This window comes from Arvicola amphibius, chromosome 1 (assembly GCF_903992535.2).
Source record: "Arvicola amphibius chromosome 1, mArvAmp1.2, whole genome shotgun sequence".
In the NCBI taxonomy this organism is placed as follows: domain Eukaryota; kingdom Metazoa; phylum Chordata; class Mammalia; order Rodentia; family Cricetidae; genus Arvicola; species Arvicola amphibius.
Window position 1 is genome coordinate 181,513,591 of NC_052047.1, and position 62,353 is coordinate 181,575,943.

At 47.9% G+C, this 62,353-nt stretch overlaps 2 protein-coding genes across 2 annotated transcripts in view; both read right to left on the reverse strand.

Moving 5' to 3' along the window:
- Frat2 (FRAT regulator of WNT signaling pathway 2) overlaps window positions 1–767 on the reverse strand; it is a 1,988-nt gene extending 1,221 nt beyond the window's left edge. The window contains exon 1 of the mRNA XM_038342210.1: window positions 1–767. This exon is cut by the window's left edge and continues 1,221 nt beyond it. Coding sequence (XP_038198138.1) covers window positions 1–684 — 684 coding nt within the window. The 5' untranslated portion in view covers window positions 685–767.
- Window positions 768–23,590: 22,823 nt separating this feature from the next.
- Rrp12 (ribosomal RNA processing 12 homolog) lies at window positions 23,591–59,585 on the reverse strand. Its single transcript, XM_038348597.1, has 34 exons — window positions 59,362–59,585; window positions 58,541–58,770; window positions 55,633–55,716; window positions 54,296–54,372; window positions 52,996–53,101; window positions 52,691–52,807; window positions 50,318–50,456; window positions 50,107–50,234; window positions 49,560–49,658; window positions 48,447–48,538; window positions 45,855–45,966; window positions 45,532–45,629; window positions 44,343–44,457; window positions 42,746–42,888; window positions 42,481–42,602; window positions 41,259–41,323; window positions 41,007–41,169; window positions 40,490–40,644; window positions 40,310–40,377; window positions 39,775–39,868; window positions 37,383–37,541; window positions 37,199–37,279; window positions 36,633–36,738; window positions 36,345–36,452; window positions 35,744–35,901; window positions 34,491–34,582; window positions 34,208–34,375; window positions 33,933–34,102; window positions 33,591–33,716; window positions 31,544–31,593; window positions 29,262–29,328; window positions 27,955–28,022; window positions 27,556–27,638; window positions 23,591–24,050 (listed from the first exon to the last, which is right to left on the reverse strand). Exons 1-34 carry the CDS (start codon window positions 59,498–59,500, stop codon window positions 23,948–23,950), a joined length of 3,885 nt encoding a protein of 1,294 aa, XP_038204525.1. The 5' UTR covers window positions 59,501–59,585; the 3' UTR covers window positions 23,591–23,947.
- Between the last annotated feature and the right edge of the window lie 2,768 nt (window positions 59,586–62,353).

Consider the following 62,353-nt stretch of genomic DNA (forward strand, 5'->3'; position numbering starts at 1 on the left):
GGACTGCCAGGTGACTGAGTCCGGTCCGCTTCGGCCACCCATGGACCCCGGGGCGCTCGTGGGGCTCGTGGCTGCGACCGCCGCAACCGCTCGCTGGAGCCTGCGCACCGCCTCCTTAATGAGGTTTCCCGAGAGCACGAGCTGCTGCAGGAGCCGGTGTGGGTCGTCGTCGCCAGCACGCGCTCCGCCGGGAGCCCACCGCCGCTGCTGGATTCGCCGAGATGTCACGGCACCCGGGAGCCACCCCCGCCGCCCCAGCCCGGAAAGCGCGCTGGCGCCCCCGGCGAGCTCCGCCACGCAGTAGGGAGCCGCCCGGCCCCGCACGCGCCCGCGCTCTCCTAGCACGCAGCGCACCGCCCCCGGGGGCGACGGGTCCCCGGCCTCCGCAGACGCGGCCGCTCGCAGCAGCCGCCTCGCCGGGGCCCGGGCCTTGTCCGCCGGCAGCGCCGCCACGACTCGCGGGGGCGGAGGAGGGGGCGGGGGACCCGGGACAGCACACGGCGAGGCCGGGTCGTCGTGCGCCGCGTCCAGCTGCAGCGTCTTGCCGATCTGGGCGATGAGCTGGTCCACGTCGGCCGAGCCGCCCAAAGTCACCGACTGCTGCAGCAGGAGGAAGCTGTCGTCGTCGTCCTCCCCCTCCGCCTCGTCGCCGGCTTCCTCCTCCTCCTCCCTCCGACACGGCATGGCCCCCCGCCCGGGCCCCCGCGGCTGTGCGGGCGTCGCTGGCGGCTCGGTTGCCCGCGGGCTCGGCGGGCCGCGGCTCGGGCGGGAGCGGGGCGGAGGCCGGGGCTGGGGCCGGGCCTGGGACGCGGAAGCCGGGGCCACCGGGCAGTCGCGCCGCGCGCCTCCCAGCCGCGGGAGCCGGAACGCTGCCGGCTCGGGTTGATTTGTAAACAATGGGTGACGTCGCGCGGCTCCTACCACTGCGCGCGGCCGCTGGGGGGGAGGAACGTACGCAGAAGACTTCGGAGCGCGGGACGGCTCGCACCGTGTGGGACTCCGATCCGTGCCCTCCGCCCAGTGCTATCTTCTCCGCCTGTGAGCAGCCCCGGGGGTGGGCACCGCTCTCGTCGTGCCCGGGCCCCACGAGCGGTCCGGAAATAGGCCCACGCGGAGAAGGCCACTTGGCCTCTCCCACTCGCGGACACACCCCCCCACACACCCAGCCCCTCCGCCGCGCCCGCTCCCTCCCCACGTGTCGGCAACGCTTGCGCTGGCCCGGCTCCACTCCGCGCACCCGCAGTGGCCGCGCGGCCCCGGGGGAGGGGCGGCCCCGTAGGGGGTTGGCGGGGAGGAACCGCCGCTACTGGGGCGCAGACCCTGTGACCGCAGGATCCCAGACTTCTGCCTTCCTGGCCACTTCTGTGAGCCACGGCGTGACTAGTGTCGACTTTTTTTGAAGTTCAAATTTTCTCGTAACTGTAGGATTTCAAACATGATTAAAAGAATTTTTTTCCCCTTTCAAGCCTTTTCTCTGTACATCATACAAACAGCCACGCACAAAACATTACACTTTGTTTTAAACCTCACATTAAATTATAAACGCTTTTCCAGTGATTGTACGCGCTTTGAAAACATTGTAATGATTACGTAAGTTTCCATTAAGTGCTTGTAATTGTTTAAATTCCTTCAGCGGTTGCTGTTTCTCCTGATTTCACTGTTGTAATAAGTGTGTGACTAATGTTTTTTTTCCCATAAAACCTTTCCAAATTTGTGATTTATTCCTCAGTACATTCCTAAGAATCAAAAGATAAGAGTATTTTAATTAAGTCTGGTTTTTGTGTGTGTGTAAATATAAGAAATCACCTGTAATTCATAAATGTACTCGATAATTTATTGTAACCACTAGGTTGTAGTAATATTAAATCTTATTTTGTGTGTATTCCTGTTTTACAGGTGAAATTGACATCTTTCAATTTGCCTGTAGTTTTTAGTTTTATTTTTGGATTTTCGTTTTTTGAGGCGTTTTCTAATTTGTTAAGCCTTACTTGCTTTTTTTTTTGTAAATTGTTCCCTAATAAATTATTGCTACTACAGGGATTTTCATATTTCCATGACTCACTAGTATACTGGAAGTGAACCCTTTCTCTTATTTTACTACAAGTGGTTTGTTCTGGGCTTTGTACATTCCCCTCCCCACCCACCCACCCACAGACTTTGTGCATGCCCCAAGTAAAAATAATTTTTTTGTTGTCGTTTTTTGTTCGTTTTTTCAGGGTCTCTCTTTGTAGTCCTGGCTGTCCTTGGAACTCACTCTGTAGACCAGATGGGTCTGGAACTCAAGAGATCTGTCTGCCTCTGCCTCCCAAATGCTGGGATCAAATAAAGGCTTATGTCTCACCACCTGGCTTCCTTTGAGACTTCTAACATGGCCATAGAGCTAGTCTCCCTGCCTCGAAAAGGTTATCAAATCTGCCTTTTTTTCCCCCTAATGCCTTGTTGCTTTAATTTGTAGTGTTTTGTTTGTTTCTCAAATCTATCTGGATTTTTTTTTTTTTTTTGGTCTTTGGTTTAGGGAAATGAGATGAAGTTAATTTCTTCCTCACCCTTCCTTCTCAGCTTGCCATGCAGGGCTGTATTTCCTGGCTGAATGAGAGGAGTGTGGATTGGGTACACAGAGGCTCTGTCCTGAGTTCCCAGATACTGGAAACTGGTGTTTGTGAGGAATGGGTGGGGCTGGGAATATTCTGATCAGTCTCCTGGGAGCCAAAAGAGATCTAAACAGATTGTGCAAAGACCTAGATTCAAGTCTCATCCCTGCTTCAAACTGGGTGTGGGACTCCCCACAAATAGTTTAAAGTATTTTCACTTGTAAAACGGACAAAAAAAATCCTTGCCTTGCCTCCTTTGGAGATTGTTTTCAGGATCCTGTGAGGTGATGGGAGCAGGCTTTGTCAGGCATTACACAAATGTACTGTGGGATTAGGTCCAGTGCTTTACTGACAGCCTCTGGGCTCTCTTCCAGCAATTTCCTGGGGGAAAGAGCTAATATCTCAATAATCAAGGTTAGCCCATATACCCATTAAGTAAAGTAGACCCAGAAGGCAATACTTCCTAGGACTGGGCTGGCCCTTAGAATGCTGCCTCCTGCGGACTTTGCCCTGGATTGTTTAGGGCCTTCCTGAAAGCACCCAGGGGCTCCCAAATTTCAAGGTGTGTCATAACTACAGCTAGTTCTGCAGGTTTGGGCAAGGGCATCTTTCCCAGGAGGCTCCTCCTTCACCTCCAAGTCTCTTCACACGCTTTACTGCTGAAGACTGGAAGCCATTCTCCCCGGAGAGAAAGTCTCATTTTCATTCCGATGGTACTTACTGGAGAATTTCAAGGAGAATGAAAATTAGGAGAAGGCTTATGGATTTCAGCTGAGTTAAAATGGCAATTTTCCCCCTCCACTCTGTAAGGCGATGCCTGGCTGTAAGCAGAGAAAGGCAGTTTTATGCTCCATCGACTTTAAACATTAATGGGTCTGGCAAAGCTATTGTTTCTAACCCAGCATCCCTGGAAGTTGTTTTGTCTTCCTGTCAGCGTAATTCCAATAGTGTTCTTACTACTGCAGGAAATGGAGCTGTGAGATGGCATTACAAAAAGAAAGGAAGGGGGAAAAAACCTTCCCTTTGTAATGTTGCCTTTGTGTGCAGATTTCTATGTAAATATGCCGGGATGTGGACATGAGACTGTTCATTAGAGAGATGGATGCCTTTCGGGAACCCTGCTCCATTTTCTTGGGGCACTTCTCGGGAGAGCTCAGAAAAAGAAGTGCTGTGCTGGGCCAGTGGGAGGTGGAGAGGAATGCCCTGGATTAGGGAGCAAAATACAAGATGCAAGAGAGGCCCAGATGCAATTAAAAGTAATGAGAGAAGATATCAAAAAGGGAAGCAGTGTGCCTGGCACACTGACTGCCAGCCTGGAAAGAGACATTGCAAGCGTTCAGAAACACCCTTGAAGGAAGAGGACTCAGTGGCTGGCTTTAGCAGTCAGTCAGACCCCACAGCCGTTCTCCCCAAGGAGTTTGCCTGCCTCGTAGACCCCCTTTTAACATGTCTCCTTTTTTTGTACCTCAGGTTCCTAATCTGTAAAATAGGGGAGGCTGTACTAGAGCAGAATTAGTCTCTAGGGAGCAGAAATACCTCTGGGCATGTTCAAATGTAAAAATCCAGCTTGTGGTGTGGCCCATTAGTAGATGAGTGGGTAAATAAATTGTGACATACCCTGGAATCTTATCCTGTCATAGAAAAAGAATGAAGCCCTGCTGCTTTCACTCATGGTTAGAGACACAATTCAGAGCCTGTTCTTTTGAACGAAACTCATGCTATTGATTAGGTTAAAAAGAATTAAAGGAGCCGGGTGGTGATGGCTTACACCTTTATTCCCAGCACTCAGGAGGCAAAGGCAGGCAGATCTCTGTGAGTTTGAGGCCAGCCTGGTCTACAGAGCAAGTTCCAGGATAGGCTGCAAAGCTACTGAGAAACCCTGTCTTGAGGGGGAAAAAAAAAGGAGGAGGGGGAGGGGAGGGGAGGGAAGGAGGAAGGAAAAAAGGAAGGAAGGAAAGAGAGAGAGAGAGAGAGAGAGAGAGAAAGAAAGAAAGAAAGAAAGAAAGAAAGAAAGAAAGAAAGAGAAATGTTGGGCAGTGGTGTCACACACCTTTAATCCCAGTACTTGGAAGGCAGAGCCAGGTGAATCTCTATAAATCCCAAGCCACCATGGTCTACAAAGCAAGTTCCAAGACAGCCAGGGCTATACAGAGAAACCCTGTCTCAAAAACCAAACAAAACAGCACTCGGGAGGCAGAGGCAGGCGGATCTCTGTGAGTTCGAGGCCATCCTGGTCTACAAGAGCTAGTTCCAGGACAGGCTCTAAAAAAGCTGCAGAGAAACCCTGTCTCGAAAAACCAAAAAAAGAAAAAAAAAAAAAGAAATAAAAAAAAAATAAAAAAGGAATGAAGGAAGGGGACGGGGAAGACTCAGTGGGTAAAGTGCTCACATGTGAGCATTAAGGACCTGAGGGCTCAGATCCTTTCCTCCCACTAGAAAGTTAGGCATAGTTGCCAGACAGTGGTGGCGCACCCCTTCAATCCCAGCACTTGGGAGTTGAGGCAGGCAGATCTCCAAGTCTGAGGCCAGCCTGGTCTACAGAGTGAGTTCCAGGACAGCCAGGGCTACACGGAGAAACCCTGTCTCGAAAAACAAGCAGAACAAAACAAAACAAAAAAAAATGAGTATAGCCATGCACACCTTATGTGGAAAGGCAGAGATAGGTGGATCCCAAGAGTTCTATGGCCAACAAATCTAGGCAATCAGTGAGCCCTGGGTTCATTGGGAGACCCTGTCTTTAAAAATAAGATGGAGAATGATTGAGGAAAATACCCAACATCCTTTGGCTTCCTACATACGTGCATCAATGGGTAGATGTATTCACGTAATATGTATGTACACATAAAAGGTACAGAAAGAAACAAATTGTAAAAAACGATGTCCTGATGCACCTACAACGTGAGTATACGTGAAAGAAGCCCAACAAAAGGTCCCATTGTGTGGTTCCAGTGCCTACCTACCAGTAAGCTTCACTCCAGGCTAAAATGGCTAATATTATGGTATGTGAATTTCATCTCACTAAAAAATATTTTATCTGACATTTGATTCCCTTCTTTATTACATAATGGGAGCCACAGTCTATTTGCTGATATAATCTCATTACCATGCTTCCAATGAAGATCTGCTCTTCTTCAGTTCTGAGGACACACTGAATGTAATATATAGAAAATGACATGCAAAGGCCAGGGAGATGGCTCAGTGAGAAAGGGTGCTCGCAGCCATGCCTGACAACCCGCGTTCAATCCCCAGGGCCCAAATGATGGAAGAGAGAAGGAACTCTGACATCCACACGGGTGCCATGACATTCCCATAAACAAACCAAAACTGTGACTAGAGAAATGGCTCAGTGTTAAGACTGGCTTGGCTGCTCCTCCAGAGGACCCTGGTTCAAATCCCAGCACCCACACAGCAGCTCAAAACTGTCTCTCAGGGGCTGCTGGAGAGATGGTTCAGAGGTTAAGAGCATTGCGTGCTCTTCCAAAGGTCCTGAGTTCAATTCCTAGCAACCACATGGTGGCTCACAACCATCTGTAATGGGGTCTGGTGCCCTCTTCTTGCCTGCGGGCATACACACAGACTATTGTATACATAATAAATAAATAAATATTAAAAAAAACCTCTCACTCCAGTCCCAGGGGTCTGATGCCCTCTTCTGACCTTCAAGGACATTAGGCACACATGTGTTACACAGACATCCATGCAGGCACAACATTCATACACATAAAACAAAATAAAATATGTAGGGTAGAAGGGCCAGTCATAGAAACCCACTCTGGCCATAGAACCAGAGCCAGTGAAAGAAACAAACTGTGACCCTAAAACCAGAGCCAAATCTGCCGCTGACCAACATAGCATAAAACCAACCAATCCCTGAGCACAAAATCCAGCCAATCTCTTAGCTTGTCCAAACTCGGGGATTGAAATCTGACCAGTTCTCACCCTGAAAAAATCTCCCTGGAGAAACTCAGCCCCTAAGAAACCCCATATAAGCTCTGTGGCTATTCAGTTTGCCACTTCTTTTTCCACCCTGGCGGAGGCAGCCACTCTCCTGGACTCTTCCCTCCCAATAAGTCTCTGGAATGAGGTTTGGGTGAGACCTTCTTTCGCCAGGGTGGAGTGGAGCAGAGAACAGCATTTCGCCAGAGTTAGAGTCCTGCAGGATTGTAACTGTTCCCTAGAGGAACAGAGTTGCTGAACTCCAGGGGATCTGAGAAGAGCTGTAACAACTTCACCAGATTTCATGGGGGAAATCTTTTCCTGAAGCCAGGCCGTAAGTTGCTGTACTTACAATGACTTTGTGGTACTCTTTGGCTCCTGACTGCCAGGATCCCTTTCCATGCGAGCTGTAATGCTTACATTTGGTGTCAAAAGCTCGGATAGGCTCTCCTGGTGTCTGCTCCTCTATCCCTCATCTCCAGTCCACGGGCAACAGGCTCACCTTCCGGCTCACCAATCGCTCAGTACCCCAACCACCAGCAGCAATTGTGTAAATTTCCCCTTTGGTTGATGTAAACGTTTCCCTGAGTCTGAGGAAGTGACCACTGACTGGCACCCCTCTGATACTCTTAGAGGCAGAGATACCTCCAATGATGGTTCTTTTTTTAAAAAATTTTTTATGGTTTATTTAACTTTATCTTATGTGCATTGGTGTGAAGGTGTCAGATCCCCTGGAACTGGATTTTCAGACAGTTGTGAGCTGCCATGTGGGTGCTGGGAATTGAACCTGGGTCCTTGGGAAGAGCAGTCAGTGCTCTTAACCACTGAGCCATCTCTCCAGCCCCTCCAATCATGGTTCTTAAGGATACAGCTGGCCCTCTTCCCCTGACCCCATCCCACCTCCCTTGGGGCTGCAATCCTCCAGTGCCATTAGGCCCAACTGGGTTATTGCACCCCACCTGACCTCCTTTTCTGTCTTCCCCCCAGAACTGCCCATAGTCCCACAGCTCCTCTAGGTCCTTATGGCTTTTGCGACCCCATTCCTGACCCTTTTCTTGGATGATATCAGAACCTTCTTAGAACTCGGTTTTCTTTCATGCCTTCTGGTATGAAAGGCCTGTACCAGATGCAGAGTCTCCTCTGGCTTAACCAGGCTAAGTCCCTGACCCCAGTTGAGTTCGGTGATGACCCACACAATGACTTGGTTCTCAATAAGTCCTGGGGACGCCCATGACTACAGACTGCAGTGACATTTTCTTTTTCCTCTCTCATTCATGGAAACTATGTCTTCCACACCCTTTCATTCCCCTTGGGTCGCCTCTGAGAAAACCTCCAGCCCCTACCCTTGGTATCCCACTTGAAGGGCCCTAAACATGTTTGCCTTTGCAGTCAAATTTTGCCTCAATACCCCTTAGATTATCAATCCAAATGGCACGTAACAGCATCCTGGATCACAACATTATTTGGGACCTTGATGACTACTGTAAGCGATAGGGGAAGTGGAAAAAGATTCCCCTTTCCTTACACCCAACCCTTCTCTTTTCTCCACTCCAAGCCCAGATTCTTTTGTCTGGTCTGACACACACATTGCAAATGTCCTGTCTTTTAAGTACCCATTGATGGACTGTAGGCTTGTTGTAAAGTGGACACTGGAAGCAAGATCTAGTAGAGGGATGTAAAGCAAAGGAGTAGGCCAGCTGCAGTGTGCACATGCCTGGCATACACTCCTTCCTGGCTGGCCCATCCCTCAGCTCCTTCCTACAGAGTCCTCTGCCTGTTGGTGTGGGAGAGTCTTCTGTTTGTGTTGATTTCATTCGTTAATAAAGAAACTGTCTTGGCCCATTTAATAGGCCAGCCCTTAGGTGGGTGGAGTAGACGGAACAGGAAGAAGGAAGTGAGGTAGATGGCTCAGACAGATGCCATGCCTCTCTTCTCTGAGCCAGACATAATGAAGCTCTGGCCCAAGATGGATGTACGCTAGAATCTTCCTGGTAAGGCACCACTTCGTGGTGCTACACAGATTATTAGATTGAAAAGCAGGCCTGTCTGCAGCTCCACACTACAGCCTGTGTCTAGGGTTCAAAATTTCCTATATTCGCTGGGCGGTGGTGGTGCACGCCTTTAATCCCAGCACTCAGGAGGCAGAGGCAGGCAGATCTCTGTGAGTTTGAGACCAGCCTGGTTTACAAGAGCTAGCTCCAGGACAGGCTCTAAAGCTGCAGAGAAACCCTGTCTCAAAAAAAAATTTTTTTCCTATATTCAGCTTTCTTTGTTCTTAATTTACTGGGTTCAGTTTTACAGGAATTCGGGTGTCCTTTAGGTATGAGTGGCATTAGACCATCATTTTATGCTGTCCTCCTTCAATTAAAACCTGGCTCTGAAGTTGGGGTATAGCTCCCCTCCTCTAGACCCAAGCATGCTTGTGTAAGAGGTTTTCTCCAAAATATCTGTCCCATATCAAGTGAGCCACCTTCTATGTGACAGAGAAAGGAGAGCAGAACAAAATAAAGTGACAGACAGTTCCCAGTGGGGACTCCAGCTACAGCTGCAGCTACAGCTACAGCTGCAGCTACAGCTACAGCTACAGCTACAGCGGGGACTGTAGCTACAGCTACAGCTACAGCTACAGCAGGGACTAACTACAGCTTCTCATCTCAGAAGCTTTCGGTTTTGGTCTGACTCTCAAAAACTTTGGCTAAGGTATAAATCTTACCTCAGTATCTGTAAGTATATTGGGTAAGGTTACAAATCTGAAAAATCTATAATACTGGGGTTGATAGTTAAAAATCTGCACTGTAGTTATATTTTGTTTTGTTTTGACAAATAAAGCTTGCCTGAAGGATCAGAGAAGCAGTGCAAACAACCACTAGAGAGACCTTTATCTCTACCAGTGCTCAGACAAAAGGGGTGGTCCTGTCCTCAGACTGTCTCCTCAGACTGCAGTCCTGGGAGCAAAGGTGTGTGCCACCATTCCCTAGCCTCTAGTGGCTTAGTTCTGCACTCTGATCTTCAGGCAAGCTTTATTTGTTAAAACACAAACAAAATATCACTGCTTTATACTTAGGTAATCTAAAAGGAACCACGTGGTGTGATACCACTTTGGGATAAACCAACCAAAGAGGAAAGAACTCCTAGCCGTGAAGCCCAAACCTGTTTTCTATGGCGCTAGCAAACCTCCCCCTCCTCAGCCTCAACCAGTAGTCCCTTCTCTTTCTCTCCAGTCTCTCTGGTTTCTCTCTCCCTCCTCGGGGACAGGCTGCCCATTCAGTCCAGGCTGAGGATGTGCCATTAAAGCAAAAACTCAACTATCACGTATAAGTCCTTGCTCTCTGAAGACCAGTTGGGGGTATCCAATATATTACCCACTCTTACAACCTCACCTTCCACGACATTTATATGATTCTTACCAACAATCTTCTCCCAGAGGAGTGTAGGTGAGTCTGGGATCAGGCACCTACCCAGTTAGAGTTAGGGCAGTCTCTGACCAGGACCCTGAATGGGATTCCAATGCTCCAGGAGACATTCTAGCAAAGAACCAATTTATGACTTGCCTCCTGGCTAGAATCACAAGACTTCCCTTAAGGCAGTAAGTTATGAAAAAGTTCAATGGGTCCTCCAGGAAAGGCATGAAAACCCATCTCAATTCCTAGATTGCCTTACAAAGGCCCTCCTACAATATACCAATCTGAATCCCGAGATCCCAGGTGGGAAGCAACTCTTCTCCTAGATTTCCCCGACATCAGGCCAGACTTAAACATCTAGAGAGAGGGCCCCTGACTCCGCAGGCGGAAGTCTTAACTGTGACCTTTAAGATGGACCATGGGAGAGATGAAAAAATCCCCAAACAAATACTGATGACAGCTGGTCAAAGTAAAATCCCAGACTTCTGGTCTCCTAAAGCCTGAGAACCTGTGTCCTTGTTTCAAAGGCTGTCAGGAGGGTTGCTGAGCCATTTAAACCACCAGACCATGTCCAAGGTGCTATCAAAAAGGATGCTGGGGTGTTGATTTTCCCCATGTCCCTTGCGGCATGAGGACATCAATCCCAGATCGCCCTTCATCTGACCTCCTTGGCCATGAACAACTGAGGGGACCCAGGCTCCCTTGGTCTGACCATCTCCATCCCAACAGGAAGCCTCAGGTGGGTATTACAGTATCAGGGTAACCCATCTCCTCCTTCTGGACATCGGACCCACTTGTTTGGTCCTGATGGAGTTCTGGGATCCACTTCATCTCATTCTTCTATTGTTGGAGTCTTACCAGGCTCACCAAACCCCACCACTTAGCTTGATCTTTAGGGCCATTCCCCTTATCCATTCCTTTCTAATGGTGCCAACCTGTTCCCTCCTCTTACTAGGAAAGGACCTTCTGGCAAAGTGTATTTTCTTTTGCCTCCTACCCCCCCCATCCACTTGACCCCAGGCTCTCCCTTCCTCCTTCTCCTTCAAACAACACAATCTGACACACCTCTTCCCTTACTGACCTCTCAGCTAGATCCCTAGGTATAGTCCACCCAAAACCTCTCTCTAGCCAAACATCACCCACCTCTCATAAATAACAGAAAATAACGTTGTTGGGAAGAAGGTGGTAGAGAGCTAGACCCTTGCCCATTTTCAATGGGGCGTGTGAAATGATGCCCCTACTTTTGGAAACAGTTTCAGACTAGCAGCTCTCCTTAAAAGATTAAACACAGGTTGGGTGGCAGTGGCCCACAACTTTAAACCCAGCGTTTGGGAGGCAGAGGCAAGTGGATCTCTGAGTCTGAGACCAGCCTGGTCAATAGAGAGTTCCAGGACGACCAGGGCTACACAGAGAAACCCTGTCTCAAAAATGAATGAATGAATGAATGAATGAATGAATACAAACACAAACTCTCCACATGATCCAGTGAGTCCACTCTTAGTCCACTGAAAGGAGCTAGAGAGCTGTCCACACAGACAGGCACATGAATGTTCATAGCCGCATTAGTCATGGTTTTGAAACTGAAAACAATCCAAATGTCCTTCTAACAGTGAGTGGATAAACAAAACGTGTTTGTATGCATGCAATGGACTGTTATTCAGCAATGTGAGAAAATAAACCGCCAGCCAGGTGTGGTAATGCATGCCTGTAATCCGAGCCTTTGGGAGGCTAAAGTGGAAGCATTGGCTTGAGGCTAGCCCGGGCTATAAAGTAAGGCTTTGTTCCAAAATGAAAACAGACATGAGGAAACCTTCCTGGGATGCTCAGAATGTTCGTTCACTGCAAGCTGGCAGTGGCTGCACAATCGATCGCTTTACTAAAAGCTGAAGAAGTACATACAATGAGAGAATTTTACAGCGTATACACCACACATAAGAAAACTTGAATCTTGTCTAAAGGGAATTCATTGTTTCTTTCAGGAGTCAAGAGATGAGATGTGCATTTGTAAGCCCTCATCCCTAATCACTGGAAACACAGGTAGTCTGAACTGAGATAACCCATCACATTTAAATATAAACTGCACTGCACAGACAATGTCAAAATAAGCTGAATCCATAACATATTATGTTACATACTGAAATATCATGATAGATCAGATTTAATAACACTTTAAAAATGGTTCACCTGCTTTTTGCTTTTATGTGTATATATTTATTTACTTATTTATTTCTGAGAGTGTTTCGTGTGTGTCTGGCCATCCTCAAACTCACTATGTAGCAAGGATAAGCCTTGGCCTTCTGGTTCTCTTGCTCCAACTGAGTACTAGGATTATGGGTAAGGTTTCCATGGTGCTGTATTGAACTCAAGGCTTTATGCTTCTTAGGCAAGCATTTTTCCAATTACACCACATACACCACACACACACATCACAAGCACACCACACACACACACACACACACACACACACACACACACACATCTCCCTATTTGGTTTACTTTTATTATTTATTTTGTTTTTTTAAGACAGAGTCTCTTTACATATCTCAGGTTGTTTTAGAATTCACTATGTAAACCAGGCTGACCTCGATCTTACCTGCCTCTACATTCTGAATGCTAGGATGAAAGACATGAGCCACTACGCCTGACTTGCTTTTATTTTTTTAATTTATTTATTATTGTTGTGTGTTTATTCAAGTGCAGACACACATGTGCCATGGCCCAACCTCTTTGTTTGTTTGTTTGTTTTTAATATAGCTACTTGAATGTTGGAATTTATGGGCTGTGAGACCACCCGGCAAACACAACCGCTTGCCTCGGGTCTGGAGAGAAGGCTCAGTGGTCAGAGCACTGGCTGCTCTTGCAGAGACCTGGACTTGGAAACCTGTAACCCCAGTTCCAAGGGATTTGACCTCCAAGGGCACCGGGCACTCACACAGTGCACTTACACACATGCAGGTGCAGGCAAACACCCATGCACAAACTAATTTTTGTTTTCTTTTGTTTTTCAAGACAGGGTTTCTCTGTATAACAGCTCTGACTGTCATGGAACTCTCTCTGTAGACCAGGCTGGCCTCGAACTCTGAGATCTGCCTGCCTCTGCCTCGGGAGTGCTGGGATCAAAGGCTGAGACCTGCACCCAGCTATGCTTCACTGTCTTTAACTGGACTCTAATGTGATTATTTGAAGGCTTACTTTCAACTTAGGACCAGAATGCTGTTGTTCTCCTCCACAGAGGGTCTGTTTCTGCCATATACAAGGGAGTAAGGACTTTCACTCTCAGAACTGATCTTCCTATCTGGCACCTCTCAGGTCAAAGGTCTGTTTTTGTGGAGTTCATCTCCTGGGTCCTGTTTTCATCTCAGCATCCTTCAGGTAAAACCTCACTATCCTGTTTGGTATTTATTATTTTTATGAAGTGTTTTGTTGTTGTTATTTTTAGTTTTTGTTTGTTTGTTTTGAGACAGTGTAGCCTCAGCTGTTCTGGAACTCACTCTGTAGACCAGGCTGGCCTTGAACTCAGAGATCTGCCTGCTTCTGCCTCTTGAGCGCTGGAATTAAAGGTGATCGCTGCCACCACCACCACACACAATGCTTTTAAAAATGAGGAAATTAGCTGAAATTAAATCATGAGCCACCACTGCCTGTCTACCTCACCCCTATTTTGTTAACTTCCTCCTCATCCCCCCCACCAGACATGAGCCTCCAGACTGCTGTACGCTGCAGTTGCTGGTGGCCATTCCTACAGGATTATCCCTACTTTAAATGGGGGCAGGCACACAAGACACTGTCCTCATCTAATCTGCTACTTTCTTATTTTGAAAGATCATTGGCTGCCAGGCAGTGGTAATACAGGCCTTTAATCTCAGCACTAAGGAAGCAGAGGCAGGCAGATCTTTAGTTCGAGGCCAGCCTGGTCTACAGAGCAATTTCTGGGATAGTCAGGGCTACAAAAAGAAACCTTGTCTGGAAAAACCAAAACAGAAAAACAGAAAAAGAAAAAGCAGATCAATGGCTGCTGTGAGGAGGATGGTGTAAAATGAGGAAGTGCTCTCCAGAAGTGATCACTCCCTCTTCATTGCTCCCTTTGTTGGGCACTTAACTCCAGTCGGTGATCACTCCCTCTTCACCGGTTACTGCAAAAGGTCAAACTTCTGCTTCAGGGGCTCGCATGCTTATTCTTCAGTCTGAGTCATTCTTTCTCCTCTCCTTTCCCTGTAGCCACAAGACCCTGAAGTAGAAGAACTATCTACCCCCCAATCACACCCACACCCCAATATACACTCTAAGGAACACAGAGCCTGAGGGCAGAAGGAACTTGGTGACAGGTCACTAATTTGTTAAATTTGTTATCCTTAGGCTTGGCTACCTGGCAAGGCTGGACACTAAACCCTCTCACCTTCAGCATGTTGGCGACTGTTGCTGTTGCCCTAAGAGGCCAGGAGGCAGTTGGCATTACAGATAGTTGTGGGCTGCCATGTGGGTGCTAGGAACCAAACATGAATCCTCTGGGAGAGAGCCAGTGTTCTGAGACATGTCTCTGCCCATTTCTTTCTTCCTTTCTTTCTCTCTCTCTCTTTTTACATTTTAGATTTAATTTATGAGAGTGTTATCTGTTTGTATGTCTGTGCACCATGTGCATGCCAGGTTGTAAGTGGGTGTTAAATACCAATGACCTGGAATTATGAATGACTATGAGCCACCATGAGGGTGCTGGGACTTGAACCCAGGTCCTCTGCAAGAGCAACAAGTGCTCTAAATCTCCCCAGCCCTTTTCATTGTTCTGCTTCACCCCACCAACTTTTTAAAAAAATATTTATGTATGTATTTGGGTGTTTTGTCTGCACATCCATCTGCACACCTGAAGAGGGCATCAGATCCCCTGGGACTACGGTTATAGGTGGTGTGAGCCGCCATGTGAGTGTTAGGAATTGAACCTCTGCGACATTGCTCTTAACCCCTAAGCCATCTCTCCAGCCCCAAGAGCTCTGAGACAGCAAGGACCTGGCCTGCATAGCTTAGTATGCCCCCATTGCCTCCAAACGGGAGGAAGGAAAAGCAGGGAGTGTGAGGGAGGAAAGTGACGGGAAGAAAGACTTGCAGGCAGGTCAAGCCAGTCTGCCTCCCAGAAGGTGGAGGAGAAGAGAACACTCAGTCCTGCCCTTGGCTGGCTCACCCTGCCCTTCACCTCAGCCAAGTCAGCTCTGACCCTGCTCCGCCCTCCTCACCTGAACCAGTTCTGTAATTGGTTCTTGTCCCAGAGACTCATTTGATGAGTAAAGAGGCCCCAAGGTGTCTCTAGGGAAGAATAGACAATAGTGTAGCAACCTTAGGTGCCATTTGCGAATTCACAGCCAAACTTCTTGGCACCAACATATTCTCTCCAGGGCTAAATGTAGCAGTTTGGGGTGTGTGTGTGAACTTGCACTTCCCAGGCCTGGCCACAAAGTTCTCAAGCCGTGAATCTACCCAGACTTTGGTGGTATAGGGTAGCATTTGCGAAGGGTGAGGTCAACTGCTAGGTGGGAACCATAAACCATAAATCACTCAGAATGAAACCAGCTAGAGGACTCAGCGATGGAGGGTGTGTGCCGTACCAACCTGAGCTGCATTGCTGATGGTCCGGTCCCAAGGACCAGGTGTGTCTGGTTGTGCATGAAGGGCCCCACACAAAGTGCTAAGGCTGGAAACACACGTGGCCCATGTGACAGTCCATGTTGGCAGGGAATTACCTTCAGAATACTAGTTGCCGCTTGCTGACTACAGCATTGGCTTTGGGTGGGCCCCACCTCCTCGTAAGGAGCAGAACTTGCAGTTGGAATGATTAAGAGGACATGTTTACCTAAGAATTATTGTACAATGACGTTATCAACATACATGCTGTTTACAATCTGCTCAGGCTGATAACCATGCTTGTCATTTTTATGAGCCTACTTGCTGCATGGCCTCAAGCCCGGAAGCTCTATCGTACCAATTCTGGCTAAGAGCAGGGCTTCAAAGGCTCATACAACCTGCAGAGGAGCTATGAAGACGGCACAGGTCACTCTGGATCCATTCACACACCCATCGCCTGATGGCTGGGCTTTGCATGCTCTTTGGAATGGTGACTTTCAACTATCAGGTTTAGAAGGTACCTGTGGGTCTTCAGAGTAACATTAACGAAATCTAAAACCCGAGCTGCCCTCTGGATAACACCACCCAAGTGTTATTTGTCACGGGCCCTAGAAGGAACAGACTGTCTCCGCTGCAAAAGCCAGAAGAGCTGGGTTTAGAAATTTGATCCAGGCATGCCATGTGTGAGGGAGCCGGAGCCTAATTAAATCTCAAACCTTTGTGGTGGCCGGGAACAGACTCAGTCTGGTTGACACAAGAGAGTGATCTTTCCTGCTGTTCTCAGAGGTGTCGGGCCCCAGAAGGTTACCGAGGGGGGGCGGGCACAATCTGCAGGTGAGTCCCACCACAAGGACACTATCATTGTATCATTCAGAGGGCTCCCTGTCTCCCTGTTTCATAGTTGCTGTAAGCTCTGATTTTGACTTAATGCAAAGCAGAGTATGTTCTGGCCAATCACTGTATGGTGAGTTACGTCTCTCATTACAAATGAATAATTACACTTTGACTAGACTCGCTCCTCAGCCCAAGGTTTTCTCGTGAACCTGTTTAATTCTGATTTGAGACTTGCAGAGCTGACCTCATAACCCAGCTCTGCTATGAGAATTTCACATCAAGCTACTCTTTTTTTTTTTTTCTTTTTCTTTTCTTTTTTGTGGGGGGAGAGACTGGTCCCACTGAGTATCCTATGCTTACTTCAAATTCACAGAAATCAGCTTGCCTCTGCCTCCAGAGTGATGGGATTAAAGGCACGTGCCACCACGTACAACCTACATAAATGTCTTAGTGAGTGTTTTGTTGCTGTGGAGAGGCACCAAAAAACACAAAGCAACACTTGTTATTTTGTTTTTCGAGACAAGGTTTCTCTGTGTAACAGCTCTGGCTGTCTTGGAACTCACTTTGTAGACTAGGCTGGCCTCGAACTCACAGAGATCTGCCTGCCTCTGCCCTCCCGGGTGCTAGGATTAAAGGCATGCACCACCACTGCCAGGCCTCCAGCAACTTTTTTTTAATTTATTTTTATTTTATGTACATTGGTTTTTGGCCTGCATGAATATCTGTGTGAGGGCATCAAATCTCCTGGAACTAGAGTTACAAACAGTTGTGAGCTGCCATGTGGGTACCAGGAATTGAACCCAGGTCCTCTGGAAGAGCAGCCAGAACTCTTAACCACTGAACCATCTCTCCAGCCCTAAATAATTTTTCCCCCAGAGACAGTGTTTCTCTATGTAGCTTTGGAACCTGTCCTGCAACTCACCTCATACAGAGATCCTCCTGCCTCTGCCTCCCGTGTACTGGGATTAAAGATATGCCCGCTATAGCAACTCATAAAAGAAAGCATTTAATTGGGGCTTGTTTACAATTTCGAGGTTTTGTCCATTATTGTCCTGATAGAGGGCATGGTGGCACATGGGCAGACACGGCGCTGGAGAAGTTGAGAGTTCTACATCCAGATCCACAGGCAGAAGGGAGAGACACTGGGCCTGGCATGAGTTTTTTGAAACCTCAAAGCCCACCTTCAGTGACACACTTCCTCCAACAAGGTCACACCTCCTGATCCTTTCAAATGTGTTACTCCCTAAACATTCAAATATATGACCCTAGGGGCCATTCTTACTCAAACCGCCACGCCATATCTTCTCCACAACTTCACTGATGACTGACCACTGATGATGCAATTCTGTTCTAGAGAGTTGGGGATGTAGTTCAGTTGACAGAGCTTGTCTAGCATGCATAAAATCCCGGTCAATCCCTAGCACCACATAAACCAGCTCTGGTGGGGCATACCAATAATCTCAGGCAGGAGGATTAGAAGTCCCAGGTCATCCTTAGATATGCACCAAATTCAAGGCCAGCCTGGGCTACACGAGACCCTGTAGAAGAGAAAAACCAAAACAGACCCCACTGCTGGGGTACAGTGTTGGACACAGGAAACAAACAGGATCCCTAGTTCAAGGACAGCCTGGGCCACATATTCCAGGCTAGCCAGTACTACACAGTAAGACTTTCTCAACAAACAAAGGAAAAAAGGGAGCTGGATATATGGTAGAGGCTAAGAGTACTTGGTGTTGGAGAGGAGCCACTGAGCATTTCCATGGCAATCACTGGGAGAGGTGGGAGGAACCAAACTTCTGCTGTGCGGTCATGGCCCTCAATAACTTGCTGTCAGCTAACAGCTTGGTAAGTGTTTCTAATGACAGTAGCTACATTAAGCATAATTTCAGGAAATGGCAAACCAGCATACATTGTCCCAAATCAGGGTTATTTTCTGGAGTACAGTCATCTATCCGATCATAATAATGTATATCAAAAATAGAACAAAGAGTATTCATCATGTCATTTTCTAAATATTACACACAATCTAGCATCCAGTGGTGGCTTTAAATTCCTGCGTAAGCAATGAGCAGTGTACTTAGGGGCTCCAAAAGCCTTTATAAATAAACTAAGCTTCGTCCACTGGGCAGATGTTCTAAACTGTGTCACTGAAATAATCTGAAATACTCAGGTCAGGTAAAAACTTTGTTAAATAGTCAAATGTAAATGTATAAAATGTGCTTATATTTAAAAATGGTTTCGTTGGAGCTAAAGCTTCTGACCTCCATGCGAACCAGGCACATACATAGTGCACATACATACATGCAAGCAGAATACTCATATACATAAATCTTAAAAATAAAAATGGGAAAAAATAAAAATGGAATAATTTAAAAAGAAACAAAAACTTGTTTCTTAGCTGGAAGTAGTGCTTTGCCTACAACCCCAGGATTCAGGAGGCTTGAGGCACGAGGACTGTGAATTTGAGGCTGGCTTAGGCTGCTGTGGGATAATCCTTCCATATGCTGTGAATATCTATTCCTCTCATTGGTTAATAATAATGCTGTTTGACCTATGTATAGTAAGGCAGAATAAGGCTGGGTGGGAAGGCCAAACTGAGGACGCAGATGAATGGTAGAGTTTGGAGAGACAACAGCGAGCTGCCAAAGCAAGATGCTGGAGGACAGGTAAAGCCATGAGTCACATGGCAACACATAGGTTCATAGAAATGGGTTCATTTAGATGCAAGAACTAGTAAATAATATTGATCAAGTATTTTATAATATTTTATAATATAAGCTTCTGTGTGTTTATTTGCAACTTGGTGGGCAGAACAGGAAATATGGTGGCCCAACATGGGGCACATACATCCACTTAAAGCCTGAGAAAGCGTTAAAAAAAAAAGGGGGGGGTCTAGAACACAGAAACAGCTTCCTAGTTGTTTCTTATGCAGGTCGTGGTACAGAAATGTGTCGTTACTTGGCAGCTGCTGTGTGGCGGGTTTAAGGTGTTTTTGCTCATGCAGACAGAGAAGGTTATATATATACAGTAAGGACAGACTCAGATGAAAAAACCTCTAAATGGGAGAAGAGAATGAGTTATGCAGTCATAGATTAAAAATACGGTTTTAAAATAAAGTCCTTAAAAATAGAGCAATAAAAAATTATAACAAGCCATGTAAAGATGGAAAATACAGAGTCCGGATCCTATTTCACTGTTGCCTTCATTTTTTTCACTGCTAATGAGCAAATAGTAACTACTAATAAACATTTAATTATAAAAGCTGTTAAACTAAACCAACCTATATATTTTAAAAATACCTTGATTTCAAAATTCAAGTCAAAAGCTGTTACTTTGGGAAGAGGTTATGTTTTTATTTCCACAGGAAATGAGGCTATGGAGTCATTCCAGATTAAAAAAAAAAAAAAGCTGGGCGGTGGTGGCACACGCCTTTAATCCCAGCACTCGGGAGGCAGAGGCAGGCGGATCTCTGAGTTTGAGGCCAGCCTGGTCTATAAGAGCTAGTTCCAGGACAGGCTCTAGAAACTACAGGGAAACCCTGTCTCGAAACCCCTCCCAAAAAAAAATCAGGTCTGATCGAGGAAGATCCCCACCCACCCAAAAAACCTGACTACAGACATGGGAAAATAAACCTAAAGTAACTACAAGACACGTTGTATGCTTTACCTGGTCAAATAAAATATTATCTTTGGCTGGCTTGTATACAATGCACAGTTTATATTTCTATTAATACAGATTATGTATGTTACCTTTAAAAGTTTGTCTTTTCAGAACAAGGGGGCCAGACACCAATAAAAACGGCCCAGATGATCCAACATCCAAAACAGTTTCAAGGCTACTGACTGAGATGATCCAGTCTCACAGAATACTCTAGCCAAGACTTAACAATTACCTTGATTTTCTCAGGGTCCTCAAAGATTACCAGCACTCACTAAATAACATGAAGTAGTCTAGAAAACCATGCCCACATTCCCAAAATGCTGGTTATAAATGTTTGTTTTTATGTAAGGGGATTGGTTACAAATTGTTATTGGTCATAGTCAAAGAAAGACTAAACGAAATTCAGAGATTTCTTCTTAAGAGGCCAGATGTGGTTGTGCACACCTGTTACACCTGTTAAGCACTTGGGAGACAGAGGCAGGCAGATCTCTGAATCAAAGGACACTGTGCCAGGGTTACACAAAGGGTGTAAGTTACACACTTACATAACAATGACAACAAAATGCAAAACGAAGTGACAGGGATGGGGATACAGCTGTGGTGTAGGAGGGCTTTCTATGTGTTGCTTTCATTGTGATAGGGACGGGGATACAGCTGTGGTGTAGGAGGGCTTTCTATGTGTTGCTTTCATTGGTTAAATAAAGAGACTGCCTTGGCCTTTTGCTAGGACAGCAGCTTAGATAGGCAGAGTAGACAGAACAGAATGTTGGGAGAAAGGAGGCAGAGACAGAGAGAGAGCCACCTGCTATGTAGCTGCCTGATCAAACATGCTGAATCTTTCCCAGGAAGCCACGGCCTCGTGGTGACATACAGATTATTAGTAATGGGTTGAATCAAGATGTGAGAGTTAGCTAATAAGAGGCTAGAACTAATGGGCAGTGTTTAAAGGAATACAGCTTCTGTGTAATTACTTCGGAGGTGGGGGAGGGTTAAGCTAGCTGGGCGGCCGGGAGCCGCTCCTTCTACAACATAGCTGAACGGCAGAGCGCTAGCCTACCACTAGCCTACCGTGCACCGTTCCTGTTTGTTCCCAGGACTATATAAATAGCACTCTATCTCCATCAAAAGAAAGTGGGCCCGAGTGTAGTATGAACTATGAAATTAGGAACGAAGGACATGCGGGTACATGAGAATCTGGTGAAATATTCTAGCTCCTGCTTTCACCTTTCTGTTTTTTCCAAATTTTGGTGAACCTTCCCTTTGTAGTGAAATACAAAATATATTTTAATTTGGATTACTCTCTGAAGGAACAGACCAAGAAAAACAATGGGGAAAGGACTCAGGACCGAAGAGAGTGGCTACTAGAATATCAGAAACAGTTTCTCACGCTGAAGACTGGAACAAGGCGTGAAGCTAGTGAGAACAGCTTCTGCAGGCACCAAACCAGGACACTCACTACCAAGCCTTGGCCACAATCCTGATAAAGAGATTCAGGGTAGGGTTGATAAAGAGTCAGGTTGGCCTAACTTGACTCTTGGGACAGTCACTTGATTAGACCATCTACGCGAGACCCAGTGCGCAGGCACACCAGCTGCAGGAAGAGCTGCCTCTTTGGTAGTATGTGATAAGGTGGGTATGAATTGTCCTTCAGTTTCTGCGACTGAATGGAAGAGGGATCAGGAGAGAAAACCGGAAACGACTCAGATTCCGAAAAGCTAACAAGCTCAGTGGTAAATGTGGATCTTGGAGGAAGCTTGCAACTTTTCGACTAGCCCTGTGATGGAATGGATCCCGTGTGGGGGCTATGCTGCTGTGGTCCTGATGCGCAGGCCCCCTGTGGAAATAAAACAGCACAGCCTTCCCCAACATCTCTCAGGCACCTGAGGCAAGAAGATTAACGCTTGCCTGGGGGCTGGGAGGGGAGAGTGGGGAAGTGGGGGAGCTAAACCTGAACTCTACCAAGAACAGAGTTCAGCACTTCATTATTACCAGCCTTCCCGGGCCACCCTCCCCACCCTCCTCGAAAGGAAGAGAGCTTCTTGGAAGACATGCTATAATAAGCAGGCTGGCTTCAGCCTTCTTTGTAAAGACATCAATACTGGGTGATTGGCTCAGACCCATCCCTCCTTTACACGAGGCTTCCTAATGCATGTGGTTCCATTTCCTGAGAGAGGAGGGGCCAGGAAAGGCCTGGGCTGAGAGTAACGTGATACTGAGTGGTGATAATGGGGGTCATGATTGAGAACCTTTGTAAATCCTTAATAAATCTTTTGGCTCTTTCTCTAGCTTGATATCCCATTCTAGATTTTTAAGCAAGGCATGTAAACAGTGCCACCTCTTGGCAAACTATGGCTCCCCTCAGATTTTTAGCCCAAGGTCATGGATGGAAATGCTCTAGCTTGGCAAACACTAGATCCAGAAATCTGGGAGAATGAAAGGAACAGTGTTAAGACAGGCTACCAAAAATTGTACCAGAAGCATCATTAGTGCTAAAAACCAAAACAGAAACTACTTAAGAATGTGCATGTTGTAGCTGGGTAGTGGTGGGGCACAACTTTAATCCCAGCACTCGGGAGACAGGGAGGATCTCTGTGAGTTCAAGGCCAGCCTGGTCTACAGAGTGAGTTCTAGGGTAGCCAGGGCTACACAGAGAAATTCAGGGAGGTGGAAGTAGTGAAGAGGGGAAGAATGGGTATGTTGGTGTTATCTCACAAGAAAAGGTATGAGCCAGAGTGCACTACTTAAGACAAGGCAGACTCTATAAGCTAGGGTACAGAGATAGCCTAGGGCCCTCTGCTTCTGGCTGCCTACTGGAAAATACACCCAAAACAAATTCTGGGCTAATGGGTCATGTGACCTTAGCAGCACTTAGAAGGCCCAGTGGGAATCATACGGCACAACTAGATCTAGGAGAAAGAATAAGCGGAAGACAGGTGTGCTGGTTAGATTTCTGTCCACTTGACACAGCTAGGAGAAATCTGCAGGAGAAGGGAACCTCAAGTAAGGAAGACGTTTCCATCACAACAGCCTGCATTCTGTGGAGGCATTTTCTCAATTATTGACTGATATGGGAAAATACACCCACATCAGGCCCAGCCCTGGGCCACCCCTGGGCAAGATATTTCTGGAAGGTATAAGAAAAAAAGCTGAGAAAACAAGCAAGCAGCATTCCTCTATGTTTTCTGCTTTTGGTTCCTGGCTTGTTCCCTCAATAATTGTTGAAGCCAGCAAGGGCTCAGTAACTCTGTTGAATCGATAGATAGGGATGCTGATACAGGCTTAGAAACAGGGGCAGCTGAAGATGCTGTCTGCCATTGCCTCCTGTTCTAGGTCCCTGGTACTCAACCCTGTGATCCAGAGACCAGCCATGGAACATTTACTACCCCTTCTAAGTCCTTACACCACTTTTTGGCTGCAGGAAGCCCTGCTGACAAATGTGGAAACTGAGTCAGACTGCTGGGACTTGGACAGGAAGGGGTCAAGTCACCACTCCGTACGGACAGTGGTCAGGTGCTGTTCTTATCCCTGGAGGGGCAGAGATGACACTGTTCTCAGGGCTGATGCGTGGCCATGCACATTTATTCTATGTCTGGTGACAGAAGATCTTACACACGTGGATCGTGGCCACCACTCGCGACCTCAAGGCCACTTTGGGAAGAAAGCAGAGCATCTCTAGGGGCTTCTCAGAGGTAGCAATGTCACATGGTTCTACGCCCCGTATTGGAGAATGTTTCTAAGGACATTTGGACTTTCCAAAATCCTATGCATCTCTCTAGGAATGGAGTCCCGGTTCCAATGAGTCCTTCTCTGTTCAGGTTTTACAAGGCTCACACCTGGAGTTGGTGTTAAACAGCAGAGGGGCTGGAAAGGGGACTTGGACTGTGGAAAAACAGCAGCTCCACTTCCGCCAAGGATTCAGGGCCGGCGATCCTTTCTTCGAAGTTTGTGTCCCACCTGGGATCCCCGCTGAGCAGCTTTCACCAGACCTTTAAACTGTCCCTGGAGCTTCACCTTTTTCCTAAAAGAAAGAACAAAAGGGCTATATCTTCCTGAGCTCAGGCGGCTCTCTCTCCTTACAGTGTTGATATGTGGTGGTGCATCCCCGTAATCCCAGCTCTGGGAAGGCTGAGGATGGCAAATTCAATGAGAATAGGAAACCTGGTCTCAATAGAAAAACAAAATCAAATGATGGTCACCCCTGGCAGAGGAAGAGTGATATAGGCAGACAGTGTTTGCCCTGACCTGGCTGCTGCACAGACCCCTGATTTGAGGCCTCCCCTCCATTCTTCCGCTAATGAACTTAGATGAGGTCAAGCAGCCTTCCCTCATCTGCAGATGTCTCCCTGTGAGCTCCATTTGGAACCCATTTCCCCAGGAATGGAACATTTGCAAGAACTCCCACCCAGGAATGGAACATTTGCAAGAACTCCCACAACTGCATACGGTCCCCACACCTATACCAAAAACCCCATTTAATGACCAAAGTGAAATAACTAACTTTCCAAGAGGACCAGAAAAGCAAAATATGCAAAACTACTAAAGATAGTGACTATGTAGAACGCATATATTCATGATCTCCATGTGACCTAAGATTTATTTTATTTTTAAGAAGAGAGATGGCTCAGGTTAAGAGCACTGGCTACTCTTCCAGAAGTCCAGCGTTCAATTCCCAACAACCACATAGCTCACAATCATCTGTAATGGGATCTGGTGCCCTCTTCTGGTGTGCAGGCATACATGCAGACAGAACACTGTATACATGATAAATTAATCTTTAAAAAAAGAAGAGAAAATGTAGATTTAAGGAAAAATGAGAAACTCAAAAGAAGGACAAGGGCACCAAAGGAGAAATATCTGATGAGCCAAATATTCCACCCCCATGAGTTCAAGCAAGGCATAGCAGCTCACTCCTGTAACCTTAGCACTTGGGAGTCTAATTCAGGAGGATCAAGAATTCAGGATCGGGGGCTACAGAGGTGGCTCAAGGACTAAGAGTACATAATGCTCTTACAGAGGAAATTGAGAAAACTGAAATTTATGCTTTGGCGATGCTGAAGCATGCATGGGCAGCCCGTATATGGTGGTTAAGTTGAACTTGTCCATATACTGGGTTTCATGGTCTAAGTTGATGAGAATGACTGAGCAGGTCTCTTCCTCAAGAGGGCACTAGATCTCACTAAAGATGGTTGTGAGCCACCATGTGGTTGCTGGGAATTGAACTCAGGACCTTTGAAAGAGCAGGCAGTGCTCTTAACCACTGAGTCATCTCTCCAGCAATTCAATTCTTATAGAGGACCCAGATTCAATTCCCAACATATACCTTTGGTGGCTCACAACTACCTGTAACTCTAGCTCCAGGGTACCTAACCCCCTCTTCTAGTTTTCCCTGACAACTGCACTCATGTGCACATAGGCACACATAAGCACATAAAATTAAAAATAAACCTTTTTTCCCCCTTCAAGACAGGGTTTTTGTGTAGCCCTGGCTGTCCTAAAACTTGCTCTATAGACCAGCCTAGCCTCAAACTCACAGAGATTTGCCTGCTTCTGCCTCCTGAGTGCTAGGATAAAAGGTGTGTGCCACCAGTGCCCAGTCAATAAATCTTAAAAAAAAAAAAAAAAAAAAAAAGGAAGTTCAAGGTCAGCATTGTGGAATATTAGTTTAAGATGTGTTACATTCATTTATGCTGTAGAGTATTTGTTTAATGATGCAAAGATGTGTTTTATGTTGCACTTTTTTAACTCTGTAAAGCCTGAAACAGCTGACTGTTTCATATAAAAAGAGCTAACACGCCAATAGCTAGGCAGGAGGAGAAACAGGCAGGGCTGGCAGGCAGAGAGGATAAACAACAGTGGAAAGGAGGAAAAGACCACCAGGGGCCAGCCACCCGTCACACAGCCAGGCATGGGTTAAGAGGGAAAGGAAAAAATATAGAATAGAGAAAGGTAAAATCCCAGAGGGAAAAGGAAGAAGAGAAAGAAAAGCTAGCTAGAGCCAGGCAGTGGTGTTATACGCCTTTAATCCCAGCATTTGGGAGGTAGAGGCAGGCGAATCTCTGTGAGTTCGAGGCCAGCCTGTTCTACACAGCGAGTTCCAGGACAGACAGGGCTACACAGATAAGCCCTGTCTCAAAACAAAATAAAAAAGGAAAAAGAAAAGAAAAAGAAAAAAAAAAGCTGACTTGAAATAAAACCAAGATAAGGCCGGACATTCATAAGTAAGAATAAGTCTCTTGAGTATTCATTTGGGGGCTGGGTGGTAGGCCCCCAAAGAGTTAAAAAAAAATTCAAAAAGCAAAAACAAAAACCACTACATTTTGGCACCATTATGGGATGCCAAATAGTGTTTTGAATTCAATAGAGTGCTTGCACCTTAAGCAACTGCTGTCCCAAGCGGCAACTGCAATTCCACAGCAGCTGCTCAGGTACTGGTTCAATCATGGCCACCATAGAAATTTTACCCAAATCTCTATCCTTCTATAGAACTCAGGATTCAAAGGTTGAGGCGAAATTCTGCTAGCTCAGAGAGGCTGAATAACAAGCAGCTAACCTTTTCACCTTGCCTGCATCTCCTGAAAAAGGGGTGTCCTTCTGCTTGCTACACTTAATTCCCCCTACCACTACGGCTATTTGCTGACTCAGACTCCTGACCCCAGGTTAGTTTTATTTAATCAAACGTAACACATCTTTACATCAATAACGAAAGCAGCAGAAACAAATGTAACACGCCATTACACGGTTAAAATATTCCACACCAGACCAGCCTCAGAAGAGGCCAAGAAGAGCAACGTGGGGCAGGCTCTCTCTCTCTCTCTCTCTCTCTCTCTCTCTCTCTCTCTCTCTCTCTCTCTCTCTCTCTCTCTCTCTCTCTCTCTCTGTCTCATGCACACACAGAAGTTCAAGTTAACAATATTGAAATAAAAAATTGAACTGGGCACTGGGGAGGCAGAGGCCGACTGGGCAGTGGTGTGCACCGGGGAAGCAGAGGCAGACTGGGCAGTGGTGTGCACCGGGGAGGCAGAGGCAGGCAGATCTCTAGGTTTGATGACAGCCTGGTCTTAATCACCTTCCAGGACCACCAGGGTTACATAGAGAGAGAATAAGTAACCCTGTCTCAAAAACTTCCAATAAATAAAAGAAAAATAAGGGGGTTTGCCCAATGACTGAGGTGTCATCTTAGTTTAATTCATGGAACCCACATGGTGGGAAGAGGGAACTCACTAAGTTGTCTTTCACATACACACAAAAATAATGAATATAAAAATAAAAACAGGGCTAAGCACTATTTGGTAGATAAAGTATTTACTGCACAAGATGCGATCTCCAGTACCCATATAAAGGCATGCACCCACAGTCTCAGAAGATGCTGGAGACTTGACAGCTTGTCAGTTTTGACAGTCTTGAGCTCCAGGTCCAGTAATAGGAACTGCCTCAACAAAGGGTAAGGTAAAGAGCAACAGGACCAAGATAGTGACTATGCATACACAAGAGGCACGGGCACTTACGTACACACATCACCTTACCTGCGGTTGAGCTTGGTTCTGTTGAGTGGGATGTACGCATAGGGATCAAGTCGGCCCTTCTTCTTCACATCACCCTTTCCTTTCTGCTCATCCAGAGAAACAGTAAAAGCAAAAACAAAAAAAAAAGCAAAAGCCCAGAGTCAGAGTCAGCCAAAGTGTGGGGTCCCTTCCCTGTCCCTGACGTAACTAGCCTAGTGTTCCCTCTCCTTTTCATCTTCTCCTTCAGATGATACCAAAAGGCTTCTCTGGTTCTGAAAGGCCATTTGACAAGGCCCCAACTTCAAACGCCACGTGCCCTAAGAGCCCCTTTTCTTTTCTGACCAGGATGATGATGGGCACGATCTTCCTTGCCCCTTCATCCTGGTACCAGGAGGCCCACACTCTGCCCACAGCTCTCACCTTGGCCTTGTATTCGGCTCCAGGTGTAGCCCTCTTGGCCACAGGGCGATGGATGCCAGAGCCTCCAGCTGTAGAGAAGCACAAAGATCACAAGTCAGGAAGAGCGAGAGTGGCCCCTTCTGGAAGCAGGAGCTACCCCTTTCAAAGGGCCTCTGGGAAGATGATGGACAAAAGACCAGGAACCTGGTTCCATATCCTGGCAAGCAATGACCAAAGTGCTCCCTTGAAGAGACACTGCCCAGCGACTCCTGGAAACACATATGCTCTGTACTGATCCAAATGACCCACATTCTTCAAAGTTATACAGGATCTACCTGCGAAACTCCTAACCCCTACCTGTGGACAGGACATTTCCCACGCTCCACCCTGTTCTGGCTCTAGTACATAAGCAACTATTCATCCTACTGTGCAGGTGAGAACTAGAGATAACTGAGGCAAGGAAACTTGCCCAGGGACACCTTCTAGCCTGGACTTCAAGTCATAGGTGGAATCCTGCAATGCATCCCAGAAAACCCTTCCAAGAACCTGGAACTCAAGCACCGTGACAGAACAAGGTCACACAGCTAAAGAACAGCTGGGCAAGTTGACCCGAGCCCAGGCTTCTTGTCCCATGGATTAAAGTTTTTTTTTTTTTTGCTTTTTCGAGACAGGGTTTCCCTGTAGTTTCTAGAGCCTGTCCTAGAACTAGCTCTTGTAGACCAGGCTGGCCTCGAACTCAAGAGATCCGCCTGCCTCTGCCTCCTGAGTGGATTAAAGTTTTTTTGCCCACAATATCATCTTAGTGCATGAGGGAGCCAGGCTCTGGACGCAAGGTAGAAGTCATAGGCGGTGCAGCAGGAGTAGGATGACATGGGGCCTGGAGGACACAGGGCTACAGAAATGAGAGACTGCCTCCATAGCTCTGGATCTCTAGATGCACCGTGAGCTTTACGGCAGAAACCGGGTTAGAGCCCCATGGTGCACCTCAGGAAGCAGAGGGGCCACCCTGCTAGAGAAGAACCCTTTGACCAGGGTTCTAATCTTGGAGCATACAAGAGAGGCTATCACTTCACAAGCTCATGGAAGGATGGCTGGGTGGGGAGGAGCTAAACTAAGGAGCTTGCCACAAGAGCTACACTTACCATGAACAAACCTAACCCTTAGGTTCTCTCTCAGGCCTGCATCTGCTTGTCCCCCAGCCTAGTCCTGAGTAGTGTCTGTGTAGTTGTCAAGTGAGTGCAATTTCATGACTCTGCCTCCCTCTCTGCACCTCCCCAGCCTGATGCAGGTGAAGGGAAACTGTCCCACAAAAAGAAAGGCTACTTCACCTTGGTACCGAGGTGGGATCTCCAGCTCATCCTCCTCAGCCTCCCTCTGCCGCTTAAGCTTCTTTTTCTGTAGAAAGGGACACGAGCGGGGAGTCAGCCAGCAAAGGGTGTCCCTATGCCCTTTAGACTACACTACTAATGAGGGCAGGAACAGAAGCAGCGACCTGCCCTGACGACAAAGCCCTCTGCCAAGCTCTCATCCCAGTTATACAGGAAATGTGTGCCTACAAAGGGAGTGATTATTCCCATCATACAACTGGGGGGGAAATCACACCTACATCCAGACAATCGACTTTCCATCTTCACACTGAGTTCTCACCCTGGAGCTACAAAAGAAAGCTGGAAATCTGCTGTCAGGCAAGCAAGGTTCCAGACCTCCCTGGAAAGAAAGCTCTGATTCTTTCCCTCTCTACTCCCCAGGTAGGTGGGAGATCCTGGACCAAGCTATTCATTACAGTCCCTCAATGGACAGTAGGTTCACAGAAGTTATAGGTCAATGGGACACATGGAATCATCCAGTTATGACAGCGCATGCTAATAAGCACCTACTGTATGCCTGGAGCCAGAATTAGGGATGCATTGGAAGGAAAGAGGACTTGCCACAAGGCAGCCTATGGGGATATCTGGGATCAGACTCTAGCAATCAAATAAGTACACTATACATTGGGTAGGGATGTGGGTGGGTCAGTCAGGGATGACCTAGTTCCCAAAGCTCGCTCCTATCCTGTAGTTTGTGACAGAAGCCTGGGAGCCTTGTGAGTCAGGTGAGCTGAGGGCCAGGGGTGCCAGGCCAAGTGATCAGGCTGAACGTGTGTGCAGGAATATGGATGCCAGAGCCACTGTGTGTAGCACAGAACTATGGATATCCAGTGAATACCAGAAATGGACACATGGGGCTCTGGCTGTACAACACAGTTCTACTGGTGCACAGCCTAGGCTAGCCCACTAACTGGTCTTCTACTGAGAATGTCTTACCCCCTAGCATCTCATGCTCCTAGAACCACATACACAAAAGGAGTCCACAGCTGTCAAACAAACTGGTGGCAGGGGCTGACTTGCCAGGAGCCAGCCACTGATGTGGTCACCTCTAGAGCCCTCTTGCTGCCTCGAGGAAAGATGTCTAATCTTGCCAGCTCTGAGCTGAGGGGCATCTACAGTGGACTATGGCCAGTCCTTGGAGGCCAGAAATAAGAGACAGCTGCCAGGCCGGGCGGTGGTGGCGCGTGCCTTTAATCCCAGCACTCGGGAGGCAGAGGCAGGCGGATCTCTGTGAGTTCAAGGCCAGCCTGGTCTACAAGAGCTAGTTCCAGGACAGGCTCTAAAAAAGCTGCAGAGAAACCCTGTCTCGAAAAACCAAAAAAAAAAAAAAAAAAAAAAAAAAAAAAAGAGACAGCTGCCAGGAGATTACCAGTCACCCATGAAGGTTCTAGAAAAGTTAGGGAAACCTCAACCAGAATAACTTGCAGGGAAAATGACCACTGACCATAAAGAACAGCTACGGCTCACTGAATATCGCCAAGTGCCAAGCCCTCTACACACCAAAGACTGCATGGAGTCCTGGGTGCAGTGGCAGGCTTCGCACAGGTCCTACTGCATGCACAGGGAGACTAGGACTGAAGGTGGCCTGGGAAGGGTAAAACCCAGGCCAGGGGAAGAGCCCTAGTAAGCAGAGCTGGGCCACACTGAAATGATCTGTGGCGGAGAGGTCATGCCACACATGACCACCCCCGGGCATCCTCGAGAAGCCTCTTGCTCCCCCTGACCTCTTCACTCCGTACGACCGTCCTACATGATTTTCACTCTGTTCTCTAAACAGCATTCTGCACTCTGGTACATTCTATTTCTTTTCTTTCCTTTTCATTAAAGATTTATTTGTTTTTATTTTGTTTGTATAAGTGCTTTGTCTGTATATGCATATGTGTACCACATGTGTGCCTGGTGCCCATGGAGGTCAGAAGAGGGTGTTGGATTCCCTGGCACTGGAGCCAGCATGTGGGTGCCGGGAACCAAATCCAGGTCCTCTGCAGGAGTGAGAAGTCATCCTAATCACTAAGCTGCCACTCCAGACCCTGACACATTAACAATAAACTAGCTCCTAGGGCCTGGTTTGCCAGAAGGCACATGGAGAAGTTTATTACTTGCCAGGCTCTAAGCTGATTCACACACGCCTGCCCATACTGCCCTAGTAATCTGGAGCACTAAGGGAGTAGGGCAGATGCAGTCTGTATGTGAAGATTGTGGTGTGGGAGCTGTGGGCCAGGATGCGGCCACAAATTACTCACACTTCTGATACCAGCATCTTCCATCAGGTCAGTCATCTCTTCATCTTCTCCTGGAGTCAGAAGACAGGCTCATGAGCACTTGGGCATCCCTAACCACTTTATCTCCTGCTCCCCTGTTCCAAGATATTTTATCACAATGTGAACCCCAAGTCTGTGCTTGTGTTAATTAAATAAAATCAACAGGATCAGGAGGCAGAACTAGCAACTAGTTGACAGAAAGTAATTATATAATTTAGGGTCAGAGAGAACCTGGAGACAGAGATGCACAGAAAATAGTAGGGAGGGATTTTGAGTGTGGTGGTCTTTTTGGTTTGGCAGAGCAGAAGGATGCTCTTTCTGAGACAACAGAGAAAAGGGAAGGACAGTTGGTTGCTCCTTAACCTCTCTGAGACATGTTTTCACACCAGCCTCTGACTTCTGAGTCTTATTGGTAAATAGAATGACAGAGATTTTGTTAAAAACTACATGGCGGGGGGCTAGAGAGATGGCTCAGCGGTTAAGAGCATTGCCTGCTCTTCCAAAGGTCCTGAGTTCAATTCCCAGGAACCACATGGTGGCTCACAACCATCTGTAATGAGGTCTGGTGCTCTCTTCTGGCCTGCAGGCATACACACAGACAGAATACTGTATACATAATAAATAAATTAATTAATTAAAAAAAAACTACATTTGGTGGCAGTGGCAGGAGGCTGATCCTATAGGACGTAAAAGCCCCACCTGCACACCCGGACCACTGCCTGAGAAGCAGGCCAGAAACTGTGAAGCCACAATGACCGGCTGAGACAGCAGTGGAGTCAGGTGCAGCAGCTGTCCCGACAGAAACACAACACTCCTTCCTGGCACAGCGGGAAGAAGGGACATCAACTCCAGTCCCAGAAAACTGCCTTCCTCAGACCTGTGTTCCCTTTCCACGGGAGATAAACTACTGCCCCCACTCCCAGACCACATAGCCCCTTCAAGCCGTGAGTGGCTCAAGGAAAGCCCCAGACTCCTGAGTCAGCCTCGCCCCATACATGCCCCCACTTAGCAAGAGGACAATTTTATCCTCCCACTCCCAAAGCTTTCTGCCCACTCTGTGTACTGGCACCAAGTAGGAACAAGACAGAAGTATGAAGTCGACCATCTGCAGGGCAGAGAGACTCCAGCAGAGTCAAGATCAGCCAGAGGAAAGCAAAGGCAGCCTGCGGAGGGACTGGGAGTGGAGCTCAGGGGAGCATGTCTGAGCATGCAGCAAGTGCTGGGTTCAACCCCAGCATTGCAAGGAAATAAGCCAGTTTGTATTTAAAGATGTACAGAAGAAAGACAGTTGCCTCAGAGGAGTTCTGTGGGGATGAGGCCTAGTGGTTAGGGAACCCTGGAGACGCTATGAAAGACCAGTGTGGGATCCTGCAGAACAGAGGGGCTCAGAAAGGCAGGGAGAGAGGAATGGGTTTCCCTAGCCACAGTTAGTGTGGGCACCAAGTCCACAGAGCCTGGAGAGTACAAAGGGTTGGAGGGAAGCAGGAAGAGACAGAAGGAACGGTACAAGCCGCATTTATATCAGTCACAGACAGGAGCTAGACAGACAAGCAGCTGACAAGCGATGGGTGGAGGAGCCGTGTGAGCGACAGTCAGGAAAGCAAGTAAGCCAGAGGCCCAGAGCTAAGCAGCGAGAGCCGAAGGAACCAGGAGGCAGATACTTGCCCCCCACAGTGTTGGGGACAGAATCCAGTGCTGCACATGTTCTTTCTACACAAGTGCTCTATTACGGAGCGGCAAGCTCAGTTGGGGGAGGTTGACACTCTTTTAAAATAGTCAAAGGTAAATTAATAAGTTAAGTATAGACAATATATGAAATAAAAATATGTTTAGCATGGATCAGGAAAAGTCTGAGGAGTCAGAGTGCTCAGGAGTGGCCTTAGATCCAAGCTCAGATCTGTTTCTTCTGCTTCCTCAATATCTGGTGACTGTGTAACAAGCCAAGAGCCCTCAAGTGAACAAATGAATGTCAAGCTGCACAGCTCGAGCCCTCGCTGCCACAGCAGCTGTTTCACTGGGGAGACCCTACCTTTAGCGCCATCTTCTTCTTCTGCCTTGTCTCCATCTTCCTCCTCCCGTATGATCAACCGGCCATCAGCGCTCACCTTGAAGCCGTGGTCCTTCTTCTTGCCCTGCCTGGGCCCGGGCTGGGTGGCTAGTGAAGTAGGTTGGCATGAGGTGATGATGGTAGGTGAGGCCTAGCCACCTCGTACCTTCCTCCCTCAGAGCCCACACATACAAAGCTCCCAACTAGGGGCTGTTAGCCCCTACACACAGGCGATTCATAGAAGCCAACCCCTGCCTACCACCCATGAACACAGCAACAAAGCAAGTCTACTCTGGGCTCCTATGTCAGCTGCCCCTTGCTCACCAAGCACTCGCTGGGCCACCTTGGGATCCAGGAAATTGAGGGGCTCATCCCCACCACCTTCCTTCAGCCAGGCCCGGCTCCTCTGTCGTGTCAGTTTCCGCTGCTCCTTGCTCCGGCCTCTCTCCTCTTCCTCATCTTCCTCCTCAGAGTCAGCCAAAATCTCCTCAATGCTAAATTAGAGAGGCTGAACATTAAAGTCCTCCTGGGGGAGTGGGGACCTAAAGATGGCCAGTACAAGTCTGGGGCTAGGGTACACTAGGGCCTCAGGGTCTTACCTGTCACCTTTGCTCTGGACGGGCTCCTCTTCCTCTTCCTCCTCTTCTTCCTCCTCCATAGCAGCCTGGCTCAGGGCACGATGTTTCTTGGCCCGGGTCTCAGCTTTCCGGATGTTGACCAGGACTTTGTGGTATTCTGCAGGTAGCAGATCCTTCACCAGTTCAAACCTGAGTGAGGGAGAGAGGAGGTCGGAGCTGTTCAGGAACCAGTAACCCTTCCTTGTGGCCCATGAAGAGACTAACAGTCCTATACCCCAACTCTACCCCATTCAAGCGCACAGACCCAAACTTGCGGATGAACTTGATGAATAGGTTCCGCAGCTTCATGCGGAAGTGCCGGCGCATGTCATCTGAGAGCTTCCCTATGGCGTCCATCTAGCGGGCAGAGCACAGGGTGTCAGGGAGAGGAGCATGGGATGTCTTCCACCCTGCCCACCTGTCCTTGCTGTCCAGACCCACGCACAATACAGCTGGCCCAGCTAAGAAGGAGGTACCAGTTGTCCTGTCCTTGGCTCAGCTATGCTTGCTTGATTTGGAACCCTTTCCCCTAGGCCCTCCCTCATAACAGCTGTGACCATTCTTTCACAGTGACAACAGTCTCCATACGTCCTTCCAAAGGATCTTTACAGCAACTCGATGGAAAGACACTGCCAATGTCAAAGCATGGGCTACCAGTTGAGGCCAGGTTTACCTGATTGCCAAGTGGCCATCAAGGTACCACCTAATCTACTCGTTCTACTTTGCCAGACACTCTCCAGCACCTCATAGTCTCATGTTTCCTTTCTATCATGCAGCCATGCTCATCCTGCCTAGTGTGGGTGCCATCTATGGGTGGCAGACCTTATTATCAGTAAGGTCTCCAGTAGAGCCAGGGATCAAGTCCCCACAAAGCCTTTGAAGGGATTTTTATAAGTTCTAACCATAGGTAGACATAATAGATTTCCACTCTAGCCAATTCATAAACCTTCGGTTCCCAGTTAGACTGCAGGCTTTTGGAAGACATCTATCTCTACTCCCTTCCTTGATGCCAAGGCTTGACTCAGAAGTGTCACGTAACTCAGCTGGGAGTGGGGAATGAAGGCAGCAGGTCAGCAAACTATTCCAGCTTGCAGGGAGTGTGGGGAAGTCTCCCCTGGGCAGAAGTCCAGAGACCCAACCCAATGGGGTTTTTAGGCCCTTCTAGGCCCTGGCAGGGGGTGTGAAGAGATGTCCTGCAGAGGGAGAGACGGTCCGAGTCCTGAGACTGGACCTTGAAAATGGGTATCTGGCCTCAGTTTCTCTATCTGTACAAGGTGGGAGGAGTTTTATCGCTTGGTTTTTGGTCTGGCTTCTACGGAGGGGACACAGGGTAATGTGAGACACTGTGGCATTGTGCTTTGTCAGACAGTATTCTCCTACAGTCCACTCCCAGGGTTCCTTAATGTCAAAGAAACAGTAGATAATGAAAACATTCTAAACTAATTTGACCCGAGTCCCATGGAGTCCACACAGGCACCTCAGGAGCCCCCATCACCCAGTGAGAAAATGGGGCCTCACCACCAGCTGCACATGCTTGGCAAGGTGCACCACGTCCATGACCACCACAGCCACCTTGATGAAGCCTAGTGCAGATTTGACCACGTCGCGGGTGCGAGAGGCCAGCAGCAGGCAGACATTCTCCAGGAGCTGCTCCACTGTGCTGGTCCCCATCAGCCCTGTGCATAGGCAGCCAGTGTCAGAAACCTGAACTCCCCAAACCCAAGATCTGTCCATGGGTCAGACGTCAGCAGGGCCTTGTCTGCAGTCTCACAGTTTGAATCAGCACCCATGGAGTGGCCATGGTCTTCCATCTTAGAAATTAGCAGAGGCTCTAGGAGGTTAGTGAAGTTGCTCAAACTTTCATGTGGTTGGTGAGAGGAGGGACCAGAACTAAGCTCCATGAACTGGTAACCTCCCTCTGACCAATCCGACAAAAGTCCCAGGATACTGGGGCTGCACACTGCTGAGTGGTGCAGGCTTAGGGAAGGGGGCAGAACTTTGTGGGAAAAGAACTGAGAAGCAAAGGGGGCTGGTTCTGGGTCTTCCTGCCACCTCCTGATATTGTTCCCCATTCTGGCACCACCTCGAGGCACTCTTTACCACAAAGGCAAACACTTACCTTTAAACTCGAACAAGAGGTGAGTCAGAGCCAAGATGCTACAGCTCACTGTGGTAACCGCACCCACAAGGCCAGGGTAGATCAGGACAAGGTACCGCTGCAGAGCCTCTGGGGGCAGAGGGGACAGTCACTTGAAGACAGGGTGCCCAGGGATGGGCACTACAGGCCTACATCAGCAGCCACAGCAGGAACAGAAGGAGTGCCCTCCACCCTTTCCTCAAGACCAGTGGCTTTAAGGGTCTTCTAGTCTGCAAGCAGTGTGTCCTTCCATTTGCATTCCAGTCTCACCTTCCTGGCTGGAGCCAAATCGCAGGAAAGCATGGCCCATCTCCACCAGCAGGGTGAATGCATTCTTTCTTGCACCCACTGACACCTCCTTGGTGCACAGGATCACCTGGCCAAACAGTCTTGTTAGCACATGCTGCCCAAGGTGGCAGCCTGGGTAAGCCACACACGCCTAGGCAGTGAGTGGAGCACATCCTCGCCACCATTAGAGCTCCCACTTCACCATCGTCTCTTGGAAACCACACTTTAAGAAATCGCAAACAAGGGCTAGAAAGATGGCTCATCAGTTAAGAGCACTGACTGCTCTTCCAGAGGACCCTGGGTTCAATTCCTAGCACCCACGTGGCAACTGTCTGTATCTGTATCTCCAGTTCCAGGGGACCCAACACCATCACAAAGACATACATGCAGGCAAAACACCAATGCACATAAAAATAAAAATAAACCCTTAAAAAGAAAGGAAGGAAGGAAGGAAGGAAGGAAGGAAGGAAGGAAGGAAGGAAGAAAGAAAGAAGAAAGGAATTGAAAAACATAAATGCATGTGTCCGACGGTCCCCTCACCCACTTACCTCTGGGATGAGAGCAGCAATGAACTCCTCATGCTCAGCCGACAACTTTTTCACAATGTGTATGAGGCACTTCAGTCGGGGCTGCGGGCAGAAAGGCAACATTGGGATCCGTCAGTGCCACTCCTCCGGGTCTGCCTGCTGACACCCTTCCTCCTTACAGGGCAGGCAGGCCTGGAGCCCTCACCCTTTTAGCAGGTGAGGCCGTGCTCTTCAGTGAGTCCAGCAGAGTCTTCTTCAGATCATCCAAGTGGCTTTGCACAAAGCGGTTGGCAGGGCCCTGGGAGCTGGCACACACTTCCTCCAGCACTCGGTAGGCCTTCTTCTGAACCCCATGGACTTTGCTCTGAGAGGCAAATAAGGCACAGAGATAACAAGAAAGGAGACTAGGTTCCACACCATCCCGTGACATTCCCCAAGCATCTACTGTGGCCAGCACTACAGGGGATTCAGAGCAGCTGGTCTGGACACAGCAGCCATAGCATCAGAGACAAGGCCAGACTGGTTTTCCAAACCATTCTTCTTACCACCACTAAATAACAGATGCCGGAGCTGAGGCAACAGCCCAGCAGCTGAAAACACTTGTTCTTAAAGGGGCCCAGGTCAGTTTCCAGCATCCACATGGCAACTCACATCTGTCTATAACTACACTTTCAAACCACAACTTTCAGGGGATCTGCTGCCTTCTTCCAATCTACATGACACCAAGCATATATATGGTGTGCATACATAAATGCAGGCAAAACATACACACAAAATAAAAATTAAACTAATCTAAAAAATTAAAAATAAAATTAATAAAAAAACCAATACTCAAGCCTGGGCTGGAGGCATCAGAATGTGCCAGGACACGCTCCTCTCTACCCCACTGACTCCTTGTAATTCTGAAGGAGTTCCCAGACTCTTCCTGAGATGTCCTCCTGAAGTCAAGCAGCCTGTCCTGGACATCTGTGTCCACCTGGACATTCTTCTTCAAAGCAAATTCATCCTCTAGCTGCTATACAAACTGGCAGGGGAACAGGGAAACTGGTGCCTGGGAGGATGCTATTGGGCTGAGCTCTGCACAGATGAAAGCCACAGCATGATTTCAGACAGGGCCAGCAGGAGCAAAGGCAGAGGCAGGCTTGCTCTATACAAGACTCTGGGGAGAGGGGTGTGGCTCATAGAACATATGCCTAGCATCCATGAGAATCTGGGTCCAACCAGAGAGAGAGAGAGAGAGAGAGAGAGAGAGAGAGGAACATTAACATGGCTCAGCAGGTAAATGTACTTGTAATCTGATGGTGTGAGCCCTACAACCTGAGTTAGATCCCTAGTACCCATATAGGGTGGAAGGAGAGTGCCAATTCTACAAAATTGTCCTTAGACATCCAGTTACTCTCATCACCACATACAAATAATAAATAAATGAAATGAAACAGTTTTAAGAAGATAAAAATAAAGGATTTATCTAGGACTCTGAATAACAGCCTGATAAAGGGCAGGTGTGATGGTACACACCTGTAATCACAGCACTTGGGAGGTAGAGGCAGGAGGATGAGGAGGAAGTTCCAGGCCAACTTCTACTACAGGAAATTTGAGGCCAGTATGAGATACATGGATTTCTATCAAAACAAAAACAAAAACAAAAAAACACAAAACAAAACCCACCAAAAAACAGTCTGATAAGGCTGTAGTAACAGCCCTGGCTATCCTGGAACTCGCTTTGTAGACCAGGCTGGCCTTGAACTCACTGAGATTAAAGTGCTGGGACTAAAGGAGAACATTGCCACTCCCCTGACCATATGAGAAATGGGCAGGGCAGGACACAAAGGGCAGGCACTGTGGGAGCAGCTGGGGCATGATCGGGCAAGCAGCAAGGGATGAAGATAAGGAGACTGTTGTGGAATATTATCTGAAGATGTGCTACATTTGTTTATGCTGTGGAACATTTGTTAAATGATGCAAAGATGTACTGCATTTGTTTAACTATGTGGAGCCGAGTTACTTTGCCTGTCTAAAACACCTGATTGGCCTAATACAGAGTTGAATGGACAACAGAGAGGCAGGAGAAAGGATAGGCAGGGCGGCTATGCAGAGAGAATAAATAGGAGGAGAAGTCTGGGAGGAAAGGAGGAGGAACAGGAGAAGGAGCAGGATGGGGAGCACTCCAGGGGCCAGTCACCCAGCTACACAGCAAGCCATGGAGTAAGAAGTTAAAGAAAGATATACAAGCCAGGTGGTAGTGGCACACACCTTTAATCCCAGCACTTGGGAGGCAGAGGCAGGTGGATCTCCGTGAGTTCAAGACCAGCCTGGTCTACAAGAGCTAGTTCCAGACAGGCTCCAAAGCTACAGAGAAACCCTGTCTCGAAAAAAAAAGATATATAGAAATAGAGAAAGGGAAAGCCCACAGGCAAAAGATAGACGGGATAATTTAAGTTATGAAAATCTGGCAAGAAACAAGCCACGCTGAGGCCAGGCATTTAAGAATATGTCTTCGTGTATAATTATTTGGGAGCTAGGTGACTGACACCCCCCCCCAAAAGAGTAAACAACCAACAACAGGAGACAGGAGAGGGAAGTTGTACAGAGCTCACCTCGAGGTAGGGCCGAATGGTGGAGTACAGCTTACTGATGGCGGCTTCATCTGAGTGAGGAGCCAAAGCCACAACCAGGTCCAGGACAGACAGTCTGCCAAGTGGGAAACAGGAAGGGGCTTAGGGACTGGAAAAGGGCAGAGGCTCTTCCCACTCAGGGTCGGACAAGGAGCCTGAGGCGTTTGTGAATGGTGAACAGAGCACTCAGCACAGGCAGTGCCCAGGCACGTTACACAGCCTGTTCTCCTCCTCACAGAGCCATCTGCAGGCACTATGATCACACCCATTCTACAGATGAGGACTCTGAGGCAAAGCATGTAACTTGTTCAAGGCCACATGAGTGGGAGGTTTGGGATTTGAACCCAGGCCATTTATCTCTAGGTTCCCCCTTTTGCATCCTCTAATAATAATTTATAAGACCTCTCAGAGCAGCTGAGATGTGATATTTCAAGACTTCCAGAGTGAATCCAAAGACCTCTGCTAGGAACCCTCTGGTACCAAGCTCAACTGAAGAAGCCCCGAGCGAGCACATTACCTGGTGAAGTCAGAACTGGCAGGATCGAGTACCTTCTCGGTGGCTTTTTCCAGGAAGCTGTTCACCAACTGACAGCGCCCAGTGGAGAGAGAAAGAGAATGACCACAGCAGCACGGTCCCCACGGTTCAGGAGCCCCACCCGGCCACGACTGCAGCGCCCCTCCCTCCACTGGCACCCACCTGAGACTCGGTGATGGTGAGGTAAGTTCTGATGGTTTCCAGCACAGTGCGGCGAGGGGCTGCTGCCTCCCCAGCTGCCACAGGCTGTCCATACAGGTTGAAGAGGATTGGCAGGAAGTTCTTAGCAAAGCGGCTCACTTCAGCACGGTCAGCCTCTGGCAAGGGGACCCAAGTGTGCATTGAAGGGACAGAACTAACAGTAAACTAGTCACTGGGGGGGGGGGGGGGGGCGGCGCAGGTCCTTTTAGGGGATCCAGTGGCAGGACTAGGGAGTCACAGGATGGACCTTCTGCCAGGAAAGGCTGAGGGTGGGGCACACAGAACATGAGCTTCTGGGTTTGGAAGCTGACTGCGCAATCCACGGCAGCCGCCAGCCCCCTTCAGGGAGAAGCATGAGGTAAGGGCTAGTGTTGGCGTCTGGATCACAGCAGCAGCAGCAACAGCAGCGGTGCAGACAGCAGTGTGAGCCTCAGCAGCCCGGCACCCCAGGCATCCTCTAACTAGCTCCCACACTTACCTGCCTCACAGCCCTTGGTGATGAGAGTGCGCAGGGCCTGGCACACAGTGACCCTCAGGTCTGGGCGCTCATTAATGGCTGTGCCCAGAGTCCGGGCCAGGCCTTTGAAGGAGGCAGCTACATCTGTGGGCCTTGTGCAGAATCCAGGCAGGAGGGTCCAGATCTGGGAGGGAGGAATTTGGAAATTAAAGTGTCCCCAGTGACCTATGCCCCTGCATGCCCCGTCCCTCTCCCTTCCCCAGCTGCCCTCACCTGCCACTGGAGTGTGTCATAAATCTTGGACTCCACTGTGCTGCCGGCCTGGGCAAGATCCATTGCTGGAGGGTGTAACAAAGACATGGTGTGACCCTAGCCACCCTCATGGCCAACTGGCTTCATTTTACCAAAACCAAAGTCCTACAATGAGGATATAAATATAGGTAATATCCCCTATAAATTGACAGTAACACTAATTATTCTAAGTAATTAAAATAAATTTATGAATCTTGTCATAAGAGTTGACACCTATGATTCCAGCACTCAGGAAGCTGAGGTAGGAGGATCAGGAATCCAAGTTAATCCTCAAATTACTTACCAAATTCAAGGCCACATGAGACCCTGTCTCAAAACAACAACAAAACTAACATCCCCAGTGTTCACAGGTAACATGAATGAGCCCCCATTTTAGTGACAGGTGTATATGCAGATAGTGCACTTATACATAAGATAAATAAATCTTTATAAAAACGATTATTGCCAGGCAGTGGAAGCATGCCTTTAATCCCAGCACTTGGGAGGCAAAGTTAGACATTTATCTGTGAATTTGAGGCCAGCCTGGTCTACAGAGCAAGTTCCAGGATAGCCAGGGTTACATAATGAAATCCTGTCTCAAAAACCCAAAACAAAAACAAACAACCCCCACCCCAAAAAAATCCTCATTGCTGTTTGAAACTACAGATTTCAAAGCAGGGGGCATGGTGGTACATGCCTTTAGTCTCAGCATTCGGGAGGCAAGAGCAGGCAGACCTTCATGACTTTGAAACCACACACATAAACATAGACACCTGTAGGTTTAGGAGAGTATATAGAGCCTTTCCTCAGTAGCCACGAGGGACTGGTTGTAGGATCCCCATGGACATGAGATTCTGGATGTTTAAGTCTCCTATGCAGAATGGTGTGGTGTTTGTATGCGACCTCCACTCATTCCCCTGTTTAAGCCACTTCTCGACATCGTATCAAACCCGACAATGACACACCAAGTAAGTGCTGTTATACAACAGGGGAATTTTCTTCCCTGTGTATTTTCAGAGTGTAGCTGCCCACATGTACACCACAGAGGAAAAGTCTACTTAAAGGGCTACAGTAACAAAGATTCTTTCTTTTGAATGCTGCAAAATGCACATGCCAGACTCAGTCCCTTTCTGACCTCTTCAGCTGGGACTCCTAAATGTGGAGAGGAGGGGACTCAGGCTGCACATAGCCAAGGGTGCCGTACCTTTGCTCTTAAGAGTGGTGGCCAGGGGCAAGAAATAAGTGGTGAAGAAGCCAAGTCGTGTTTCCCGAACATGATCCCGGATAACAGGCAGCAGCCAGCTCCGTGGGAAATCGAGAGTCTCCCTGTGAAGAAGGACTCGGTGAGAAGAGGTGACAGTCGGGAGACTGAAGAACCCTCTGCAGGAAAACTAGTGGACACCCTTCCTAGAGGAGAACAAGCTGCATGAGTCCCCTGGCTCCTAAAGCCCAAGCAGGGTCCCACTTACTCAGAGCCATCGATTTCCAAAGGCACAGCCTGCAGCACCACCTCGGGTCCCATGCTGGTCACTGCAGCCCCCACAGCCTGGTCTAGGGCTGCTGTGTGGGGGAAGTGAGGGGAGAGGCGCAGGTCACACAGGGATTGGAGGCACTGGAACAAAGACAGGATACATGAAGGGACATGACGCGTGTGACACTGCAGCAGAGCAATCGCCTAGCACGTTCATGGTCTGGGATCAGTCGCCAGGGTAACACAAACAACACAAATGCAATTTTTCTGCTGATCACGGAATGGGCCCTAAATTATCACTTCATTTCAGATCTATTGATTTCATTTCAGATCCGTCTTTGGAAGAGGAATCCACCACGGTCTAGACTAAGCCAGGCTTCATTCCAAAGGATGGGGCCAGATTCTGGACACAGATGAAGTTCCCCAGAGACATACACTGAGGACCCAGCTGACTCAGTGGTGCATCCAATCCCTTTCCAAGGCCCAGGACTTTTAAAAAGCTCTGCTTAATTTAACATGAAAAAGCTACAAATTTTCACATACAAATGTAGATTCCAATTTTCCTGAAGAGCGGGAAGGTGTGACCAATGCCAGCCTAAAGCTAACTATGAGCTGAGGAAGCAGAGTGGCGCCCTCCAGTTCCCCTTAGTACCAACCAGGCTTGTTTCTCATAGCCCTGCCTGGTTGCTAGGAAGCCATGTTTGCCAATCCTAACTAATCAGGGTCCTGGCCTGGCTGAGTGTCCTCTCCAAGGTGGCTCCCATCACCCTGACAGCAATGGGAAGAAACAATGAGAAAGACCAAGGAGCTGAGCCACCAGCTGTTCCTTGTCCTGGGGTCTGTTCAGGATTCCCGGTACTTAAGATATTTCACCCTGGGCTGGAGAAACTCTGAGGCCTAAGGCTGTTTAAAACATCAATGCTATATTCAGTGGTTACACAGCATTTAGAGAATTAAAATTTGAGGGGCTGGAGACATGGCTTAGCAGTTAAGATCACTGCTGCTCTTGCAGAAGACTGTAGTTTAGTTCTCAGCCCCAATATGGTGGCTCACAGCCATCTGTAACTCCAGTTCCAAGAAATCTAAGACCCCTTTTCTCATCTCCCCAGGCACCAGGCATACACATGGTACACATATATACACAAAGATGAAAACACTCATAATATAAATAGATAAAGTTTTAAAAATTTAAAAGGAGGGCTGGAGAGGTGGCTCAGCAGTTAAGAGCACTGGCTGAATTCCCAGCACCCACGTGGCAGCTCACACCTGTCTGTAACCCCAGTTCCAGGGGACCTGACACCCTCACACAGACATAGGTGCAGGCAAAACACCAATGCACATTTAAATAAATATTTTTAGGGATCTAAAAGGGCCAGGACTTCCCAGGATCCTAAATCAACTTCAGCAAAGGTAACTGGACAGGAGAGTGGTTCCCTTCCCACCTTGCTGCTTTTCCCACAGTGCTCAGTCACCTTCCTGGAGGCGTGGTACTTGGCACCTGCTGAGGGAACTTGTCAACACTAGAGTGTAGACCTGTTCTTCCTGGCTAGGAGCCAAGTGCCACCTGTGCCCTGGCCCAGCAGCCCCCATCTCACCTTCTTCATCACAGGATGGGCCTGCTTTCCACAGGCCTCAAAGAAGACAGCCAACAGCTGCAGCACGGAGCTCCAGGCCGCATGGAACTTGTATGTCAGGCCCTCTTCCACCGCCCTGTCAAGAAGCAGCAGTCAGTGCCACGATCACATCATCCCAGGAAACAACAGGTACTGGTACTGTGACTCACAGATCCCAGCTAGTCTCTACAGGGGAGGGGCCCATCTAATGCTCAGAAAGTATCCATGCTGAGTTTAGTTAATATTCCTACTGCCTCATGAGGTAGACAGTGATAAGCACCATCTTCAGATGAGGAAACAGAGGCTCAAAGCTATGAAAACCCGCCAGTCACTGCACTGGGCTCCTCGGCCTGTGTACTGCTGCTGTCCTATGCTTCCTCTACCTGATCTGAGGAGGGAGGACGGCTGGGAACAGGTGGCCTGGGCAGAGAGGAAAGTCTTCAGACCCTTTCTGTGTAACCCTGGCTGGTCCCATCTCCCCCACAATATCTGAGCCTCTGGGGACCCTAGGTAGAAAGGGGCCAACAAGGGCAGTATCTGGCTAGGGCCACTCCTTGAGAGTTCCTGAAACATCATGCCATATGCACAGGAACTGGCTTCTGTCCTTCTAAACTAGACACCAGAGTACCAAACCAAGAGAGAGAGAACAAACAGACCCAGGAGAGACATCCAAGACCCCAGGCCCTTTCCAGGGACTTGTGGCCATGTCTGTGAATGGCTCCTCATAGGTGTGTGGTCAGCCTTTCTCGAACTCAACGACCTCCCTTTCCCAGCTCTTAAGAGGGGGTTAGTACCAATGTTCTAGCACAAGGGTCAGCAGTTTCTGCTCATGGAATGCCTAGCTACATGCCTGTGCTGCTCTCCCACTCATGAGGATCCAGAGGACCTTGCTCCCTGGGGCTTGAGAGCAACAGAGCTGGATTCAAACCCAGCTACAGGTCCAGAAGCTCTGGGGCAGGGATCCACGAGCCACACTCTTACATCCCACAGTACGGCACCTCTCCTATTCTGAGTGCCACAACACACCCCAAACGGCAGGAGCTGCTCAGGCAGAGTTTGGCATTTACCACAATCCTACAGAGTACCTGGTTAGTCTGGGTACACTGCCCAAAGGGGTGAATGGAACACAGGTCATACAGCACTTCCAGTAACAGGGACACCACATTCTCACCTAAACATCTTAGCGATGTACTGGGGAGGACCCGAGGCCAAAGAGGTCACAGAGCCAATGTCTGCAATGTGAGGAGCCACACACTCCTTCAGGATCTCCTGCAAAGAGAGGCCCAGGCTGTCTAGTCCAAGGCAACAACCCCAATTCCATTCATCCTCCCAAACAACTGCTTTTTGAAGCTCCTGGAGCCTGTCTCCCACTGGGAGAAGCTCCCCCAAGGACCAAGCTGAGCATCCAGGATGGCCTAAGAGCTAGGGCAGCAGGCAGAACCTCTTATGTGCTCTGCTTCCCCAACCAAGGCTGGGCTGAGGACACTGTGGTACCTTAAGAGTCTGGGTAGCAGCTGCCACCACTTGTGAATGAGGGGACAGGAGACAGGTCACTGCCATTCCGAAAAAACGAGCAAGATGGCCCAGCCCCAGGTCTCGCTGCATCCTGTCAAGACAAAAGGTTTCTTTGGAACCTGGCTCCAAGCCTCAGAGACCTGAGCCCCAACAGCTCGGTGAAAACATCCACTGACTGTTCTCCCGGCTGGTCATTCCAAAGGGCACTGTCCTTGAAGTAACCATACGTGAGTGGAAAGTCCAAACGGCCTTTAACCACCACACAGAATGAGAGCTGCCTTTAGTATGACCTTCTGGCCTGGCCCTCACACTTTCCAGAGTCAAATCAAAATACTAATATTACTATCACTTGCACACCATTACACACCAACTACTGACAAAGCAGACCTTTCACTCCAACCTTGCAGCAATTACTAAGTCTATCCCCATTATGTAGATAAGGAAACTGACACAGAAGCTGGCCAAGGACATACAATGGAGCATGAGAAGGGATTCACACACCCAGGCCATCTGATCCCAAAGCATAAAAATAAAAATCATCAAGATAGCTCAGCGGTAAGGGTGCTCCCCAAGCCCAGCAGCCAAGCCTGGGGAGTCCTATGAGTCACCTTCTCATTTCCACACACACATGCACTCTCATGTACACAATATAAGTAACAATTAAATGTTAAGTAAAAAAACAACCAAGCACCACTGGGCTGTGGAGAGGCTCAGCAGGCCACTTGCGCCAGAGCATGAGGACCTACGCTTGAACCCCTGAACTCTCCTGAAGCTGGGCCCAGCCCTGATCCCAGCACTCCTACACCAAGCCAGGAGGTGGAGGCAGGAGCATCCCTGGCAACTTGAGGCCAGTCAGCCTGGCCTATGCCATAAAGAACAACAAAGAGGCCATGTCTCAAACAAGGAGGAAGGTGAGGACTGACCTGAGTTTTCCTTCTGACCTCCACAAGTGCAATGTGGCATGTATGTACCTGAACTAAACACCTACGAAGTCATATACATCATACATACACATACATGCAAAAAATTAAAGACCACACCAGAACTAGGCTGTGGTGATATTTTGTGTATGATCTAACAAAAAGCTTGCCTGAGACGCCGAGTACAGAGCTAGCCACACTAGCTAGACATAGAGGCCAGACGGTGATGGCATACGTTAATCCCAGAACTCTATTAGTTCAAGGCCATCCTGGGCTACACAAGATTGAATCTCTCTCTGAAAGAGAAATAGAACTTAACACAAAGGTGATCCCAGCACTTGGAATCACAGGCCTTTAATCTCAGCACTAGGGAGGTGGAGAGAGGAGTGGTATGGCTAGGTGGAGAGAGGAACATAAGGCAGGAGGAGACAGGAGCTCAGGAAGTCAGTCTGAGGATGCAGTCTGAGGACAGGATCGGCCCTCTGGTCTGACCACTGATAGGAGTAAGAACTCTCTAGTGGCTGGCTGCTCTGCTTCTCTGACCTTCAGTATTACCCCTATATCTGACTCTGAGTTTATTATTAATACCAATTAGAATTTGTGCTACACTAGACACGATGGCTCACCATTGCAATCTCAGAAATTATGACGCTAAAGCAGGAAGACCAAGATTTCAAGGTCAGGCCAGGCATGTTGGCACATGTTTAATCCCAGCACGCAGGAGGCAAAGGCTCACAGATTTTTTTTTTTGTTTTTTTTTGTTTTTCGAGACAGGGTTTCTCTGCAGCTTTTTCAGAGCCTGTCCTGGAACTAGCTCTTGTAGACCAGGCTGGCCTCGAACTCACAGAGATCCACCTGCCTCTGCCTCCCGAGTGCTGGGATTAAAGGCGTGCGCCACCACCACCCGGCTAGGCTCACAGATTATTTGTGAGTTCAAAGCAGCCTAACATATATAGGCAGTTAGAGCAATATGAGACCCCATCTTCAAAAAAACAAACAAATAAACCCAACAACTGAACAAAACAAAGAACCCAGCTGTGAGATGGCCCAGTGGTAATGGTGCTTGCTGCCAAGTCTGATGACCTGAGCGCCATCCTTAGAACTCACTCCCAAAAGTACCTTTCCACGAGAGAGAGAGAGAGAGAGAGAGAGAGAGAGAGAGAGAGAGAGAGAGAGAGAGAGAGAGAGAGAATGATGCCGGGTGGTGGCGGCACAACTTTAATCCCAGCTCTTGGGAGGCAGAGGCAGATGGATCTCTGTGAGTCTGAGGCCAGCCTGGACCACAGACAGAGTTCCAGGACAGGCTCCAAAGCTACAGAGAAACCCTATCTCAATAACCCCCTCAAAAGAACGATATCTCCTTCACCAAAATGGACAGAGTAAGCAGAGAATCAGGCTCAAACTTGGCTCCAGCCCAAAAGGCACTGTCCTCAGTGTGCCTTGCTGTTCAGTGAGGAAGGAGCTGGACTAACAGGACGGCCTTGCTGCCCTACCTTTGCTTTTTCTAACACGAGCTGATGATCCTCACCCACGGAACACAGACCTTGGAGCTGAATGGCCTCTCCAGCTTCCGGCTCATGTCCCTCCCATCTGTACACACAGCAGACAGCCTAATGGGAGCCCCTAGGGTTGACTTCCAGCACATTCCTACCTGACCAGGTTGATGTGGGCTTTCTCCATAACCTTTAGCCAGGCCAGCAAGGGCTGTAAATCATTCTCACTGGGGACGTAGTCATACAAGGCCTAGAGGGGAGACAGGAGTCAGCAGGGGAGTCTCAGCAGTAGTCCCAACGATGATGACCTTTCCTATATCCTTGGTGAAAGCACTGTAAGAACCGGTCAGAACTCCCTGCCACCTGGCTTCCAGGCCTAATCTTCTAGAAACACAAGGCTCTAGGAATGGGAGAGAGGCGCTCACACCTCCTGAAGTCACCTGAAGCCAGAGCCCTTCTCTGAGGACATGCACTTCAGTGTACATTTTGCCAACAATTTGGAGAAAATTTATGTAGCAGGCTTTCTTGGATCACTAGCCCCCAGATCATGATAGAGACTTATTATTAATCATGACTCATTATTAATTAAGTAAATGATTAATGATTAATAATTTGACCTTAGCTTAGGCTGGTTTCTAGCTAGCTCTTTTAACTTAAATTAGCCCTTTTCTATTAACCTATGTGCTGCCACGAGGCTCATTTACCTCATCTGTGTACTGTCCATCCTGCTTTCCTGCTTCCTCCATGTCTGGCTAGCTGGCCCCCCACTTTTCTCTGCCCTCCCAGCCCCGTCTACCCCTTCTCTGCCTAGCTATTGGCTGGTCAGCTTATTATTAGACTGATCAGGTGCCTTGGGCAGGCAAAGTGAAACAGTTACACATCTTTATATAGTTAAACACATGACAACACATCGTTACATAGTTAAACAATTGTTCTGCAACACAAACAAATTCAACACCTCTTTACAAAGTTAAACAAATATTCTATTCCACAATAGATTTATGTCTGCCTCCAAAAGTCCACCCACATGTATCTGCAGTTAAAAGCCTCCCTCACGCTGAAATCATTTATGTTACCCTGATCAGGCAAGAGTCAGTGCCCATCTTCCATGCCACTGGTACCAACTGCTCAGCTTCAAGCTTGACCATTCTCCACAGGGACAGCTTAGCCCATGCTACCCCACTGTTGAAGCAAGGCAGCAGAGCTGGCCCTTCCAGCAGAGCCTTCCAAAGAGTTACCCTCCAGTCTACCCACACCCAAATCAGCCTCACCGTGATGATCTGAGCGTTGAGCTCTGCAGACAAGGTGTTGGTGCTGGGCTTGGCATGGAAGAGGCTATGGAAGGCCTGCATGGCACAGGCTGTCACGAGCTGCAGGAGACACACAGACTTAGAGGAAGCACAACTTTCACATCTGCCCTAGAGCCCCACCATATGAGCTATGAGCTGAAATGAGCCCATAGGTCTCCTAGACTCCCAGATATCCTGAGGACTGCACTCTAGTAAGACATGGCAACCTGGAAACCAATAATAAAAAAAAAAAAAAAAAAAAACTTCAAATGATTTAAGGACAGCAATGGCTTAGAGCCCTTGTACAGTGTGCATAAAGGCCCATTCTGACACCATGGATGATGTGCTGTCCTTGGCTTATGGCAGAAGCAGGGTCAAGGCAGTGAGAGCCTCAGGGATTAACAGTAGGGATTACAGACATACGCCACAACTGGACCCAGGGACTGGTTTTGTTGTTTCTTTTTGTTTGTTTTTGCTTGCTCAATGAATTCCCTACATGGCCCTATTTTTTCCAGTGTCCTGAGCTTACCACATGGTTCAAGGTCATGACCCGCAGCAGAGTCTCACTGCAGCTCTTCACCAGGGCCTCCGGGAAGCAGGGCAGCATGTCCTTCAGCAGTGTGAGCATGTGCAGTGTGGTGGTGGCCTCCCGGGAACCTGGAAGACAAAGGGGAGTTTTAGTCCTGATTCTCCTGTTCTGCCCACACTTCCCCTCCACCTACCCGGCCTGACCACCTCACCTCCAGACTTCTCAATCTCCTGGATGCAGAACTTGGCAGTGGAGACAGCAGCAGGATGGTGGGCAGGGGCCTTTTCACCAAACATGAAGTCACTGCCCTTGAGAACTGAGCACACTCCATGCTGAGCAGCCTTACGGATCTGAAGGGAAAGCGAATGAAGGTCAGATCAGCATTTTGGATGCTTAGTGCAACTCCCCTAGCAGCCTAATGGGACACCTCTATATATGATACCCACTGCTAAGTCAAGATCACAGCACCGTAGAGTCCTAAGCCTGCTGACGGGTCAAATGGCCGAGGCAGCCCAGACACTCAATCTCTGGGCAGTAGGGTTCTCATATTCTGGCCGGGATATAGTCATTTAATTTCCCAGCAATGACAGTACCACTAAACCAGGCACTGCTTGGGTGTTAGCATCATGGTGAGAGTAGACAGCAAGCACTTGCCTGAGGCAAAGAATAAGCAAATATAGAGCAAAAGATACCTGCAGGGACTGGAGAGATGGTTCAGAGGTTAAAAGCACTGCTTGTTCTTGCAGAGGACAAGTATCTAGTATCTAGGACCCACATGGAGATTTACAAACCTAACTCCAGTTCCTGGGCATCTGGTGTTCTTGTTTAGCCTTCATAGGCACCAGACATACATGCACTACACATACAAATACACAGACAAAACACTCCTACACCTCTACGTGTGATGGTGTACATCTTTAATCTCATCACTAAGAAGCAAAGGCAGGCAATTCACTGAGTTTTGAGGTAGCCAGGGCTATGTAATGAGACTCTTTCTCAAAAAACAAATAAAAAAAACTAACAACAAACATACTCATCCACAAATAAAAATAAGTACTGATGACATGAACACACAAGGAGGGAGGCGGGAGACTCCAGGTTACGAGTGCTTCAAAAGGGGTGAAAAGCATTCTATGTTCCTAGCCCTAAACTTTTGAGGAAGCAGCATAGATCCACTTGCTGAAGGCCTGTGATAGAGCAGACTGTACCAGGCCTGAGACTCCACACAACCCTGCAGCAAGACCCGAAGTATCTCTTAGTGAGGCCCAGGCTTACAGACAGTAAGGGATTTGCCCAAGGCGACACTGCAAGATGAATTAAGAACCCAGCTCAGCTGGGCAGCGCTGGCTCAGGCCCTTAATCCCAGCACTCAGGAGGTAAAGAAAGGCAGATCTTCATGATTCTGAGCCCAGCCTGGTCTACATAGTTCCCGGACAGCCAGGGGACACAGAGAAATCATGTCTTAAAAAACAAAAATAAAAACAAGATGAGAGAGAGAGAGAGAAAAAGAGAGGGCGTGAGAGAGGGAGGAATGAGAATGGGAAGAAGAAAGAAAGGATCCAGCTCAGAGCTGGGACTGGTGGTGCAGACTTTCTAAGTCCAGCTGCTGGGGAGCTGGGGGAAGAGAGTAAAAGCTCAGCCTAAACTACAGATGAGTTCAGAGCCAATGGGGAGCTTAGTAAGAGCCTCTCTCAGAACAAAAAAGCAAAAATGGGCTAGGGATGTAGGTCAGCGGCAGAGCGCTTGTCTAGAAGGTTCAATCCTCGATATTACAACAAAGAAAAGGCGGAGGGCAACTCCAAGTTAGGTCCCCCATCAAGACTGCCATCTCCCTGCCAAGGGAGAAAGGAGGACTGAAGAAGCTGCAGAGAGACTCGGAAGCACTGGACGGTGACTCCTGCTGGAGAAGGGGTGCCCCTCATTCTCTGGATTTCAGTGGACAAGGCCTCAGAAACAGGGAGCAGAATCTCAGGCGTTGGGCTGGGAATAGTGACGCAAGCCTTTAATCCCAGGCAGGACCTCTGAGTTCAAAGCCAGCCTGGTCTATATAGCAAATTCCCGGATATCCAAGTTATTAAGTGAGACCTTGTCTCAATAACAACAACATTCAGCACCTCAGGACTTAGGGTTGGGGAGATGGCCTAGCAGGTAAGAGTGTGCAAACATGAGGACCCGAGTTCATCTGTGGCCTCTGTAAACATCTGCAAACAGGTCTCCCTCTCTCTTCCCCTCTCCCACCCCCCCCCCACGAAATAAATTTAAAAAAGAAAAATAGAAGTCAGGCATAGGTTACAGCACGCACTTGTAAACCCTGGCACTACATGGGATGCAGACAAGAGGACCACTGGGGCTTACTGGTCTCCAGTCTTGTTCTAGCCTTAATGAGAGACTCAGGGAATAAAGGGTTAAGGCTGAGAATGGTAAGGGTAGGACATTCTATATGTGTGAGTGTGTGAATCTACAAACATGTGCATATACCACTCACGTGCATATACAACAAACCAAAAACAAACCAGGACTCTAAAGTCACCTTCCCAACCTGGCTCAGACAGGCTAACTCACTGGGGCAGCCTATCAGTCTCACCTTGGGCTTGGCATGCACGGTGAAGCTCAGCAGCCCATGATACACCTGAAGGGTTACAGGGTAGCCCCAGGCCTCCAGGTCTTGTTTCCGAAGGAGGATGGCCAGGCAGGAGAGAACCTTAAAGAAAAATGTCAGAAAGTCTCTCAGTTTTACCAGCCTCAGGGAAAAGAATTCAGGGACTCACCAATCCTGGGACGGCTCCAAAAGCTCTGTCTGAGGATCCATGGAGTGCCTAAACCACCCCCGAGGAAGGAGGGGCCCACACTCTGACCGCATCCACGGGACTCAGGAATCAGCAGACTGACCCATCTGAGTGCGGAGCTGGAGCCACTGCTCGCCTGGGCCGCCATGATGTCCATGAAGGCTTTGGAGGTATCGGAGAACTTCTTAACAAGCACGGGACTGGGCACACTGCAGGGAGAACAGAAAGTCAATCCAAAGAGGTCAAAGAATAGTAACTGAGACAGGCCCTGGTGTCAAGGGCAGAGCGCTGCTGGCCGGGCTATTCAGTGAGTCCCCATCACATAGGGGTTCACCTTTCTGCCACTCAGAGTAGGGTGCTTTCCATGTCTGAGCTCTGGGCCTCTGCCTTTCCCACCAGCCAGCCTGTACTGTCTAAGAAGGGATCACATGGTCACATAACCCATACAAGCCCCTCTCTTTCACTGGGAAGCCTGGTGGCAATGACTCCCAGAAATCGATATTCATTCCAGGATGTGATGCCCAAGTCACTGCCAGGCCTGATGCAGAAGGCCTGTGGACAGTCAAGTATCTTCTTTTGATTTTTTTCCCGGAATTTTTATTTGTTTGGTTATGTTATATTTTACTTTTAACTATGTGTGCATGTGTATCTATGTGTGGGGACGTACACAGAAGCGCAAGTGCCTGTGGAGGCTGAGTCACTGAGTCATAGGAGCTAAGCAGTCATGAGTTCCCCATGTGGGCACTGGGAATTAACTCTGACCCTCCGCAGTACACACTCCTAACTGCTGAGATATTGCAGCCCCTTTGTTTACTTTTTGAGACAAGGTCTCATGTAGCTCAGTCCGGCTTCAAATTTACTGTGTAGTCAAGTGTAACTCTGTGGCCTTTACTACTCGCTATGACACTATGGAACCGTGAGCTAAAATAAACATTTTATCCTCCGAGTGGCTTTGTCAGGATATCTTACCACAGCAGCGAGAGGGAAACTAGAACACACATTCTGAAGCACTCACAAGGATCTGATTCCATAGCATAGGTATATTCTCACTGCTGGACATCGCCAGAATATTTTAATTTTTAAAATACGCTTAATTGTATTTACTGTGTATACTCGTGTCCCTGTGTGTGTGTGTGTGAATGTACACACGCGTGCTGGTGCCTGTGGAGGCAGAAGAGGGCACTGAAATCTTCAGAGTTTGAGTTATAGGCATTTGTGAGCTGTCTGGACAGGTTACTGGGATCTGAACCCTGGTATTCATGACTGGGCAGCAAGTGCTCCTAGTCTCTCCAGCCCAAACACTCTCATCTTAAAAAACAAATACCTGGGGCTGGAAAGACATTCTCCCCTCCCCACACACACTGAAAAACTAAGTATCCTGTCCAAGTCCAAGCTGGACTCACCGCTTTAAGACAAGGTTCAGTAAGTAAGCAACAGCAGCCAGTGACTCTGGGGACTCCACGGCTTCCATTGTTGTCATCTGAGGGCCAGAATGGGAGGGCGTGAACAGATAAAATAACACACCACGCACACAGGAAGTATGGGTGGCAGGACGGACCCATGTGCTGTGCTGAGAGCTGTGACTAAGATCCATTCATGGTGTGAGGTTTGACTTTGAGCTCTGCCACTGTGTAAGTTTGGCCTAATAACTTTTTTTTACTTTATTTATTCTTTGAGACAGTGTATCTCTACATAGCCCTGGCTGGCCTTGAACTCAGAGATCCTCTGCCTCCCAAGTGCTCTAGTAACCTTTTATGACTCAGTTTTTTCTTATAGAATAGGGGTAAGAATATTTCATCTTGGGAGGTGGTAATGCACACACTCAGGAAGCGGGGTAGGCAGATCTCTGAAGTCTGGGTTCGAGGCCAGCCTGATCTACAGAGCTAGTTCCATGACAGCCAGGGCTACACAAAGAAACCCTAAAAAAAAAAAGGAAGGAAGACTGCATCATCTTATGCAGCTGGGTTACCTAAATCACCCTTTACCATGTGCAAAGCCCTGAGTACAGTTCCTAGTTCTGCAAAAGAAAACCACCACAGTGGAGCTGATGCTGTACATATCATCCACCACAGTGGAGCTGATGCTGTACATATCATCCCAGCACTCAGGAGGCTAGGGTGGGGGGAGACTGACATGAGCTCCACACCAGCCTGAGTCACAGTGAAAACCCATTGTAAACATAACTGCCCCAAACTGTCCCCAAACTATCCTGTGACTTCTGTAAAACTCTATGGTACACTCATGAGAATAAAAATAGTAAATGGGCTAGGTGGTGATGGCGTATGCATTTAATCCCAGTACTTGGGAGGCAGAGGCAGGCGGATCTCTGGTGTGAGTTCGAGGCCAGCCTGGTCTACAAGAGCTAGTACCAGGACAGGCTCCAAAGCCACAGAGAAATCCTGTCTCAAAAAAAAAAAAAAAAAAAATAGTAAATGGTATTTTAGTATCATTCTGGAAATAAGCTTGTCCTGTTTGCCCCTAAAATGGTCATAGGTGCCCGTAGATCACACCGTGGAAGTAATTTTTCGAAAGACCTCCCAGCTCTAATGTAACTTCATAAAGCAGTGGACTTTTGTCTCACAGGCCTGAAACAGTAAATCCCACCAACCAGACCAATTCCCAGAGAACAGAAGCACTTTTACCAATGGGAAGCTGCCCCGCCCCATAGCAGCTGTTTTCTCTTGCTAGCCTAGACCGATGTGTTGCTCTGAACACCCACCCCCACCTCACACTTACTCACCAGAGCAGCAAAGTACTCAGTCTCCGTCTCCTTGCCTCCCTGGGATCGAATGACCTCGGTGACAGCAGCCAGGACAGCGCAGATCTGCAGGGGAGGACGAATCCACAGTGTATCTTAAACCCAGCCCTGGCCTGGACAGCAGGATCAGCATCCAGAGCTGAGCACACAGCACAGGACCGAGCCCACAGGAGGCCCGGGAACACGACTGCTCCAGCGCCACCCCAAGGACACCATTTCTTTACAATTTTTTCCTTGTTTTCTTTCCTGGGATTTTCAAAACAAAGTTTCTCTGTGAAGCCTGGGCTATTCTGGACCTTGAACTTACACAGATCTATTTCTGCCTCTTGAATGCTGGATTACAACTGCCCAGTCCAAGGATATTATTATTGTTATTTTTGTTTGGTTTTTCAAGACAGGGTTTCTCAGTAACTTTGGATCCAGTCCTGGAACTCACACTGTAGACCAGGTTGGCCTCAAACTCAGATCCACCTGCCTTTGCCTCCTGGATGCTAGGATTAAAGGCGTGTGCCACTTGCAGCATTTTTTTTTTTTTTTACTTTCTAGTTATTCTGTGTCTTGATCCCATTCATTTCCCTGTACTTTTGCATCTGCCCTCTGCCCCTGTAATACCACCCTAATAAAAGAAAATTTTTTTAAAAAAAAAGGAAAAAAATTTTAAATATCATCATGGAAGCTGCAGTGTGACACCGTAAATCATGTAGTAAACACCTGTATTTATATATCTTTCCTGAGATAGGGTTTAGCTACGTAGCCCTGGCTGGCTACAAAACTACCAATTCTCCTGCCTCAGTCTTCTAAGTGCTGAGATTACAGGCATGTATCACCATTCCCAGAAAATGACAGATTTAAATGTTATTATGACTACTGAAAAAAAATAAAAACAACAATGGTGGCGAAAGAATAATTAGATACAATAACTTAGAAATACAAAGTTGGAGAGCAATGGATATAAAATATAGTAAACACCAGTAAAAAAACTACACAAACAGTTGAACAAAACCAGGCATGGTGGTGCACACCTGTAATCCCAGTACTCACAAGACTGAGGCGAGAGGACCACAGTGAGTTTGAGGTCAACCTGTGCTAGACTAAAAGACAACTCAGGCTGTCAGGCTCGGTGGCATACACCTTTAATCCCAGCACCTGAGAAACAGCCATATGGATCTCTTTGTTAGTTCAAGCGTAACCTGGTCTACAGAGCAAAGCACAGGCCAGTCAGGAGTACAGAGCAGTCCATAGTAAACAAAGCCCCTGACTGGGGCTGGACATCTAGATGGCTCAGTGTTAAGAATTCTTACTGTTTTTGCACAGCACCAGAGTTTGGTTCCTAACACCCACATTGGGAAGCTCATAACCGCCTCTACCTCCAGCTCCAGGGGATATGATCTCCATGGGTACTAACGTGCACACACGCATACATGTGCATGCACACACATACTCTCTCTCTCTCTCTCTCACACACACACACACACACACACACACACAAAATAAACAGAATGTAAAAAAATAACAAAAAATTGACAGTTGAAATGCTAACGTTTTATATATACTGGTCATATACATTAATTTCACCTATTTCTTTTTACTTTTTAAATGTAGCTCCTAGAAAATTCAAGATTATACATGTGATTCACTTTACATCACCACTGGGCAGTGCTAGTCTAGACATACACAATGACCCACTAACATCAGCCACTAGAAGGAATCAAATCAGGAGACTAATTGTAACATTTTATTCTATTTATATTACTTTGTATCATTTAACATTTTGATATTCCTCATTTAAAACCAAAAACTACAGACATATTATTGACTGTGAAATGTAAATTAAGTAAGATATTTCTTGTTAAACACAACATATTCTAGCCATGGTTATTCACCAGGAATTTGAACACTGGAGTCCCTGGAAATATATGTAAAAATCCCTGGGTACAGGATAGCTGAGGAGACAAATGCTGGAATACTCCTTACCCTCAAGGATTTTACTCAGCAGAGATGGTCTTTAAAAAGTAGCCTCTGGCCTGGCATGGTGGCACATTCCTTTAGTCCCAGCCCTCAGGAGGCAGAATCTCTGTGAGTTCGAGGCCAGCCTGGTCTTTAAATTGAGTTACAGAACAGCCAGGGCTACCCAGAAAAACTCTGTCTCAAAAAAGCCAACAAAAACAAACAAACAAACAAACAAAGTGGACCTGGGGCATTCCTGGCAGGTCAGTCAGAAAAGGCACTTGCCTCTAAGCGTGACAACCTGAATTTGATCCCTGAGCCCCACATGATGGAAGGAGACAAAGGACACCCAAAAGCTGTCTTCTGACCTCCATGCACACCCCATAGCACACACATACCACAAGTTCGCAATAAAAATATATATAATCTGGCTGCAAGGTGGTGGCACATGATTTTAATTCCAGCACTCGGAAGGCAGAGGCAGGCAGATCTCTGTGATTTCAAGGCTGACCTGCTCTACAGAGCCGAGCTTCAGGACAGGCTCCAAAGCTACACAGAGAAACCCTGTCTTGAAAAACAATACAAACAAACAACAACAACAAAGTTTATATACATATATAATTTGCCAAACAGCCACATACACCTTTAGCCTCAGCACTTGAGAAGCAAAGGTAGGTTGATCTCTATGAATCTGAGGCCAGTTTGGTCTGCACAGGGAAACCTTGTCTCAAAAAATAAAAATTTAAAATTATGTATGTACATTTACCACACACATATTTTTAAAGTGGACTCTGCCCAAGGAGGGTACTGTGTAAAGGGCACAAATGCTAAGAGAGATGACACATCATCCAGAAACACCAGATGCTGTCACCAGCGCTGGAAGAAAGTCAGTCCTGAATATGCCCCTCCTACTGTCCTTCAGCCTCTAGAGCCAATCTCCTACCTCTTTGTGGGCAGCTGAGTTGGACTCCCAGAAGCGCTGCACTTTGCTGAAGGTGACGTTCGTACAGTCGGACAGGCCACTCAGAAATGTGCCCGAGGACTTCTCACTGAAAGGCACCTCCAGGTCTTGGTCCATGGCCGTCTCAGGGGCTTGGCTTTTGCCCAGGCTCAGGGTCCCCGACTGCAACTCATTATGCAACTTCACGGCATCCACCGTCAGGTCGCTCTTCCCTGAGAACCGGAGTTACAGGGTAACGGCCCCACTTTCCCTCAACCTTCCTTTTGGCTGAAGTAACAGAATCCCCAAGAAACAAACCAGAAGGGTTTAGACCCTCAAGCCCAACAGATGGATTCTGAGCCCAGCCTGCCTGCACACGACTCTTATATTGTGTATGCTTGCAACTTTTAAAGGCAAGAGAAAAGAACCCCCCGATCTATTTCTGCTTCCTTGTATTAAAGATTAAAGGCACAACATCCAGAGGCAGAGTCGTATACTGTACGGGGCCACCCGAAGGCTGAAGCTGTGGCTCAGTATTTGTTTGCTTAGCGTGCACAAGGCCCTGGGTTCGGGTCCTAACACCCCCTCCACACACACAAAACTCTAAAGAGCCACCAAGGGTAATGATGGCCATGTATCCCAACCCTGACGCCGCGGTAACCTAGACAAGTCATTTCCCTTCTAGGGTCAGTTCCCGCATCTGTCAAACTCGAGGGGCCAGCCTTCGAAGTGAGCTCGAGGGTTGACATTCTAACCATTACCCCCCAAGACGCCATCCGCGGAACCCCGCGGACCCCCGCGGACTCAACCCGCGGCCGGGCTACCTGACGGGCGGCTGAAGAAGCGGCTGCGAGCGGCCTGGCGGTGGCGGCAGGTGGCGGGGTTGCTGTCGCTGCTGTGGCCTTTCTTCCAGCGCTTCAGCTTGCCAGAGACACCGGAGGGCAATTTCCCCGTGCGACCCATGGCGACCAAACTGTGGCCCGGACTTGCTCCGAGGATCCCCCGTCTAACCACGCAGGAGATACCAGAACCCACGTGTGTCCTCAGCCGGCTTCACCGCCTCTTCCTCTGACGTCACTTCCAGACTCTATGCCGTTACTATGGCAAAACGAATCAACATCCGGTTTGAGGATTCCTCTTTGCGCTGAGATTTTTATCCTAAAAAAGGAGTTCTGATATTCTACATGCTGTGGGCTCCTACTGCACCGCCGGGGCTCTTGACCATAGAGAAAGCCTTATAAAACAGGAATTTCTTTGGAATTAAAAAAGAAAAAGAAAAAGAAAACATACTGTCAAAATATATTACTCTAAAAAAAAAAATCCGCTCTTAAAGCTGAGCATGCTGCCGGCACGCCTGTTTTCCCATCAAACTGGAGGGCTGGAGAGATGGCTCAGTGGTTAAGAGCATTGCCTGCTCTTCTCAAGGTCATGAGTTCAATTCCTGGCAACCACATGGTGGCACACAACCATCTGTAATGAGGTCTGCTGCCCTCTTCTGGTCTGCAGACACACCGAGACAGAATATTGTATACTAAATAAATAAATAAATAAATAAATAAATAAATAAATAAATAAATAAATAAATATTAAAACAAACTGGAGAAGTGTCGCAAGTTTGAAACCAGATTAGTCTAAACACTGTGAGGTTAACAAAACCCTGTTTAAAAACAAAGTAACAATAAATACTTCTATAATCACAGCCCCTAGGCAGCGGAGGCTGGCTGATCACTGTGAGTTGAAGGCCAGCCTGGTCTATATAGAACTTGTCTCAAAAACGCCTAATAAAGTTAAGCCAATAGGGAAAAAGTTTTTTGCCTGGCGATGGTGGTGCATGCCTTCAATCCCAGACCTTGGAAGGCAGGGGCAGGCAAATCTCTGTGAGTTCGAGGCCAGCATGGACTATAAAGAGAGTTCTAGGACAACCAGGACTATAATATAGAGAAACCTTGTCTTGAAAAATCAACTAACTAAATAAATAACATTGAGAGTTGTAGGGTAAAAAGGTTCAAGGAAAGAGCACCCTGCCCTGACTTGACCCCAGGATCAAGGGTTTGAAATCCCATTAATCCCTGAGTTTGACCCAGAGTAAGGTTGCAGAATCCCACTAAACCCTGGGCGTGGAAAAAAACACACAAAGTGTCGGGTGGTGGTGGTGCACGCCTTTAATCCCAGCACTCAGGAGGCAGAGGCAGGTGGATCTCTGTGAGTTCGAGACCAGCTTGGTCGACAGGGTGAATTCCAGGACAGACTCCAAAGCTACAGAGAAACCTTGTCTCAAAAAACTAAAAAAAAAAAAAAAAAATCCCATCAATCCCAAACCACCCTGGAAAAGCTCTGCCCCTCAAGAAACCCTCTATAAATTCTGTATTCTATTCAGTTGGCTGATGCTTCTCACCCTAGAGGCAGCAACTCTCATGGATTTTTTTTCTTCCCAATAAATCACTTGGTTTGTTCCACAGTGTGACACTTTCGAAGGAGTGGCCCAGCTGTAACACCTTTGGCTAGAGCCAGAGCAGAACAGTATGGTGACACTTTCCCTGGGGAAGCTTTCCCAGAGCAGGGCAGAGTTGTGAGACGTCAGGGGCCCTGAGCAGAGCTGTCGCACCCCCTTCCCCACCTAAGCAGAGCTGTAACACTACTTCACTGGGGAAACCCTCCCTTGCCAGAGCAAAGCTGCTCCACTTTCCCTGGGGAAACCTTTCCTTAGAGCGGGCTTGTGAACTGCTGCTGCTGCTTACAGTGATGTTGGGCTAGTCCTTGGCTCCCGACTGCCAGGATACCTTTCTATCAAGCCGTAGCGCTTACAAGAGCCAAAAACCCATGGAGGTATAAAAACGAAAATATCTTGGCCTGCAGAGAGAAGGCACAACTGGTGGTGCTCTAGACTTGCTTTGTAAGTTGAAACCACAAGGAAATTGCACATGCCCACCCGCAAGACAAAGCTGAAGAAGGTAGTTGTGCATATGTTGTTCAGAGGGCAGCACTGTCTATGTGCGCTGCTATTGCGAATGGAAAGTTGATATGGATACTTTGGAAAACTGGTAGCATTACTTTTTAAAGACGTATTTCTTTCCCGTTGGTGGTGGCTCAGGTCTTTAATCCCAGTGCTAAGGAAGCACAGGCAGGCAGATCTCTGAGTTTAAGGCCGGCCTGCTCTACAGAACCAGTTCCAGGACAGCCAAAGCTACACATCTTGGAAAAAGATATTTATTTCTTAAATTGTGTGTCTGTACAACTGTGTGATGGCATGTGCACATGAGTGCAGGTGCATGTGGGGGCCAGAAGCATCAGCTCCCTCAGAGCTGGAGTCTTTGGTGAGAGTGGTATGAACTCTTAACTGCTAAGCCATCTAGGGCCAGTCCCTGCTCCCCGTTTGTGTTTTGAGACCAGGTCTCATGCAAAGCATGCTGGCCTCAAACTCACAGCAATCCTTCTGTCTCTGTTTCCTACATGATGGGATTACAGGGACGAACCATAACATCTAACTTGCCTAGTAATATCTACTAAACTATATGCCCACACCACCCAACAATTCATTTCTATATACACACCCAACAGAGATGTTTATTTACATACTAAAAAAGAGAGAGTCGAATACTAGAAATGAACAAATGCCAGTCAACAGATTGGATTAGATCAACTGTGAAATAATGGTATGTGATGGAATATTTCAGTATTTATATATAGCAGTTTCTGTACAGCACATACAGTGATCTACTATGCGCAAGTATGATCTAAGTTAAATGAAAGACTCCAGACATGAGAGAATTCATATTGTGGGATTCTATTAAAATAATTTAAAAAACAAGCATAATC

Excerpts from the sequence above, each read along its gene's own strand:
- Rrp12 (XM_038348597.1), bottom strand. The coding sequence starts at position 59,500 with ATGGGTCGCACGGGGAAATTGCCCTCCGGTGTCTCTGGCAAGCTGAAG. Across the intron at positions 39,869-40,309 it reads GCCAGTTCTGACTTCACCAG|ACTGTCTGTCCTGGACCTGG; the intron begins GTAATGTGCTCG and ends CCCACTTGGCAG. Across the intron at positions 36,453-36,632 it reads ATTTGGCTCCAGCCAGGAAG|AGGCTCTGCAGCGGTACCTT; the intron begins GTGAGACTGGAA and ends CTCTGCCCCCAG.